The following is a 72,089-nucleotide window of genomic DNA, read 5'->3' on the forward strand; positions in this document are numbered from 1 at the left end:
AAGGCATTAAAAGGTTGACTGCTACAAGAATTGATGCTAAACTGATGATGAGTCTCTTTCAAAAGAAAAAGTAACAAAAGTGATCATATGAAATTAGGTGGAAGTGGTCATCTGAACTTGGGTGGAAGTGGTTCTTAGTCATTTGCAGGTATGCATAATGATATTTCGATAAATTTTTGTAGCAATTAAATGCAGTTGCACCATGTTAAAGTGAAATAGTGATTATGAAATTGCATATAAGGTGTTTGAGTATGAAGTTGCACCATGTATTGAGTAACAATAACACATTATCCTTTGCTCTTAAAGTTGTTTATAGGTATTGTCTTCTATGCACAATGGATGTTTCAAGTAAGTACTGATTTACATAGCTTTGCGTTTATAGGGTGTCGGCATAGATGCTACTTTCGAGTGGGTCGATTTTATTAATGTTGATCTATATTGCAGTAATTTGTCTGTAGGGTTTGAAGTTATATTTTGTGGTTATTTCAAGTAGTTTATTTTTTTATTAGGTTGATAGGGTGATGGAATGGATTTGAGGAAGGTAACTGTTACTGAAAGTTGTTGATATTCAAGTGTTCATGAAATTTTTCTTTATGGATTGAAGTTTTAAGTTTCATAGTAGCAACTAGCAAGCATTTGCTGCTGCTGCCATAAGCCCATAAATGTATATGTGGCAAGTAAAGGAGACAATTACGATTCCAGTATATCATAAGAAAATGACTTTGAAAAGGTATGTTGTATTTTCTTACCCATTTTCGCATATATTTGTTATTATAATATGTATGGATGGTGTTCGATGTAGTTGAGTTATTATATATTTACTGTTCACATAGAGTATTGTGTTAGGGTTTTAGTGAGTTATTTTGAATAATTTTAATGTTAATGTTACGTGTGCTATGCCATTCTTAAGTAGTTACATATGCCTCTTCTATAAGACTATACCATATTTAAGAATTTGTCTATGTGGAAAAATGGGTGGGTCGTTGTCATAGTTTTTAATGGTAATCACGAATTGCATTCTGGGTTCTACTTCCAATGTCTTTAAATTCGTTAACCGATTTAGTATTTTTACAGGCTAACTTAGTTATGTTCATGTTTTAGTAACAAAAATTCTGTCACGTATATCAAATAATAAAGGTTTTTTTATTATTTTTTTCTTAATAATATACGAGTAATAGAGTATTTAAAGCAGGCAAGTAATGTCATTTCACTTTGAAGTTTTTATTAGATGGTAGGGTGATAAAGTTTGAAATGAGTTTTCATTTTAGTCTTTCTACTACTTATCGAATATCGATTATGCTTCCTAAAAAATGTCATATGAAACAGTTTCCGATGATGCAGGTGCATAATGGGTGAAGATATGACATATGATAGTTGACGGATGAAGCTTTTAAGATGTGGTGCCTATTTTTTACACTGAAGCAAAAGGTTTGTTTTATGTTATCATTAAATTGACATGACAATTTGTTAAGACATGTAGATTTCTTCATTTTCAAATTTGAGCTATGTTTTGAGATGAATTTGTATCGAATTGATGAGATTTTGCTATATAAGTAGTACTAATAAATACTGTAATAAATAAAAAAATTGCATAAACATGAAGTCTTACTCATTTTTGTAAATGAGTAAACTTAAAAAGTCAACACACAATCCTTTAATTTTTTTTATTATTGTATAATGCAGTTTTGTGATGATATAGATTTTGGCTCAGGCGATTTAAACTTCATGAAAATTGTGTACGTGTTTTCTATAATCTGTATATTTTTATGTGTTAATAACTGAATGTTAACTTTGTTATTATCGCCTCATGGTTTATTGGTAATTTGTTAAAAATATGTTGGTTTACATCATACGCTTGTTTAAAGTTTTTGGTTTATTGATAGTACTTCTTTATTGATAGTATTTCTTTAAATATTTATCATTCAATAATTTTTCCTTAAAAATCCCGTGATTCCACGGGTCTCTGCACTAGTAACAATACTATTAATTTATGAGTTGATGATTCGTAATATTTTAATTGATTTTTCATCAACCGCGTATCGCACGAGTTAAAAACCTAGTAAATAATAAATAATGAATAAATTAATGCCGCTCAAAATATAAATATAAATATATAAATATAATAATATAATAATAATGAAATAAAATAAAAGAAATACTAGTCTAAAAAGAAATACTAGTCCGTAGAAGCTTATCAAACGAGCCTCGCCATAAGGGCGCTAGCTACGTATACATACGGTCCTCACTCCTCAGTGTAAATTGTAAATTCCCAATTTAACGCACAGTGATCTTCTACAGTACAGTCTTCTGAAATGTGAACCTGCTACGTTAAAATAGGTAACCTTTTGTAATTAAACCCTAACCATGGCGCATTCAATCATTTCATTTCGCTTTGTTGTATTACCGATTTCTTTTCTACTAGTTAAATCGATTAGATTTCATTTGTAGTTGTTCCTACCGATTTCCCCTTTTCACTTTAATTTTACTGATTGATTAGCAATATATAAGTGAGAATACAAAGTTTTGGAAGATTTTGATGCTAACATTTATGTATTGGTAAAAAAATTAGGGTTTGGGGTTTTGAATGTATGACTTTATCATCAATAAATAAAAACCTAGTATTTTGAATATGAAATTGGGGAGTTCGCACTAATTTTGATGATGTGGCTGATCATTTATCAACTTAATTTTTTTTTTATTTTTTTTTTTTATCAACTTATTTTATTGCCACATCTGTAATTATTGCAGCACATGATATAGTGGAAGATTATACATTATACATAATCATATTTACTTGTACCATTTGTAGTTAGTACTCCTATGTTTTGGACCCAAAAGATAATGTGGTTTAGTTTCAAGGACTTTGGAAGTAACCAAAAGCGAAATAACCTGACAAATTCTTAAATTCTAATCAGAAACGCAGGAATGGATTCAAGGTGTGGGCACGGTAAAGTTGTTAGAATGCGCGTAGAAGATGATAGAATAAGCAGTTTGCCTGATGATCTCATCCACAAAATCCTATCTTTTGTTGGCCTTAAACTTGCTGTACAAACAAGTGCTCTGTCATCTAGATGGAGATGTATATGGACTTCATTGCCATATCTTAATTTCTTAAGTAAAGATTTCCGTACGTTGCTCAAGTTTTCCAAATTTGTTAAACATTTTATCTCTGGGTGCAATAATCAACTAGAAGTGTCTTCTGTTAAACTCACTTTCCATGAAAAGGCTTTTCAATTGGTTGTTAAAAGAATTATGGACTACGCTTTGTCTCACAATGTCCAACAGCTAAGTGTTACAAGCTGTGGTGACAGGACAATGTATTTGCCTGATTCCCTATATAGTCTTCAGTCCCTCAAATGTCTCTCTATGATTGGTATTAGTTGTGAGTCAACTTGGTGTCTCTCCTCTCTAATAACATTGTATCTTGATGATGTCACTTTTTATTTATGATGAGGAAGGCATTTGTAATATCTCCAAATGTGCAAACTTGAAGAATCTCACCTTACGTAAATGCAAGATGGAACGATCACTTGGTGTTACTGTTGGTGTCAATATACATCTTCCTGAACTTTCTAATCTTACGCTTGAATATGGAGAGTATTCATATGGATCATCTTTAACAAAAGGGTTGAATGTGTTTGCACCCAAGCTTGTCTCCTTGGTCTTTAAAGGTCCCTATTCTGTTTTGTTGCAGTTTTCTTCATTCAGTCTGTGTGTATTGGAAAAGGTGGATCTTTGTATTTACAAACGATTTTACAAAGCAGACAAGACAAACAACAACAACATTACAACAACAACATTACCCAATTCCACTAAAGTGGAGTATGGGGGAGGTTAGATGTAGACAGTCCTTTCCTCTACCCTAAAGTAAAAGGGAAGTCATTCTTCTACCCAGGATACCTATCGGTCCCCAGGTAGAGGAAGTCGTCCCTCCCTATTCTGTAGAGCAGAGAGACTGCTTCCTAGGGACCTCCGATCAGAAAGAACCATGAAATCCGATATGTGAAGTAAAAATATACAAGTAAAGTTGATAAAATAGAAACTTTACCATGAATAATATATACTCCAATACGATATATATATATATATATAGGTAAATAAAGCATATAACAATATAATGTAATATAACATATACGAAAATATGTGAGTGTCAAATATGCAAGTATAACAAGTCATGTAAGTACAATAAGTATACGTAAACATGTTGGTAAGAAGCATGTAGGTATAATATGTAGTATAAAATAGATGGTATACTATGTAGGCATAGACAAATAAGTATACTATGTTAGCATAAAAACATGTGATATGTAAGTACGTATAAATTAATTGCTATATAATGTAATACAAACATGTAACCATATAGTGCAATAAAGCATGTGAATATGCTACAATAAGTATAGATATATTATATATCCATAAAACATGTCCAGCCAATACGTAAAGTCTCACGAAAAAAAAATAAATAAATAAATAAATAAATTTTAAATAATAATAATAATAATAATAATAATAATAATAATAAAATAATAAAGACATATATGAAGTGCACACAAGCAAGTAGGTAAGAAATATAATATAATAAATATATAAAATAGGTAAACACCATGTAGAACCTATTCATCTATTCTAATTCTACTCCTCCACAAATTCCTATCAGAAGTCATGTCCTCGGTCAATAAGAGCTCCTTCATGTCAAGCTTCAATCTATCCTCCAACCTACGTTTGGGTCTACCCCTTCTCCTTACGCCCCCAACAACAAGGGTCTCGACTCTCCTAACCGGGGCTAAAAGTGGGCGCCTCATAACATGCCCGAACCATCTAAGTCGTCCTTCCCTCAACTTGTTGTTTATGTTCCCAACTTCCAAGTTCTCCCTAAAACTCCATTTGGTATCATATCTAGCATGGTCTTGCCACACGTCCACCTAAGCATCCTCATTTCTGCCACCTCCATCCTCCTCTCTTGGGCTTTCGTCATTGGCCAACACTCTGAGCCGTACAACATGGCCGGTCTGATTGCGACCTTGAAAAATTTCCCTTTCAATTTAAGGGGTACCTTCTTGTCGCACAACACCCCTTTCGCTGCCCTCCACTTCAACCATCATACTCGTATACGATGCGTCACGTCCTCATCTATCCTTCCCGATTTGTGAAGCATCGAGCCTAAATATCTAAAGGACTCTTGTGGGGGTAAAATCTGATCCCCAATTCTGACATCCACTAAATCCTCTTGTTCTTCTTCGCTCGTCTTGAAATCGCATCTAAGGTACTCCGATTTAAGTCTGCTAATCCGTAGGCCATTTGATTCTAGTGCAGTCCTCCATTGCTCTAGCCTTCTGTTAAGCTCCTCCTGGGAATCCGAAACTAAAACAATATCATCGGCGAATATTAGGCACCATGGGATGTTATCTTGTATCCTCTTAGTTAGTTCGTCTAGGATCAAAGCGAAAAGATATGGGCTAAGGGCCGATCCCTGATGTAAACCTACCTCAACAGGGAAAAACTCAGTGTTTCCTACTGCCGTGCGTACGCGAGTCTTCGCCCCATCGTACATATCTCTAATAGTTCTTATATATCTACTTGGGACACCCCTAGCGTTAAGAGTCTTCCAAATCAGCTCGCGCGGGACACAGTCATAAGCCTTTTCCAGGTCTAAGAACGCCATGTGTAGGTTCTTTTGTTTTTCCCTATACTTCTCCATAAGGCTTCTAACGATGTGAATCGCCTCAGTCGACGAGCGTCCTGGCATGAAACCGAATTGGTTCTCTGAAACCTTTGTCTCGCGTCGGAGCCTCGTCTCAATCACTCCCTCCCAAAGCTTCATAGTATGACTAAGTAACTTTATGCCTCTGTAATTACTACATATTTGTGCATCTCCCTTGTTCTTGTAAATGAGGATGACCTCACTGAGTCTCCATTCCATAGGCATCTTTGCGCTTCTAAACGTCGTGTTGAAAAGGTTTGTCAACCATCTAACCCCATCGCCTCCTAGGCACCTCCACGCCTCAATCGGGATTTGGCCTGGTCCCACTGCTTTGTTTCTCCCCATCTTTCGTAGGGCTGATCTAACTTCCTCCTGGTTAATCCTCGTGCAGAAACAGTTGTTTTGATATTCACGAACCTCGTGGAGTTCCTCGTTCCGCTCTGTTCTTTCCCTACCAAAAAGGGATACAAAATACTCTTCCCATCTTTTCTTAATAAGGTCTTCTCTCACTATACTTTGACCCGCTTCATCCTTGATATATTTGACGTTAACTAAGTCCATGCCTCTTCGCTCCCTAGCTTTAGCTATTCTATATATGTCATTGGCTCCCTCTTTAGAGTCTAGTTTCCTATATAAATCTTCATAAGCTTTGTCTTTTGCAATTGCTACGGCCTTCTTTGCTTCTCTTTTAGCTTCTTTATATCTTTCTTCTACCCTAGTTCTCTCTGCAGGTGTCCCTTCTCCAAAAGTAATGAGCTCCCTAAACCTCGCCTGCTTTAACGCGACTTTCGTTTGGACATCGTCACTAAGCCACCACGATTCTCTACTACTCTTATGGGCTCTCGATGTCCCTAATGCCATCCCTAAAGCTTCTTTTGCCACCTCTCTGATAGTGGACGCCATGCGGTTCCATAACTGGTCAACGTCAGCAGGGGCTACGTTATCCCCTTCTACACTCAATCTATTGGCCACAGTCGTTCTAAAAGTCTCTGCCTTCGCTCCATGTAGGTTCTTCCAAAGGATTCTATGTTGCACAACCTTAGCCCTCCTACGAACTCTTCCCCGGGTAACTAGGTCCATGATCAACAATCTGTGCTGGGAGAAGCACGTATATGCTGGAAGGACCTTACAGTCCCTACATGTCCTAAGTTCTCCTTTATGAAGGAGCAAAAAGTGAATCTGGGTGCAACGGCCCCCGCTATAAAAAGTGGCTAACTGAGCATCCCTCTTCTTGAAAAAAGAGTTAGCTACAACCAACTCGTGGGCAATGGCAAACTCAAGGGTTGAGCGCCCTTCTTCATTTCTAGGACCAAACCCAAAACCCCCATGGGCTCCCTCGTAACCTTCTGCCTCCACTCCTATGTGTCCATTCAGATCACCCCCTATATGAAATGTCCCGTTCTTATTGATTAAAAACGTTCCATATTAATTGATTTCGTTGCGAGGTTTTGACCTCTATATGAGACGTTTTTCAAATACTGCATTCATTTTTAAAACAAACCATAACCTTTATTTCATAAATAAAGGTTTAAAAAGCTTTACGTAGATTAAATGATAATCTAAAATATCCTGTTTACACACGACCATTACATAATGGTTTACAATACAAATATGTTACATCGAAATCAGTTTCTTGAATGCAGTTTTTACACAATATCATACAAACATGGACTCCAAATCTTGTCCTTATTTTAGTATGCAACAGCGGAAGCTCTTAGTATTCACCTGAGAATAAACATGCTTTAAACGTCAACAAAAATGTTGGTGAGTTATAGGTTTAACCTATATATATCAAATCGTAACAATAGACCACAAGATTTCATATTTCAATACACATCCCATACATAGAGATAAAAATCATTCATATGGTGAACACCTGGAAACCGACATTAACAAGATGCATATATAAGAATATCCCCATCATTCCGGGACACCCTTCGGATATGATATAAATTTCGAAGTACTAAAGCATCCGGTACTTTGGATGGGGTTTGTTAGGCCCAATAGATCTATCTTTAGGATTCGCGTCAATTAGGGTGTCTGTTCCCTAATTCTTCTGTTCCAGACTTAATAAAAAGGGGCATATTCGATTTCGATAATTCAACCATAGAATGTAGTTTCACGTACTTGTGTCTATTTTGTAAATCATTTATAAAACCTGCATGTATTCTCATCCCAAAAATATTAGATTTTAAAAGTGGGACTATAACTCACTTTCACAGATTTTTACTTCGTCGGAAAGTAAGACTTAGCCACTGGTTGATTCACGAACCTATAACAATATATACATATATATCAAAGTATGTTCAAAATATATTTACAACACTTTTAATATATTTTGATGTTTTAAGTTTATTAAGTCAGCTGTCCTCGTTAGTAACCTACAACTAGTTGTCCACAGTTAGATGTACAGAAATAAATCGATAAATATTATCTTGAATCAATCCACGACCCAGTGTATACGTATCTCAGTATTGATCACAACTCAAACTATATATATTTTGGAATCAACCTCAACCCTGTATAGCTAACTCCAACATTCACATATAGAGTGTCTATGGTTGTTCCGAAATATATATAGATGTGTCGACATGATAGGTCGAAACATTGTATACGTGTCTATGGTATCTCAAGATTACATAATATACAATACAAGTTGATTAAGTTATGGTTGGAATAGATTTGTTACCAATTTTCACGTAGCTAAAATGAGAAAAATTATCCAATCTTGTTTTACCCATAACTTCTTCATTTTAAATCCGTTTTGAGTGAATCAAATTGCTATGGTTTCATATTGAACTCTATTTTATGAATCTAAACAGAAAAAGTATAGGTTTATAGTCGGAAAAATAAGTTACAAGTCATTTTTGTAAAGGTAGTCATTTCAGTCGAAAGAACGACGTCTAGATGACCATTTTAGAAAACATACTTTCACTTTGAGTTTAACCATAATTTCTGGATATAGTTTCATGTTCATAATAAAAATCATTTTCTCAGAATAACAACTTTTAAATCAAAGTTTATCATAGTTTTTAATTAACTAACCCAAAACAGCCCGCGGTGTTACTACGACGGCGTAAATCCGGTTTTACGGTGTTTTTCGTGTTTCCAGGTTTTAAATCATTAAGTTAGCATATCATATAGATATATAACATGTGTTTAGTTGATTTTAAAAGTCAAGTTAGAAGGATTAACTTTTATTTGCGAACAAGTTTAGAATTAACTAAACTATATTCTAGTGATTACAAGTTTAAACCTTCGAATAAGATAGCTTTATATGTATGAATCGAATGATGTTATGAACATCATTACTACCTCAAGTTCCTTGGATAAACCTACTGGAAATGATAAAAATAGATCTAGCTTCAAAGGATCCTTGGATGGCTTGAAAGTTCTTGAAGCAGAATCATGACACGAAAACAATTTCAAGTAAGATTTCCACTCGAAATAAGATTGTTATAGTTATAGAAATTGAATTAAAGTTTGAATATGATTATTACCTTGCATTAGAAAGATAACCTACTGTAAGTAACAAAGGTTTCTTGATCTTGGATGATTACTTGGAATGGATTTAGAAAACTTGGAAGTAAACTTGCAATCTTGGAAGTATTCTTGATTTTATGAAACTAGAACTTTTGGAATTTATGAAGAACACTTAGAACTTGAAGATAGAACTTGAGAGAGATCAATTAGATGAAGAAAATTGAAGAATGAAAGTGTTTGTAGGTGTTTTTGGTCGTTGGTGTATGGATTAGATATAAAGGATATGTAATTTTATTTTCATGTAAATAAGTCATGAATGATTACTCATATTTTTGTAATTTTATGAGATATTTCATGCTAGTTGCCAAATGATGGTTCCCACATGTGTTAGGTGACTCACATGGGCTGCTAAGAGCTGATCATTGGAGTGTATATACCAATAGTACATACATCTAAAAGCTGTGTATTGTACGAGTACGAATACGGGTGCATACGAGTAGAATTGTTGATGAAACTGAACGAGGATGTAATTGTAAGCATTTTTGTTAAGTAGAAGTATTTTGATAAGTGTCTTGAAGTCTTTCAAAAGTGTATGAATACATATTAAAACACTACATGTATATACATTTTAACTGAGTCGTTCAGTCATCGTTAGTCGTTACATGTAAATGTTGTTTTGAAACCTTTAGGTTAACGATCTTGTTGAATGTTGTTAACCCATTGTTTATTATAACAAATGAGATGTTAAATTGTTATATTATCATGATATTATGATATATAATATATCTTAGTATGATATATATACAGTTAAATGTCGTTACAATGATAATCATTACATATATGTCTCGTTTCGAAATCATTAAGTTAGTAGTCTTATTTTTACATATGTATTTCATTGTTAATACACTTAATAATATATTTAATTATCATTTAACATAATTAACCAAGTGTATCAATATCTTAATATGATTCATATGTACCTAGTAAGACGTTGTTATAACGATAATCGTTATATATATCGTTTTCGAGTTTCTTAAATTAATAGTCTCATTTTTATGTATATAACTCATTGTTAAAATACCCAATGAGATACATACTTATAATAAAATCATGTTAACTATATATATAACCATATATATGTCATCGTATAGTTTTTACAAGTTTTAACGTTCGTGAATCACCGGTCAACTTGGGTGGTCAATTGTCTATATGAAACCTATTTCAATTAATCAAGTCTTAACAAGTTTGATTGCTTAACATGTTGGAAACACTTAAACATGTAAATAACAATTTCATTTAATATATATATAAACATGGAAAAGTTCGGGTCACTACAGTACCTACCCGTTAAATAAATTTCGTCCCGAAATTTTAAGCAGTTGGAGGTGTTGACGTATCTTCTGGAAATAAATGCGGGTATTTCTTCTTCATCTGATCTTCACTCTTCCAGGTGAACTCGGGTCCTCTACGAGCATTCCATCGAACCTTAACAATCGGTATCTTGTTTTGTTTAAGTCTCTTAACCTCACGATCCATTATTTCGACGGGTTCTTCAATGAATTGAAGTTTTTCGTTGATTTGGATTTCGTCCAACGGAATAGTGAGATCTTCTTTAGCAAAACATTTCTTCAAATTTTAGACGTGGAAAGTGTTATGTACAGCCGCGAGTTGTTGAGGTAGCTCCAGTTGGTAAGCTACTGGTCTGACACGATCTATAATCTTGAATGGTCCAATGTACCTTGGATTTAGTTTCCCCCGTTTACCAAATCGAACAACGCCTTTCCAAGGTGAAACCTTAAGCATGACCATTTCTCCAATTTCAAACTCTATATCTTTTCTTTTACTGTCCGCGTAGCTCTTTTGTCGACTCTGGGCGATTTTCAATCTTTGTTGAATTTGAATGATTTTCTCGGTAGTTTCTTGTATTATCTCCGGACCCGTAATCTGTCTATCCCCCACTTTACTCCAACAAATCGGAGACCTGCACTTTCTACCATAAAGTGCTTCAAACGGCGCCATCTCAATGCTTGAATGGTAGCTGTTGTTGTAGGAAAATTCTGCTAACGGTAGATGTCGATCCCAACTGTTTCCGAAATCAATAACACAAGCTCGTAGCATGTCTTCAAGCGTTTGTATCATCCTTTCGCTCTGCTCATCAGTTTGTGGATGATAGGCAGTACTCATGTCTAGACGAGTTCCCAATGCTTGCTGTAATGTCTGCCAGAATCTTGAAATATGAAAGGATCCGAAACTAATCATCCGGACGTTGTCCATATTGATTACAAACGAATTACAATAGTTGATAACATTGCGAGGTACTTGCCCTCTATATGATACATCTTACAAACGTTGCATTTATTCTTAAAAGACAATCTATAGTTACATCCATAATTGACATATTCGCCTGACATTTCATAATATTCAAATGACCTAAACCGCCATTTACTTAATAATAGTCTCTATGAACTTCAATGACTCGAATGCAACGCCTTATGATATAAGTCCTTAATGGCCTCAAGTAGTATCCTTAGTACGAGATAATGCACAGCGGAAGACTTAATTCATACCTGAGAATAACATGCTTTAAAATGTCAACATAAAGTTGGTGAGATATAGGTTTAATGTCGACAGCGATATAAATATAGACCACAAGATTTCATATATAAACATTTTAATAAAAATATTCTAAGTGGTTGAGCACTTGGTAACCATACTTAACAATTAATCACGTCGCATATTCCCTTTAATATGAAATCTTACTACACTGTACCAAGTGTAGTCACGAAACGAAGTACTGTGCAACCGTTGAATACTGGTCGTCCAGTCCGGTTGGGGTTGTCAGGCCCGATAGATCTATCAACAGGATTCGCGTTTACAATACCGCTGTAAATATTAGTTACCAAGCTACAGGGAAGTATGCCAGTGGTACAACTCAACGTAGAATATATTTTTCAGTTACTTGTGTCCATAACGTAAAACATAAAATACATGTATTCTCATCCCGAAATATTTAGAGTTTAAAAGTGGGACTATATACTCACTTTCGTCTTGAAGATATATATAATTTGACTTGGTCTCCGGTTGATATCACGAACCTATCCATATATAATATATCAATACCTTTTATTTTTAAACAAACGTCACATATATATACTTGTTATACTTTTAATACTTTGAATAATTCCTTAGTCCGTAGTTAGCAGCTCGTTGTTAGTAATTCAATTTTAATGGTTCATTTTTAGATGTTTAATATACCCGCAATGAAATAAATAAAACCCCCAACGAAATAAATAAAACCCCATCGTATATGTATTGGTTGAGATTAATCTTGACCCACGGTACCGGTGTTGTCAAATGACGTGTTGCGTACATAAAGTACCGGTGTTGTCAAATGACGTGTTGCGTACAAACATGGGATCTTATGATTAATCTTCTCGTGTTGTTTACGGGTGATCCTGAACCATATAAAATTGAATTATAAGTACATATATATAAAATATCATGTTATCTTAGAAATATGTGATTTATTTAATTTTTCCCAATTAATCCCGAAGTTAAACAAGTCTAGGATAACCAATTTTGTTTCGGTCATAGTTTCTTCGTTACAAATCCGTTTTCGTTGATTCAACTTGCCATCTCATTGGATCGAGTCCCTCTTTAAGACTATGAACTGAAAATACCTTGGTTTGTATTCAAAATCACACGGCATAGGTGAAACTTTAGTGAAACTTATGAAGTTAAACATTTTTGTTACAAAAAAATAACACTTAATGACCATTTTTCTAAAAATACTTATACTTTGAATTAAATCATGAAATTTCTATGTGTTAACATATTTATAGTAAAAATCATTTTTCCAGAACATAAACCTCCAATTCAAAGTTTAAGATAGTTTTTAATTATCCAACCCAAAACAGTCCCCGGTTACACTCCGACGTCGTAAAAACAGTTTTTAAGATATTCTTTGAAAAACCAAGTTATACCTTGTTAAGTTAGCATATATTTAAGTTATATTACAGGTATTGAAGTATTTTAAAAGTTAAGTTAGAAGGATCTATTTAGTTTGCAAACAAGTTTGAAAACTTTCAAACTATGTTCTTGTTGTTAAAATTGTATACCACAAAATATGATAGCTATATATATATGAATCGAATAAGGTTATGAACATAGATACTACCTCAAGTTCCTTGGACAAGGTTTCTGTAAAAGAGGAGTAAAAAGCTAGAACCAAAAGGGTGATGGAATTGGATGAAAGATTGGAAGTAAGTTTGTGTTCTTGGAAGGATTTCTTGAAGTGTTTTTGTATGGTTTTCTTATGGTGTTTAAGTAAGGTTTTTGAAGCTAAATGATGGGGAAAATGCTTGGAGATGATCAAGTATGAAGTTAAGAGTATTTTGAGAGAGAAATGGAAGTGTAAGTATAAGAAAATGGGGTGAAGAAATGGTGTGCATGCATAAAAACGTTTTTAGGTTATAAAGGAAAAAAAAATACCTAACTTTGTTTTCTTGCTAAATAATTCATGCTACTTGACAAATGGTTGGTTCCACATGTTTCTTAATCATTTAAGGCTGCTAAGGAGCAGATTTTTATTGGTATATACCAATAGTAAATACATCTAGAAGCTGCGTATGATACGGGTACATATACCCTAGGTATACGTATAGAAATCTTTGAGAAAACGGAACGAGGATTCAAATATAGCTATCTTTTGTAAATATACTTATATTGTTTTATGTATTTAAGTCTTTAAAAGTGATTAAATACATTACTTATACGATATATGTATAAACATTATAGGTCATAAGTATTTAAGTCAAATAACGTTACGTATGGTTATCGTTTTGAAAACTTAAGTTAGTAGTTTCAAAATATACTTATAACTTATTGTTATTAATACAAAATGAGATATTAAAACATTCTTAGATCATGTTAAATATGTATATATACATATATATACACAAACGTATAATTATCATATATTGTATAGTTCGTGATATCATCGGTCAAACTAGACGGTCAAACGTTGTGTAAAACTCTTTTCGAAAACATAAGTCTCAACAATTTGGATTGCTTATCATGTTGGTAATGTTTAATTTATGTAAATATTAATCTTATAAGTATAGAACGATCGAAAAAGTGCGGGTCAACTTTAGGGTTTTTGCTTATCGTGTCGGAACCATATAGAGATTAGAGTTTAAATTTGGTCGGAAATTTCCGGGTCGTTACAGTACCCACCCGTTAAAGAAATTTCGTCCTCGAAATTTGGTAGAGGTTGTCATAAATAACAATAGGAATGTTTTCATGACGAATATGAGGTAATAATGAAATTTTATCATTATTGAAAGATTTAGATAAAACGATTCGGTTATGTGAGACGCACGAGCGAAGCTATCACAAAAGAGTGAAATGAGTAAATATAGAATTGTTGTAACCGATGACGTGATTATGATTGATTTCCGGGATTTAAGGGTTTTAAAGAAAATCTTATGTAATAAGATTTAGTTTTGCGGCGATCAGGATCTTCTTTGATTTAACGCGGTAATCTGTTTTGATTTCTTTGTCGAATATTTCACTATAAATTTACCTCCTTCCCTTTCTTTCTTCTCACATCTTCTATTCTTTCTCTTTAGTTCCTACTTTAAGACATTCGCTAATATGCTCCATCCCATTCTAATCCTTGTTATATTTCTAACTTTCATATCTTTCATTCTTCTTTTTCATCTATCACCAGAAGAATCTATTCTCTTTTATCCTTTCCTTGGAATTATAATGTTTTTAATTCTCCCGTGCCTTTACGTTGCAATACGTATTGATATGCACGGTTTGTAGTTTTGGGGTTGTTGTTAGGTTTTATACCTTCCCTTATATTTCGATGTTCCTACTCCCGTCCCTTAAAATCATTGTCATCCACAGTTAATGCTCTCTCTTATTTGCTGTGGTTTATGTTCCTATTTCTATTCTGAGGTTTTGTCCCTTCGTTTCTTCTTCCTGTCCTCGAGCCAAGCGAACAATGGTCCGAAATTCGTAGGTAGGAAATTTGGAATGAACCTAGCTATTGGTTTTAGAATGAAATTGTAATGGCACGATCTTGATTCGTTAAATTACTCGAATATTCCGGAAAAATAGAACTATCAAGGTGATACGTTCTAATATGTTTGGAGACTTGATAGAATGTAAGAGCCGTGTAACATGGCACATGATGACGGTACTGTGAATCATCACATTCCATTAGAAACTTAACATGACTTACTGTAATATAATGAAGTTGATCAAGTTTCATTATATTATACTAATTCATGCATCAGTTCCCAACACCGCTTCAGAACATTCCTATTTTAAACTCGAAGGATTTAGAAACTAACACAGTTTCCTTTATATTGTAACACAGATATTACGGGGAGATAAATGATTTCAGATAAAGATAGTGGTGAAAATATCTTCAGAAATATTGAGGATATTTATAATGAAAGATATGATAATATCTTAGAATTTCTAATGTCGAAGGATGATGATGAAGATTGACCCGTAAGGGTTTAGATTCAGAAGCAAGGTGTTTGCTTCAGATTCGTCATAATTCTTTATGTACAAGTTTAGTCCTTGTAACTTGTTCAGAGTCTCCTTCATGGTTTGCTCAATCCGGGTTTTAGTACCAAATTTTCTATCGAGCATTCCTAACACTTCGTTCTTCTATCATCAACTTTTGGTCATTAAGACCATCTACAACATGCTGCTTCGTCAGCATTTTCAAAGTTATCAGATCTGGGTCATCGGTTATCAAACCAAGATGGTTTCAGAAGAGTTGTATTCTTAGATGATTAAACGATGATGGTAATATGATGGGATATAAAAGGTTCTCCGGTAACGATGGCGAAAGAACAACGTATATATATATATATCGAGGTTATACTAAGAGTAATCTTATTGAGAAGTCGAAGTGGAGCTGTGACAAAATTGACTACTTTGGAGAAGAATTGCAAGGTTATTTGTGACAATAACATCGCCAAAAGAACTAACACGAATACGGGTTAAACATTTACTCAGTTTTCGAGAGGTTCCAGGTGCAAAAATTTTATGCACAATCTTTTCTTTCAGAGATAAGGTGTGGTTGGTTCATCTTTCCGATCGAGGTGTTTTCTAGAATCATGAAAAGTTGTGAATGAGAATTGTAATTGTCAAGATTCGAATGAGGTTTAAGATAGAATCAAGTGGCAAACTTGAAGAATTGTTTAGTTTCATATGTTATAATCAACATTTTAACTCATTTTTAATTGTCCAAAGTTAGCAACCCAATAGTCCGATTGTCCAATGGTCCAATAATTCAACAGTTCAATATATTCATATATAATTTAATATACATAATTAATTAATACGTATCGTGACCCGTGTACCGGTCTCAGTGTCGATCACAACTCAAACCATATATATATTTTGGAATCCACCTCAACCCTGTATAGCCAACTATAGAGTGTCTATGATCGTTCCGAAATATATATATAGATGGGTCGATATGATAAATCGAAACCTTGTATACGTGTCCCGTTAATTAAATTGCGTAAAATAAATAAATATATATCATGACCCATTATACAACGTGTTGTCTCAGAATTAATCCGACGTATTGTTGTACATATGTCCTGACAGTATGTACAGTGCAGAAATTAAAATTGCGAGAATGTAAATTGCGATAAATTAAATGTTAATCAGTTAGCTGGGAACAGTTAGCCGGAACAGTTAGCGTGGAATCCTTAACAGATTTTCAATTAGTTAATTCGTGTGTTTCTAACAAATTTTATTTTTGTCCAATGTTTTCTTCTTTATGCCACTTGTTGGATTCTGATAGATCAAAATCTGAATATGAAATTTGAATGAAAATGGTTATTCTGGGGTGAGCGGATACGAATATCGGTGGTTGTAAGTAGGATAGCAATTGACCGTTGAATCAGATTCGAAGAATGTACAGTGTAACTTATTAATGTGAATCCTAAATATTCCTCGGGTACTACCCACCCGTTAAAATATTTTCATCATTAACAGTTTGTACGAAAGAATTTTTAGTTACAATCTTTATGAAAATATACTTGCATATATATTTTCATCGAATGTAATTATGGATTTAATGAGTCATTAAGATATTATACTCATTTGATTTATCATTAACACTTGATTACGTGATCTCTAAATCATTAGAGATTACATAATTGTCATGTTGAACGGAGATAAATGAGGTAGAATGATACGTAAAGCGAAGATAATCGATGTAGAACGATACGTAGAACGAAAATAGAGTAAATAGAACGATATGCAGAACGAGGATTATTTTGGAAGTTTATGATGCGATTGTGGTTGTTGGTGGTGGAAATGCTACGATTGGTGTTGATAATGATGATGCCGTTGATGCTGCTGGTGTTTGTAACCTTCGCACCATGTTCTCTAAAGCCGTCACACGAGCGCGTAGTTCGTTAACTTCTGCTGGTACACCAGGATGATTGGCGGTTGAAGCGAGCGGATGAATAAGATTTCAAAATATGGGATAGTATGTAATCGTGATGAGATACTCAAGAAATGAGAGAGAAAATGGTGTTCCGAACAGGTTCGCCGGTAAGTGCTTCAAGTTCATTGCCAAAGAGCAATTTGGTGAATGAAAAGGATCCTCGATGTGAAATGATCTTCGGATATCGGATGATATTCTAACTATATAGAATATTTATAATCCTAAAGATTTCGTAGACTACAGAGAAATTTACGGTATATGTGTCAGACAAGTCTACGGATGCGCTAAGATATAGATTATCACATACGCTAAGATATGAATTTTGTCTATACACTATCGATGCACTAAATGCAGTAAGACGTATATAGACTAAAGAATGATAAGCAGGCAATTCCCTATGGATGATAAGCAGATGGTTTCCGACTAGAAATGATAAGCAAAAATTTTTGACAGATAGACACGGTCAAAGTCCAGACTCACTAATGTATCCTAACATCTACCAGTTAGACACACTAATGCAAGGCCTGGTTCGCTAAGACCAACGCTCTGATACCAACTGAAAGGATCCGAAACTAATCATCCGGACGTTGTCCATATTGATTACAAACGAATTACAATAGTTGATAACATTGCGAGGTACTTGCCCTCTATATGATACATCTTACAAACGTTGCATTTATTCTTAAAAGACAATCTATAGTTACATCCATAATTGACATATTCGCCTGACATTTCATAATATTCAAATGACCTAAACCGCCATTTACTTAATAATAGTCTCTATGAACTTCAATGACTCGAATGCAACGCCTTATGATATAAGTCCTTAATGGCCTCAAGTAGTATCCTTAGTACGAGATAATGCACAGCGGAAGACTTAATTCATACCTGAGAATAACATGCTTTAAAATGTCAACATAAAGTTGGTGAGATATAGGTTTAATGTCGACAGCGATATAAATATAGACCACAAGATTTCATATATAAACATTTTAATAAAAATATTCTAAGTGGTTGAGCACTTGGTAACCATACTTAACAATTAATCACGTCGCATATTCCCTTTAATATGAAATCTTACTACACTGTACCAAGTGTAGTCACGAAACGAAGTACTGTGCAACCGTTGAATACTGGTCGTCCAGTCCGGTTGGGGTTGTCAGGCCCGATAGATCTATCAACAGGATTCGCGTTTACAATACCGCTGTAAATATTAGTTACCAAGCTACAGGGAAGTATGTCAGTGGTACAACTCAACGTAGAATATATTTTTCAGTTACTTGTGTCCATAACGTAAAACATAAAATACATGTATTCTCATCCCGAAATATTTAGAGTTTAAAAGTGGGACTATATACTCACTTTCGTCTTGAAGATATATATAATTTGACTTGGTCTCCGGTTGATATCACGAACCTATCCATATATAATATATCAATACCTTTTATTTTTAAACAAACGTCACATATATATACTTGTTATACTTTTAATACTTTGAATAATTCCTTAGTCCGTAGTTAGCAGCTCGTTGTTAGTAATTCAATTTTAATGGTTCATTTTTAGATGTTTAATATACCCGCAATGAAATAAATAAAACCCCCAACGAAATAAATAAAACCCCATCGTATATGTATTGGTTGAGATTAATCTTGACCCACGGTACCGGTGTTGTCAAATGACGTGTTGCGTACATAAAGTACCGGTGTTGTCAAATGACGTGTTGCGTACAAACATGGGATCTTATGATTAATCTTCTCGTGTTGTTTACGGGTGATCCTGAACCATATAAAATTGAATTATAAGTACATATATATAAAATATCATGTTATCTTAGAAATATGTGATTTATTTAATTTTTCCCAATTAATCCCGAAGTTAAACAAGTCTAGGATAACCAATTTTGTTTCGGTCATAGTTTCTTCGTTACAAATCCGTTTTCGTTGATTCAACTTGCCATCTCATTGGATCGAGTCCCTCTTTAAGACTATGAACTGAAAATACCTTGGTTTGTATTCAAAATCACACGGCATAGGTGAAACTTTAGTGAAACTTATGAAGTTAAACATTTTTGTTACAAAAAAATAACACTTAATGACCATTTTTCTAAAAATACTTATACTTTGAATTAAATCATGAAATTTCTATGTGTTAACATATTTATAGTAAAAATCATTTTTCCAGAACATAAACCTCCAATTCAAAGTTTAAGATAGTTTTTAATTATCCAACCCAAAACAGTCCCCGGTTACACTCCGACGTCGTAAAAACAGTTTTTAAGATATTCTTTGAAAAACCAAGTTATACCTTGTTAAGTTAGCATATATTTAAGTTATATTACAGGTCTTGAAGTATTTTAAAAGTTAAGTTAGAAGGATCTATTTAGTTTGCAAACAAGTTTGAAAACTTTCAAACTATGTTCTTGTTGTTAAAATTGTATACCACAAAATATGATAGCTATATATATATGAATCGAATAAGGTTATGAACATAGATACTACCTCAAGTTCCTTGGACAAGGTTTCTGTAAAAGAGGAGTAAAAAGCTAGAACCAAAAGGGTGATGGAATTGGATGAAAGATTGGAAGTAAGTTTGTGTTCTTGGAAGGATTTCTTGAAGTGTTTTTGTATGGTTTTCTTATGGTGTTTAAGTAAGGTTTTTGAAGCTAAATGATGGGGAAAATGCTTGGAGATGATCAAGTATGAAGTTAAGAGTATTTTGAGAGAGAAATGGAAGTGTAAGTATAAGAAAATGGGGTGAAGAAATGGTGTGCATGCATAAAAACGTTTTTAGGTTATAAAGGAAAAAAAAATACCTAACTTTGTTTTCTTGCTAAATAATTCATGCTACTTGACAAATGGTTGGTTCCACATGTTTCTTAATCATTTAAGGCTGCTAAGGAGCAGATTTTTATTGGTATATACCAATAGTAAATACATCTAGAAGCTGCGTATGATACGGGTACATATACCCTAGGTATACGTATAGAAATCTTTGAGAAAACGGAACGAGGATTCAAATATAGCTATCTTTTGTAAATATACTTATATTGTTTTATGTATTTAAGTCTTTAAAAGTGATTAAATACATTACTTATACGATATATGTATAAACATTATAGGTCATAAGTATTTAAGTCAAATAACGTTACGTATGGTTATCGTTTTGAAAACTTAAGTTAGTAGTTTCAAAATATACTTATAACTTATTGTTATTAATACAAAATGAGATATTAAAACATTCTTAGATCATGTTAAATATGTATATATACATATATATACACAAACGTATAATTATCATATATTGTATAGTTCGTGATATCATCGGTCAAACTAGACGGTCAAACGTTGTGTAAAACTCTTTTCGAAAACATAAGTCTCAACAATTTGGATTGCTTATCATGTTGGTAATGTTTAATTTATGTAAATATTAATCTTATAAGTATAGAACGATCGAAAAAGTGCGGGTCAACTTTAGGGTTTTTGCTTATCGTGTCGGAACCATATAGAGATTAGAGTTTAAATTTGGTCGGAAATTTCCGGGTCGTTACAAAATAAATCTGCCATCCCTATCAGAGATAATAGAGATTGGTATTCCATGTCTGGAGATGACTTCCTTCAAATACAGTCGTGCTAACTTCTCCATCTTGTCATCTTCTCTTATTGGCAGGAAGTGTGCTGACTTGGTGAGACGATCAACTATTACCCAAATAGTATCATAACCACTTGCAGTCCTTGGCAATTTAGTAATGAAATCCATGGTAATGTTTTCCCATTTCCATTTCGGGATTTCAGGTTGTTGTAGTAGACCTGATGGTTTCTGATGTTTAGCTTTGACCTTAGAACACGTCAAACATTCTCCTACTTATTTAGCAATATCGGCTTTCATACCTGGCCACCAAAAATGTTTCTTAAGATCCTTGTACATCTTCCCCGTTCCAGGATGTATTGAGTATCTGGTTTTATGAGCTTCTCTAAGTACCATTTCTCTCATATCTCCAAATTTTGGTACCCAAATTCTTTCAGCCCTATACCGGGTTCCGTCTTCCTGAATATTAAGATGCTTCTCCGATCCTTTGGGTATTTCATCCTTTAAATTTCCCTCTTTTAAAACTCCTTGTTGCGCCTCCTTTATTTGAGTAGTAAGGTTAGTGTGAGTCATTATATTCATAGATTTTACTCGAATGGGTTCTCTGTCCTTTCTGCTCAAGGCGTCGACTACCACATTTGCCTTCCCCGGGTGGTAACGAATCTCAAAGTCGTAATCATTCAACAATTCAATCCACCTACGCTGCCTCATATTCAGTTGTTTCTGATTAAATATGTGTTGAAGACTTTTGTGGTCGGTATATATAATACTTTTGACCCCATATAAGTAGTGCCTCCAAGTCTTTAATGCAAAAACAACCGCGCCTAATTCCAAATCATGCGTCGTATAATTTTGCTCGTGAATCTTCAATTGTCTAGACGCATAAGCAATCACCTTCGTCTGTTGCATTAATACACAACCGAGACCTTGCTTTGATGCGTCACAATAAATCACAAAATCATCATTCCCTTCAGGAAATGACAATATAGGTGCCGTAGTTAGCTTTTTCTTCAATAATTGAAACGCCTTCTCTTGTTCATCCTTCCATTCAAATTTCTTCCCTTTATGCGTTAATGCAGTCAAGGGTTTTGCTATTTTGAAGAAATCTTGGATGAATCTTCTGTAGTAACCAGCCAATCCTAAAAATTGACGTATATGCTTCGGAGTTTTTGGGGTTTCCCACTTTTCAACGGTTTCGATCTTTGCCGGGTCCACCTGGATACCTTCTTTGTTCACTATGTGACCGAGGAATTGAACTTCTTCCAACCAAAATGCACACTTTGAAAACTTAGCGTACAGTTTTTCTTTCCTCAATACTTCTAGCACTTTTCTCAAATGTTCTTCGTGCTCTTGATCATTCTTTGAGTAAATAAGTATGTCATCGATGAAAACAATGACAAACTTGTCAAGATATGGCCCACACACTCGGTTCATAAGGTCCATGAACACAGCTGGTGCGTTAGTCAATCCAAACGGCATAACCATAAACTCGTAATGACCATAACGCGTCCTAAAAGCAGTTTTTGGAATATCATCCTCCTTTACTCGCATTTGATGATATCCAGAACGTAAATCGATCTTCGAATAAACCGACGAGCCTTGTAGTTGATCAAATAAGTCGTCAATTCTCGGCAGTGGATAATGGTTTTTGATGGTAAGTTTGTTCAACTCTCTGTAGTCAATACACAACCTAAATGTACCATCCTTCTTCTTGACAAACAAAACAGGAGCTCCCCATGGTGATGTGCTTGGTCGAATGAAACCACGTTCTAATAGTTCTTGCAGTTGGCTTTGTAGTTCTTTCATCTCGCTGGGTGCGAGCCTATAAGGAGCACGAGCTATTGGTGCAGCTCCTGGTACAAGATCTATTTGAAATTCAACAGATCGATGTGGAGGTAGTCCCGGTAATTCTTTCGGAAATACATCGGGAAATTCTTTTGCGACGGGAACATCATTGTTGCTCTTTTCTTCAGTTTGTACTTTCTCGACGTGTGCTAGAACAGCATAGCAACCTTTTCTTATTAGTTTTTGTGCCTTCAAATTACTAATAAGATGTAGCTTCATGTTGCCCTTTTCTCCGTACACCATTAAGGGTTCTCCTTCTTCTCGTACAATGCGAATTCCATTTTTATAACATACGATCTTTGCTTTCACCTTCTTCAGCCAGTCCATGCCAACTATTACATCAAAACTCCCTAACTCTACTGGTATCAAATCAATCTTAAATATTTCGCTACCCAGTTTAATTTCTCGATTCCGGCATATATTATCTGCTGAAATTAATTTACCATTTGCTAATTCGAGTAAAAATTTTCTATCCAACAGCGTCAATGGACAACTTAATTTAGCACAAAAATCTCTACTCATATAGCTTCTATCCGCACCCGAATCAAATCAAACGTAAGCAGATTTATTGTCAATAAGAAACGTACCCGTAACAAGCTTCGGGTCTTCCTGTGCCTCTGCCGCATTAATATTGAAAACTCTTCCGCGGCCTTGTCCATTCGTGTTCTCCTGGTTCGGGCAATTTCTAATAATGTGGCCCGGTTTTCCACATTTATAACAAACTACATTGGCATAACTTGCTCCGACACTACTTGCTCCGCCATTACTCGTTCCGACACCATTTGTTCCTTTCGTTCTGTTAACCCCTGGTCCGTAGACCTCACACTTCGCCGTGCTATGACCATTTCTTTTACACTTGTTGCAAAATTTGGTGCAGAACCCCGAGTGATACTTTTCACACCTTTGGCATAGTTGCTTCTGATTGTTGTTGTTGTTGCGGTTGTTATTGTTGTTGGGATGATTGTTGTAGTTGCTATTGTTGTTGTTGTTGTTGTTGGGCCGTTTGTTGTAGTTGCGATTGATGTTGCGATTGTTGGGATAATTGTTGCGATTATTATTGTAATTGCTGTTGTTTTTGTATTGGTGATTCTTATCACCGTTTTCCTCCCACTTTCTTTTGACTTGTTTCACATTAGCCTCTTTAGCCGTCTGTTCTTTAATTCTTTCCTCAATCTGGTTCACTAGTTTGTGAGCCATTCTACATGTCTGTTTTATGGAGGCGGGCTCGTGTGAACTTATATCTTCTTGGATTCTTTCCGGTAATCCTTTCACAAACGCGTCGATCTTCTCTTCCTCATCTTCGAACGCTCCCGGACACAATAGGCACAATTCTGTGAATCGTCTTTCGTACGTGGTAATATCAAATCCTTGGGTTCGTAACCCTCTAAGTTCTGTCTTGAGCTTATTGACCTCGGTTCTGGGACGGTACTTCTCGTTCATCAAGTGCTTGAATGCTGACCACGGTAGTGCGTACGCATCATCTTGTCCCACTTGCTCTAGATAGGTATTCCACCATGTTAACGCAGAACCTGTGAAGGTATGCGTAGCGTACTTCACTTTGTCCTCTTCAGTACACTTACTTATGGCAAACACCGATTCGACCTTCTCGGTCCACCGTTTCAATCCGATCGGTCCTTCGGTTCCATCAAATTCCAAAGGTTTGCAGGCAGTGAATTCTTTGTAGGTGCATCCTACACGATTTCCTGTACTGCTAGATCCAAGGTTATTGTTGGTATGTAGCGCAGCCTGTACTGCGGCTATGTTTGAAGCTAGAAAAGTACGGAATTCCTCTTCATTCATATTCACGGTGTGTCGAGTAGTCGGTGCCATTTCCTTCAAAATAGTCAAATGGAACAAGTTAATCATACAGAATATTAAGAGTAGTTAATAGTATTTCGTAGCATAATATGAACTCATTTATAAAAGCTTTTTCTTCATATTAGCGTTTTATAAGTTTAAATTCGGGTAGTACCTACCCGTTAAGTTCATACTTAGTAGCTAATATACAATTCAACTACTACAATTCTATATGAAAAACTGATTATAATAATATTTCGCGTTCAAAATTTTATACAATATTTTACAAACTTACAATACCGCTTATTTTACATAAAGCATGAAATATAGCACACAATAACTTTGATGCAAGATAGTTGTGAAGATAATTCTAGCTAGTACACAAGTCGTTCAGCAAAGGCAATAAAGACACGTAATTCATACGTCCAGAAACAAGTCATGCATTCTGGTTTTACTAGGACTACTTCCCATCCTTGGTCTTGTGGAACATAACCGTTATGGCCGTTGATAAGACAGCGTGTTGTAACGTCGTCAAAGGGACGAGGGTTACGTAATGACCAACAGTCTCGTAATAACCTAAAAACCTCATTTCTTACCCCAATTACCGACTCCGTCACTTGTGGGAACGTTTTGTTTAATAGTTGTAGCCCGATGTTCTTTTTCTCACTTTGGTGAGAAGCGAACATTACTAACCCGTAAGCATAGCATGCTTCTTTATGTTGCATGTTAGCCGCTTTTTCTAAATCATGAAGTCCTATATTCAGATACATTGAGTCAAAATAATTTCTTAACCCGTTGCGTAAAATAGCATTTGGGTTCCCCGCAATATATGCGTCAAAGTAAACACATCGTAACTTATGGGTTTCCCAATGTGATATCCCCCATCTTTCAAACGAAAGTCTCTTATAAACCAAGACATTCTTGGAACGTTCTTCGAATGTCTTAACAAACTGATTTCGCTGTAAATATTTGTGCCGAAGAATTCTGACCGACTCTAGACAAGATTTCATCAATCATGTCTCCGGGTAGGTCTCTTTAAATATGGGGTTGTCTATCCATTTTGTGTTTTTATACTGTAAAATAGACAAGAGTTAGATTCATAAAAAAAAAATACTTATTAATACAAGCAATTTTTACATATATCATAAAGCATAAGCACACTATATTACATATATTACAACACACGAATACAACTATCTTATTCCGACTCGCTCGTTTCTTCTTCTTCTTCGGTTTTGGTTCGTTTTGCCAAGTTTCTAGGGATATACGATGTTCCCCTAATACGAGCTGTCGTTTTCCACAACGGTTTAGAAAAACCTGATGGTTTAGAGGTTCCCGGGTCATTGTTACAACTTAAGGGCTTCGGGGGTTGACGATACATATAAAGTTCATCGGGGTTGGAATTAGATTTCGCTATTTTTATGCCCTTTCCCTTATTATTTTCTTTTGCCTTTTTAAATTCAGTTGGGGTAATTTCTATAACATCATCGGAATTCTCGTCGGAATCCGATTCATCGGAGAATTGGTAATCCTCCCAATATTTTGCTTCCTTGGCGGAAACACCATTGACCATAATTAACCTTGGTCGGTTGGTTGAGGATTTTCTTTTACTTAACCGTTTTATTATTTCCCCCACCGGTTCTATTTCCTCCTCCGGTTCCCCCTCTTCCGGTTCTGATTCTTCTTCCGGTTCTGATTCTTCTTCCGGTTCTTCTTCGGGAACTTGTGAATCAGTCCAATATATATTCGACTCTTCGTTATTATTAGGTGAGTCAATGGGATTTGTGCTAGAAGTAGACATCTATCACACAATATCAAACATGTTAAGAGATTAATATATCACATAATATATACATGTTAATAATATATAGTTTTCAACAAAAATGTTAAGCAATCATTTTTAAAGAAAACACGGTCGAAGTCCAGACTCACTAATGCATCCTAACAAACTCGATAAGACACACTAATGCAAATTTTCTGGTTCTCTAAGACCAACGCTCTGATACCAACTGAAATGTCCCGTTCTTATTGATTAAAAATGTTCCATATTAATTGCTTTCGCTGCGAGGTTTTGACCTCTATATGAGACGTTTTTCAAAGACTGCATTCATTTTTAAAACAAACCATAACCTTTATTTCATAAATAAAGGTTTAAAAAGCTTTACGTAGATTAAATGATAATCTAAAATATCCTGTTTACACACGACCATTACATAATGGTTTACAATACAAATATGTTACATCGAAATCAGTTTCTTGAATGCAGTTTTTACACAATATCATACAAACATGGACTCCAAATCTTGTCCTTATTTTAGTATGCAACAGCGGAAGCTCTTAGTATTCACCTGAGAATAAACATGCTTTAAACGTCAACAAAATTGTTGGTGAGTTATAGGTTTAACCTATATATATCAAATCGTAACAATAGACCACAAGATTTCATATTTCAATACACATCCCATACATAGAGATAAAAATCATTCATATGGTGAACACCTGGCAACCGACATTAACAAGATGCGTATATAAGAATATCCCCATCATTCCGGGACACCCTTCGGATATGATATAAATTTCGAAGTACTAAAGCATCCGGTACTTTGGATGTGGTTTGTTAGGCCCAATAGATCTATCTTTAGGATTCGCGTCAATTAGGGTGTCTGTTCCCTAATTCTTAGATTACCAGACTTAATAAAAAGGGGCATATTCGATTTCGATAATTCAACCATAGAATGTAGTTTCACGTACTTGTGTCTATTTTGTAAATCATTTATAAATCCTGCATGTATTCTCATCCCAAAAATATTAGATTTTAAAAGTGGGACTATAACTCACTTTCACAGATTTTTACTTCGTCGGGAAGTAAGACTTAGCCACTGGTTGATTCACGAACCTATAACAATATATACATATATATCAAAGTATGTTCAAAATATATTTACAATACTTTTAATATATTTTGATGTTTTAAGTTTATTAAGTCAGCTGTCCTCGTTAGTAACCTACAACTAGTTGTCCACAGTTAGATGTACAGAAATAAATCGATAAATATTATCTTGAATCAATCCATTACCCAGTGTATACGTATCTCAGTATTGATCACAACTCAAACTATATATATTTTGGAATCAACCTCAACCCTGTATACCTAACTCCAACATTCACATATAGAGTGTCTATGGTTGTTCCGAAATATATATATAGATGTGTCAACATGATAGGTCGAAACATTGTATACGTGTCTATGGTATCTCAAGATTACATAATATACAATACAAGTTGATTAAGTTATGGTTGGAATAGATTTGTTACCAATTTTCACGTAGCTAAAATGAGAAAAATTATCCAATCTTGTTTTACCCATAACTTCTTCATTTTAAATCCGTTTTGAGTGAATCAAATTGCTATGGTTTCATATTGAACTCTATTTTATAAATCTAAACAGAAAAAGTATAGGTTTATAGTCAGAAAAATAAGTTACAAGTCATTTTTGTAAAGGTAGTCATTTCAGTCGAAAGAACGACGTCTAGATGACCATTTTAGAAAACATACTTCCACTTTGAGTTTAACCATAATTTTTGGATATAGTTTCATGTTCATAATAAAAATCATTTTCTCAGAATAACAACTTTTAAATCAAAGTTTATCATAGTTTTTAATTAACTAACCCAAAACAGCCCGCGGTGTTACTACGACGGCGTAAATCCGGTTTTACGGTATTTTTCGTGTTTCCAGGTTTTAAATCATTAAGTTAGCATATCATATAGATATAGAACATGTGTTTAGTTAATTTTAAAAGTCAAGTTAGAAGGATTAACTTTTATTTGCGAACAAGTTTAGAATTAACTAAACTATATTCTAGTGATTACAAGTTTAAACCTTCGAATAAGATAGCTTTATATGTATGAATCGAATGATGTTATGAACATCATTACTACCTCAAGTTCCTTGGATAAACCTACTGGAAATGAGAAAAATAGATCTAGCTTCAAAGGATCCTTGGATGGCTTGAAAGTTCTTGAAGCAGAATCATGACACGAAAACAATTTCAAGTAAGATTTCCACTCGAAATAAGATTGTTATAGTTATAGAAATTGAATTAAAGTTTGAATATGATTATTACCTTGTATTAGAAAGATAACCTACTGTAAGTAACAAAGGTTTCTTGATCTTGGATGATTACTTGGAATGGATTTAGAAAACTTGGAAGTAAACTTGCAATCTTGGAAGTATTCTTGATTTTATGAAACTAGAACTTTTGGAATTTATGAAGAACACTTAGAACTTGAAGATAGAACTTGAGAGAGATCAATTAGATGAAGAAAATTGAAGAATGAAAGTGTTTTTAGGTGTTTTTGGTCGTTGGTGTATGGATTAGATATAAAGGATATGTAATTTTGTTTTCATGTAAATAAGTCATGAATGATTACTCATATTTTTGTAATTTTATGAGATATTTCATGCTAGTTGCCAAATGATGGTTCCCACATGTGTTAGGTGACTCACATGGGCTGCTAAGAGCTGATCATTGGAGTGTATATACCAATAGTACATACATCTAAAAGCTGTGTATTGTACGAGTACGAATACGGGTGCATACGAGTAGAATTGTTGATGAAACTGAACGAGGATGTAATTGTAAGCATTTTTGTTAAGTAGAAGTATTTTGATAAGTGTCTTGAAGTCTTTCAAAAGTGTATGAATACATATTAAAACACTACATGTATATACATTTTAACTGAGTCGTTAAGTCATCGTTAGTCGTTACATGTAAATGTTGTTTTGAAACCTTTAGGTTAACGATCTTGTTGAATGTTGTTAACCCATTGTTTATTATAACAAATGAGATGTTAAATTGTTATATTATCATGATATTATGATATATAATATATCTTAGTATGATATATTTACAGTTAAATGTTGTTACAACGATAATCATTACATATATGTCTCGTTTCGAAATTATTAAGTTAGTAGTCTTATTTTTACATATGTATTTCATTGTTAATACACTTAATAATATATTTACTTATCATTTAACATAATTAACCAAGTGTATCAATATCTTAATATGATTCATATGTACCTAGTAAGACGTTGTTATAACGATAATCGTTATATATATCGTTTTCGAGTTTCTTAAATTAATAGTCTCATTTTTATGTATATAACTCATTGTTAAAATACCTAATGAGATACATACTTATAATAAAATCATGTTAACTATATATATAACCATATATATGTCATCGTATAGTTTTTACAAGTTTTAACGTTCGTGAATCACCGGTCAACTTGGGTGGTCAATTGTCTATATGAAACCTATTTCAATTAATCAAGTCTTAACAAGTTTGATTGCTTAACATGTTGGAAACACTTAATCATGTAAATAACAATTTCATTTAATATATATATAAACATGGAAAAGTTCGGGTCACTACACTATAATTAGTCGATGATCCACTGGGCACCCTCGCACTACCTCATCTAACAATTCCCAAAAACTCTTCTTTTCCGCATCACTTAAACCCGCATGAGGTGCGTACGCGCTAATGACCGTGAAAGTTTCCTCCTTAATAATTAGACTAACCGACATAATCGTATCGCTAAACCTACCCACGTCAACAACGTTATCCTTATGTAGATTTCCCAAAAAGATACCTACCCCATTCCGTGCTATCCTAGAACCCGAGTACCACAACCTATAGTCCTTAATATCTACCGCCCCTTCACCCTTCCATCTAGTCTCTTGAACACACCCTATGTCCACATTACTCTTGATAAAGGTATCAACGAGCTCAATCCTCTTGCCCGTCAAGGTTCCTATATTCCAACTACCCACTCTAATCTTACCAAGGGTGGCTACCCTACTACCGCCTCTATCCCCTCTAGGCCTACCCACCCCTAAACTAGGAGGACATGACCTCAAGTGACCATAGGTATGCGTAAGATCTATATTAACCTATACACCAAAAGATGACCTAAGTAAAAGCTAAGATATGACTATGTTAAATAAGTATTTATAGTTACCTACACTATTAAAAACAGAAGATAAATAGAAATAGATGTAAGTTATAGCTAATATAGATTTCAAAATGGAAAGCAAAAATAACAGTAATATCTATATCTATATAAATATGATATAAATATATGAATATATATAACAATGATATATATATATATATATATATATATATATATATATATATATATATATATATATATATATATATATATATATATATATATATATATATATATATATATATATATCTATACATTATTATAAATCGCGTGATTATAATCTTATGTGTCAATTTTTTAATTAATCTGAATTAAATAATATTACGTGTCATTTTCTTAATTAACCTGAATTAAATAATCATACATGTTATTTTTCTTAATTAAACTGAATTAAATAATTAAAACTCCCTAAAATAACTCAGGATTACTCTTCCTTAACTAAATATATGCTTTATATACGTAAATAATAATCATCTTACAAATATTATAAATATAAATATTATATACGTAAATATTAAGTCCATAATCATCTTATCTTAATTTTATAAATATTATATACGTAAATAAAATACTCCAATAATTATCTAAATTAAATACTTATACCTAACATAATAATAATAATAACAATAATAATAACTATTATTTTTATTATCTTAATTATATGACTTAATTATCTAAATTTATATGATTATAATATTTTCCGTAACATTCATAAGTAAGATTCATATTCAAATAATCATAAAATTGTTTCAATGGACGGGCTCATTATCTATGCGTTAGTATTTAATACTAATGTTTTCGATACAAATGTTATTGATAATAAATGGATTTTTTCCATTGTATATATATTTTCCATTTGATAAGTATGAATACTAACGTTACCGAATACTAATTTTTACAGCTTTCGTGCAACGCACGGGCTCATAAAACTAGTATATATATATATATATAGATAAGGGTTTACTCCTAATATATATAAGTATAGGCAGGAATCAGCAAGCAATTAACACAAAGATAGATCGAGAGAGAGAAACGTAACCGGCCGGAAAGATAAATTTCCGGTTACAAGCGGCGGCGGCGTCCGGCGGTAGAATTGTGGTGAAGCACAGGGTGGTAATTTCCTATGCGAAGAAACGATCTTGGGCCAGGTATGAGGTCTGTGATTGTTCGATCGCCGGAAATTGGCCGGAAAAGCTTGTAAATTGACCGGAAAAGCTTGCTTAACAAAATATGATAAATTTGTTGCTCTACTTCATCAGCTACATAATGCCAAATATATTAAGCTTAACTTGGATGTAACTCAGGTATATTAGTTTTGATCTTTAATCTATCTATATCTATATAATAATAATAATACGCATCTTAATGAACATTATCTTACTTAGCCATGGTTAGTTGAGGTTCTTAGAGAATATATTGCTTAACAAAACAACATTATTTGTTTCTTAAGATAAGTATTTTTACTGTCATGGTCATTGTAATTATGCCTACCATTTTGATTATTGAAAGTGTCTAGGTCACATTTCCTTGTGGAATTTGAGATTTTATTATTACACTAACTAAAGCTGTATTTTATTCACATTTATTTGTGAAGTTTGACAATGTCTTTGATGTCTTTTATAACATCAACTAAAGCTTTAATACTACATGACACGTTTCATTTGGGATTCATAGGTCACAATGCAAATATTAAGAAGCACTTTTTATGAAGCATTTTTTAAGAAGGCTCTCTATATGAAGTTTCTCTTTCTTATGATCCAAACACTTAGCTGAAGACGAAATGTTACTAGATAGATTAGATATTTAATATTACATTAAAAGTTTATTTTTCTTATAATCTAAACTTGTTGCAGTTGATTTTCAATCTCGGGGAAATAATTTTACATCAGCCTTCTCCATTTGCTAAGTTAAAGCATTTAAAGGTTTATCCACATGATCCATTCTCGACAGAGCAACAAACTATGCCTACTAAAGTAAAAAACTACTTTTTAGATAGTTCTCCTGATGCAACCTTCACAATGGTCTCGTATGAGGTATTTACACCATGGCCTTATAATCTTATTACTATGCATTGTATGTGGTGTTTGAAGTTGTAAAGAAAATCATGGTGAGAAATTGCAGAATACGTGAGACCTTCAGGATACATATTATCATGAAATAACTGAATACGATACTTTATCTCTTGATGGGTTGCGATCTTGATGGAACCCGTTGTTGAATATTTGTCATTTTGTGGGGCACTGCAGTAAACAGAGACTATTATAATGTTCATTGTAAACTGTATGATATTATGCAGGAGATGAAAGCAGTAGAGTATGCCACATCAGCACAAAAAGATATGGCTGAGCTGCAGATGCTGCTAGAGGAGGGAAAAATCCATCATGAGAGGGAAACAAAGATTCATGAAAAGCAACTTGACACTAAGGAAATACAGATCACGAATTGTTTGAAAGATATGAGTGTGCAGATTGAACAAGGGAAAGTCAAGATTTGTGGCATTATTTCGAAGTTGGGTCAGATTGAAAACTGGCTAAAAAAGCTTCCAAAGACCGATAGGATTCATTCATGTTTTTCTAGCTTACGTGCAGAGGTTTACACTGTTATAAAATTAATTATGGATTGTACGAAGATTAAATGTGATGAGAAGCAAGGTTGCATAAATGTCTGTCTTCATGAACTTGCTACAGCATCACAACCTTCGTCATAGGAAATTGTAAGTTTCTGATTTCCATATGGTCCAACTTGATAACTGTTACGGAGTATAATATACTACTAACTTGCAAGTAAACAACTGGTGTCGTCTTATCCTTTTGCTGCTTTCAGGCCCCAATGTTTTTTGCACTTACGGATTCAACTGATCAATCGTGTGGTTTTTTGCTGCTATGCTACACAACTTAGATGGTTACGTATTTTGGGTTATAATACGGAGTATGTGATATGTCAAACTATAATCCTTAGATTAATGGAAGTATGTAATTATATATATATGTATGCTACTATGTTAGTTCATGTTGTTGGAAAGTTTGTTTAAGAATAGACATCTACTATCAATTAATTTGTCTACTATTGTGTCTAAGGCATATTGAAATAGGTTATAGGAAAAAAAAATTGTTTTTATTAAAAATTCATAACAAGATTCTTTTGAAGCACCACTGAATTTTTTTTTTTTTTTTAAATTTTAATTTTTAGTTGCTCTTATACAATTGTGAATTAATTGAAATAACAAGAGCCTAATCCTTTCCACTAAAAATTAAATATCCTTTTTTTTTTTTTTTTTGCTCTTATACAATTGGAAATTCCTGTAATCATCTCCGGCCATTTCATAGTAAATATTGACAAAGATTCCTGAAATGAAACAGATTTACGTGTTATCTATAAATTTTGAAACCATCAAACCATATCAATTCAATTTCGATAAATCTATACATCGTCAGCCCCACAGATGGCACAAATTGATCTAGCCAAAATTCAATGTTAAGGGATTCTGCCTTAGTGTAATGAAGTCGTAGTCAGGGTGTTTGAGGGACCTTACGGTAATTCCTCTGGTCCTTAGACCGAGGGAGATGACCAACAACCATTTCCAATCATATGACGTGTTCATAGAATCCATATATCAATACCTGACTCTCATTCACAATCCATATAAGCTCACCTCCTTAGGGAAGCAAGGATTCTATGACTTGTCCAAATCCATCCCCTTCAAATGATTGACTTTGGTTTCTATTTATAGGATACTGACTCATGTGCAGATGTGACCTTGTTCATCTCTACACCAACGCAAATATATTGCGCAACATGAGTCTTGAATGATGCATTGTATCTTTTATGCTCACAACTCTAATTCTCTTATGCGCAACCTACCCATATGACTTAAAGAGAATGTGTAAAAGCGTTAAGGACTTGGGAACAAATCAAAAGTAAAATAGCGGAAGAATTCTTGAATACTAATAAAAACACACATGAATGGATTCAAGGTGTGGGCACGTTAATCCTTCCGTCATACGTTCAAATCCAAAACCCTCTTCATTTCAATTTTAAAAGATCAAATCAATATTATGAAAAATTGGTGAAATTGACACTAAATCTAATCATACGAAGAAAAAAAACTTCAACTTTATTCCGCCGAAAGTCAAATCTGAGCTTCAATTTGAGATCAACAGCACAGTTTCAGGATTTACGCTACTATATTCGAAAACTTCGAGAAGGAAGTCGGTCAAGATCGCGGTGCTCTTGTTGAATTCTACGCACCTTGGTAATTGATCTGATTTCAATCATTGATTCAATCGATTTTGATAAATTGTATTCCAGTTGATTGATATTAATGAAACTGTGAAATCGTCGGCGAACACCGTTGTGTTACTGATTTATTTTCCTAAATTATGTTGCGGATCTAGATCTGATTTAGGTTTTGGGTGATTTTAGCTGTTGTTAGTGGCTAGGATGGATGATCTTTGTTGAATATTTGAGATCGAGCTATAAATTGCAAGGACTTATAAGCTATTACATAATTTGAGGTTTTGAAAGATAAAGTGAATCTGGTATTATTGTGTCAAAATATGTTTTGTATTTGCCAACTTAGGATGTATCTGATGAACTGATTTCGTCTTGGTTACTTGGTATACGACATCTTCTCCGGCCAGGCTTCTGGCTGAGGATGGTATGACCCACATGTCGAAGTCAAATGGCTTTTCGTCTTCAAAGTCGTGTGATAATAGTGTAACTTCGTTTCTGATTTTCAACTTCCCGGAGTCATGGACTCGTGTTGATTGTCAAAGAGTTTTCGAAAAATATGGTGCTCTTAAAGATGTGTATTTTGCACGAAAGAGATTGTCAAGTGGTCAACGCTTTGGCTATGTCCGATTTGAAGGAATTACCGAAATCGAGTCTTTTTCCAATGTCTTGAATTCCATACAAGTTAACGGGAGATGGATTCGAGCTTACAAGGCATTGGAAAAGAAAGGTGCTCATCATTGTAGTGATCGTAAGAAGACTGTTGTATTTCATCCCTCTTGCAGCAACCATGAAAACATCCCGGATATTGATGGATTCGAGGATTTTCCTCCGGCACCTTGGAATCAAGGCCAGAATAAATCATTTAAATGGGGAGACAAAAGCTTTGCAGACTCTCTTGATAATAAGGAATCCAATAAGCTTCAATTCCCTGTCAATAATCATATTGAAATTAAGGTTGGTGGGAAAACATACGATTTCAATTTACCTGACTCGGTGAGCAACCACTACCTCGTTTTTAGTTTTAATAGAGTTCGAGTTTCCTGGTCCTTGATAGAAGTTAATAAGATTTCGGTTGATGTCGATGGCGGAGAAGCATCAAAGAATTCCTACGGCATCTCCAGCGTGGGAGATATGAAATCGTCGAGTGTGGGGGATGAGTTTTTGTCCCGATCGGTGTCAGGTGTGATGGAAAAGAATATGTCGAGTGTGGAAGTTAATCTTGAAACCTGTGATGCTGATGAACAAGATGATGATGATGGGGACGGGTCAATTAACAGTGTGGGTAGGAAGTACGGTACCTGTGATGAAGACAAAAACAAAAAAGCTGCTGATGAACAATTTAATTGGGAGTCTGCAGATGTTACTGAGGGTGTTGAAGAAGGTGAAATAACTTCAGATCTTTTCGATGATACTCCGGCTACTTTCATACCGGAATCTATCTCAGATGACGATCTGATGTCGGGTGAAACTCAAGAGTCGAAAGGTTCTGTTTCCGATGAGAATTCCTCGGGCAGTCGCGAAGGTATCGAAGGATGTATTCCCAATGAAAGTTGTGTAGATGTCAAGGCACCCGTTCCCACGCGTGATAATAAGGGGTTGTTGTTGGACCCTATAAAAATTCAAATTACTGATAGGCCAGATTCTAACTCTTCTATTGGGCCTGATTACTGTAATGAATCCAACAAACCCGAGACGGGCTTTGACCCCTCAGTTGCTCTAGTCTCCGGTTCAGATGGTGAAGATCGTGATATGGGTGACCCTAACTTAAACAATAAGGATTGCGTTGTTTTGCCTGATGTGATCTCTAATTCTATTTCTACCACGGTAGCTCGCTTTCGAATTAAAGAGAGGAAAAGCCATCCTTTCATTAAAAGTCATTTCATTAAACATGTTTGGGGTCGGAGAAATATGAAACGTAGCCGACGTCGTGAAAACTTTCGCTGGCATGAAAGATATTTTATCGAGAATGTGATGAATAATTCGGAAGAGGAAGACGATGAATTTGTTTGTTGCTCATGTTGCTCTTCCTGCGCGTCCTCGGATTCGGAAACATAATTCTGCTTCTAGTCGCGATGTTTCGATATAAGTGGTTCCTTTTGTTTCGAGTTTTTGTTTGTTGTGCGTCTTAATATCGTGAGTTGGATGTGATCTCGAGTTAATTTTGTTGGTTATGTGTTCTTAATTGTGCGTTTGGTAGTGGTCTCGTGTCTTGTCTAGCTCCTTGCTAGTTTTTTGTTTCGTGTACTTTTATATAATTATAAAACTTATTTGCCTTTCAAAAAAAAAGGTGTGGGCACGTTAAAGTTATTAGAATGCGCGTAAAAGATGATAGAATAAGCAACTTGCCTGATGATCTCATTCACAAAATCCCATCTTTTATTGGCCTTAAACATGTTGTACAAACAAATGATGTATCATCTAGCCCTATCATAATTTCTCAAGTAAGGATTTTCTAACGTTGCCCATATTTTTTAAATTTGTTAATCATTTTATTATTGGCCCAATATCTTGATGATGTCACTTTTTTATACTACGTACTAGATTTATGAGCCCGTGCGTTGCACGGGGACTCATCCGCAAAAATTATTAGTTTTTAAACTTATATATGAAATAACAATATTATACGAAAAGTGTCAAAGTATTGTTGTGGTTGAATTAGTAAAATATGTTTTTGTACACAACAGACATCAATAATATTTTGATAAATTTTGTTCATACATATTTTGTTCATACATATATTGATTACACAACATAATCGTAAAATGTTATATCAATTAACGATATGATAAAGACAGTATCGCAAGTATTGTTGTTGGTGAACCGTCTTATAAGTTTTGTTTTACACAAAACTTATAGATTAAGGCTACTAAATCCGACAATAGCAAAACACAAAACACATAACAACATTAATATTATCGTATATATTATTAGGTGCCTAGGTTTTTGTAGTTTTGACTAAACTCACTCACAAAGTTTGTCATAGAATACTTAGAAAACATTATTGTGATGAACTTTGCTGCTGATGATATAGAAAAGATTATTCAATAAAGTAATTGATCGAAAGTAATCATATAATCATGCCCGGTTTTTTACTTATTAGTGTTACGCAATTTGTTGATAATGAGTTAAAACAGGCATCCAAACACCCCTTAACTTACTTTACCCCCTTCTAGAATTTTAGTCAGCAATATCAATTTATAACCTTACTATTTCCAATTAGTTTGAGTCATAATATAAACTTACCAAACTGTCCACACGTTTAATAAAGCATATAAAAAAACAATACATATCTTTCAAATTGATGGTAAAAAGGTTGAGGTCAACCGCGAGATGCCACGGTGGACAACGGTATTCTTTTACGATGCATTCTAGGACATTACACATTCAATGTGAGTACTACATTGTCAAAGTTTAAACTGGTAGCAGGTAGTAAAACAAATAATGTCTACATAAAATTACATGCTCACTTTCCCATTGGGTCTTCTGAGTCCTTTATTACCTGTAACACAACAATATAAAAGAAGTTAACACATTACTAACATTCATATAAAGAAACCAACACGCCTATATTCACAAAATGAAGCAGCTCATTGGAAAAAATTAAGTAGCAGCTCAAAGAGTATACAATAAGGAGTCAACCAAGTAGCAATTCTAAGTATATTGATAATGCTAAAAAGGAACATATATTTCATAGCAATATCCCTCCTAAATAATAGGTTTTCATATGTAATTGTATTATATTTTCATTGTAATTGTTTAAATAAATAAGTGCGAAGACAAAAGGCGAAAACGAAGATTTGAAGACACAAACGTCCAAAAAGCTCAAATGTTCAAGATACAATTCAAAAGGTTCAATTTATTGATGAAAAACGTCTAAAAATGACAAGAGTACAAGTTACAAAACGCAAAGTACAAGATATTAAATTGTACGCAAGGACGTTCGAAAATCCGGAACCGGGACATGAGTCAACTATCAACGCCCGACGCAACGGACCAAAAATTACAAGTCAACTATGCACAAGAATATAATATAATATTTAAATAATTATATAAATTATTTATATATTATATATATTTAAAAATTATGTCGACAAGCTATGAGACAAATGATCCTGAGCTGGATTTTCAAACTCCGCGACTCGCGGAGTTTGAAGGCTAAAAACTCCACGACTCGCGGAGCTGTCAGAAATCAAAACTCCTATAAAAGGTCACGAATTATGCGAGTAAAAAAATATAATAATAATAATAATAATACTCCGTAAGATAATAAAAAAATAAATATATAATATATATAATATAATATATATATATATATATATAGTATAGATTAGTGTTATATTAGATTAGTTTGGGTTATGTAAAAGTTATTTTACGCGTTTTTGAAGTCGAAATTCTGTCCATGTACTACTACGCGATAAATAATCAATGTAAGCTATGTTCTCCTTTTTAAATTAATGTCTCGTACTTAAGTTATTATTATGCTTATTTGAGCCGAAGTAATCATGATGTTGAGCTAAATATTAAAGATGGGGTAATTGGGTTTTGTACCATAATTGGGGTTTGGACAAAAGAACGACACTTGTGGAAATTAGACTATGGGCTATTAATGGGCTTTATATTAAATTAGCGATACCTCATTAATTTAATATAAAGGTTATGATTTGACGTATCTATATATAACCACATACGCTTAATCGGACACGATGGGCGGGATATTTATAAGTACGAATTATTGTTCATTTGACCGGACACGGGGATGGATTAATAGTCAATGGACTCATTAAAACAGGGGTGGATTACATTCAAGGGTAATTGGTGTAATTGTTAACAAAGTATTAAAACCTTGGTTTACACACAGTCGATAACCTGGTGTATTCATTAAGCAAAGTATTAAGACCTTGTTACAATTCGAATCCCCAGTTAGTTGGAATATTTGACTTCGGGTATAAGGTTAAATTTGCCGAGCAGTTTATAATTATGACCGATGAATTATTATGGACAAAAACCAGATAGGTTTCAAATACATCCAGGACAAAGGACAATTAGCCCAGGACAATAAATTAAAATCAAAACGTCAAACATCATGGTTACGGAAGTTTAAATAAGCATAATATATTTTATTTCATTTTTCCTCGTACTTTTATTTATTGTCATTTCAATTATTGTCATTTATTTTATATTGTTATTTAAATATCGTCATTTACTATACGTTTCGCTTAAAATATAAATCGACAAACCGGTCATTAAACGGTAAACCCCCTTTTATATATTATTATATATAATTATATATATTTTGTACAAATATAGTTGTTTAAAAATATAGTGTGCAATAAGCCCGCTCCCTGTGGAACGAACCGGACTTACTAAAAACTATACTACTCTACGATTAGGTACACTGCCTATAGTGTTGTAGCAAGGTTTAAGTATATCCATTCTATAAATAAATAAATATCTTGTGTAAAATTGTATCGTATATAATAGTTTTTCCTAGTAAAATATAAACTATTTTGTATACCTTAGCTTTGACATCAAGTTTTTGGCGCCGCTGCCGGGGACTTGGCGAAACGCTATATTTTTAATATATATTTGTATAAATATATTTTTAGAAAAACAATATCAAAAATATATGTATATATATATATATATATATATATATATATATATATATATATATATATATATATATATATATATAAATCTAGTTTTACGATTTTTATTTATAAAATTATAAAGTACTTCTATTTTTATTTTAGTTTTTAAATATAAGTTTTTATTATATAAATATTTAGATTTTAAAACAGAAAAATATAAAAATAAAATAAATAAAAACACGTCGAATTAAAAACTGTACCAGAGTTGAATTTTGGAACCCCGCGACTCGCGGGGTTTGCTGCTTGAAATACCGCGACTCGCGGAGACACTCTGACACACGTGACAGAACCCTAATTCCACATTAATTACGAATTTTATTATTATTATTATTAATAAACCCTAATTAGTTTAATTATTATAATTAGTTTAAGTTTTTTTAATTAAATTTTATTTTAAATTTTAATTAGTTTTATTATATGTAAAATTAATAGTTTTAATAAATAAATAATATAAAAATAATATTTTTATAAAAATTGTACTTTTTACAACTTTTTGTATATTTTTATATTTTGTCCCTTTTTAATCGTTTTAGCGTAATATTTGTATTTTTAGCTCATATTTAGTTTTAAACTTAGTTTTTGCCATAGTTATTTTTACTTCTAGATTTTTAGGCTTTGCCGTAAAATCCCTTAAGTGCTTTTTCTTTAGACTAAGATTTAGGTGCTTTAGAATTTTGCGACGCCGTTTTTATATTTTAATATCTTTTTAAGTTATTACCATTTGGGATATAGTTTTTCTTTTAAGCTTTAATATTTTTAGACGCAACTTTTAATTCTTAGTTTTTAATTCCTTTTTAAGTTACGACGCGCTATTTTCTTATTTTTATTTTTCGACGTTTTTCGACGCGCATTCTTTTTCTTTCTTATTTCTCGACGCTTTAGTTTTTAGGACTTAGAAATTTTCTCTATTTCTTATCTAATATCTCAAACAGAAAGAAAAATTATTTAAGTGGTTAAATTAATGGACGTTGACAATTTTCTGCTTCGTAGTAATAGTTGGATTTGTTAGTGGCTGAGTTGTGAGCTTCCGATTTAAAGGGTTCTGGCTCCCTGCTGCATCTTTTGGCTATTCGAAACGTGGGCAAAAGCAGAAAAGTCTATTAATTGGACAACTTATATAAGTTTTTCTATTTTTATAACTAATAGGATAATTAGTAAATGCACCACATTGTAGCTAAAATTTGGCCATCGCAATAAAATGGAAAATTTTGAAAACAAGGCTATGGAAACTCTTTTTGATATCCAAAATCAATTAAATCAATACTCTCAAACGAGTGTTGATGACAATTCGTTCGGTCAATCTTGGATCACGAATGACGAAACAATAACTGGTTGTGAAATCTGTGGAGATTATCACTCAACATGGGAATGTTATTATTACGTTCCTATGGAAAATTACGCACCCACGGAACCTGAATGGAATGATTATGAATAATACAATTCAAATTGGGATTATTCCCAAGAATATATCCAAACTCAACAATCAGTAGACGAGGAAAATTACTTGTCTGAAAATTTATTAGACAATATGAAAATCAAACTCGAAAAACTCAATGCTCAAAATGAACAAATGAGAGAGTTTGTAAATCGGCAAACTGAAACTCTATCAGATTACATACCTGTTGATCTGAGGAGTATTGTGCAAAAAAATCTCATATCATCGAATTTTGATGAATTCGAGAGCTCCGAAATCACCAATTATCCCGATGATACTTTTTATTCAGTTTTACCAATTTCACAACATATCGACACATTAGCCTCTATGGATGAAGAAGAAGTAAGGGTGACAAATTGGTACTCTTGGGAAAACGATAACGTTGAAAATTTTACCCCCGAGACCAAAGTGGTGGGACCGATAAGTACCGTTAATGAAGAAGAATCTACTCCAATCCCGAAATTCACCATTCCACAACCTTCCAACCCAATATTCTCAATAGACAAGTCATCTACCGAAGATGAACTACGAGCTGTAATAGATAATGACACCTCGGATTTCACCCAATCGGGTAATAGAGGTGAAAACTTTGATCACGAGAATAAAAGGAAGGAAATATTAGGAATTGTCCACCCTATAGAAATATGTATGTCGGTGTATATCGATCCATTTGACCAAGAACCAGAAAAGAGATATATCCATTTACTAAAAGCTACACTTAAAAAAGAATTAAGTAGTGACAATCGGGCGAGTCTAAACTTTAAACCCATTGATATAATATATACCACCCGAGATGTAAATAACTGGCTTACTATTCTAATTCGTGGAACTTATTCTACCGACTTCACATGTCGTCAGCTAAGTGTGGGGAAGTTTAACCCCACTTAACGTTAAATTAGGGGTTCGGGTTAGTGCATAACTCGTTAAATAAACATGCATAATAAGTAAGGGTAAAAGACGCATTTTCAAATATTAGCAAACAGTTCAGAAAAGCAACCGTTTTTAAAAAAAAAAAAAGTATGTGTGATAAAACAAGAAGGAATGAACGATGAGGCGCGCCATCTATCATTCAACGAGCTTTGTAATTACAAACTGGGTATTTTCAATCATTTTTCTACACTAATCACCCTCATGAATTTATAATTAGAGTCTGATTTCATGCAAATGAGGGCATTGCATGATCTCAAGTGTGGGGAAGGGTTATAAATTCTCTCGGGTTTATACTTGGTTTATTTGCCAAATTTTATGAAAATTTGAAAAATTTTCAACTAAATGAATTTAAAATCATGTTTATATATATTTATGAACTGTGAAAATTAGGTGTTAATACCGAAATTATCGTTACCTCGGAAAGGACATAAATTGAGAAACACCCTAAAACGATTGAATTAATTTAAAATTGAATAAAGGAGAATAAAAAGGCAAAGAAAGAAACTAAGTGTGGGGAGAATGTACCAAGTTATTCAATTAAAAACTATCTATCACATGTTTCTGTAAAGTTATTGAAGGTACTTTTGTTTTGGACGATTTTAATCAGTTTTACCCGATTTACTGTAATATATTTGAAAGAAAAGATGGATCTACACGATGAATCAATTCCATCATTAAAAAGAAGTAAAGTCTTCCGAAAAAGACACGCGCTTCTTGATTTAGGTCAAGAAGTTGTCGTTCAGACCAGCTGTAGGTTGACGAAAAATCTAGAAAAGTCAACACTAAAATCAGCAGGAAATCCACGGACCTCAGCATAAAACAGGGTCGCCAAGTGGTCAGACTTATCCTAACCATGAGAGGATCTGTCTCGTAAAATGGGGAGGGCGCCGTGCAAATTAGCTTGATAAGACTAATGAATCAGATCCCCAGAAAGGATAATCTCCTTAAAGATCAAAAATCAGCTTTTAAGCCTGATATTACTCAATCCTTGAGATTGACCTTAAAGATTGAGAATTACAAACTCATGGAATTCAATGATATCTAAACTCGAGCTTGAACGAGAAAATATTTTGATCAAAAATAAAACCGATTTGTTTTCTGAAAACCCATTTTCAATGCGTTCATTGCCTTTGAACGTAAAATCCTAGGAATTCACCTGGAATTCATTAGGTCACCTGAACCAAATCGGGTGTCAACCGTAAGAACGGTGGTTGCATAGCATGGTCGGAGACAGGACCTTGTGCCAGATCGAAAATTATAGGATGATCTTTACTATTGCTCCTACAAAGGATAGTAATAGCATCCGACACGTTTATAGACCATAATCAAAAGCAAGTCACGGGACATTGCCTTAACAGTTTCTTGTTCATCGCTTTCCTTTACAACCGGACGGTAGTTTACCGAAAGGTAATATACGGAGCAAGTATACTGGACGTGTTGCTTTCCCAATACAAGGTTAGCAAGTGGGTAACACAAAACCACAAGTGTTGAGCTAAAATTTTCAAATCTGAAACCCACACAACCCACAAAAATAATTTGCAAACACAGGTGAAGGGTTATTCCGGAAAACTTATCTAGGGTAAAAACTAGATTGAATTTTCAAAAGATCAAATGTTTTCATAAAGATCCAATTTCCTTACGGATCTAAATTTTCATAGTCATGTGGGACTGTAAACCGCCTTTCAAATGTGCACTTTGCTTTGGAAACCGAAAGTAAATCGGCTATTTGATTGCAAGTGTCGTTGACCTAAACCCGAGGCAACTGTGGATGACACACCCATCTTTAACCATGGTTCTATCGTTACTATCATTGTTTATACCACCATATCAAAATCACTGATGTACAAAGTGTGATGAATAAAAAAGTGATTCATGTATGTTTTTATTTCAAGTTCTGTATTGCTTGAGGACAAGCAACGCTCAAGTGTGGGGATGTTTGATAAGGCTAAAAAGGAACATATATTTCATAGCAATATCCCTCCTAAATAATAGGTTTTCATATGTAATTGTATTATATTTTCATTGTAATTGTTTAAATAAATAAGTGCGAAGACAAAAGGCGAAAACGAAGATTTGAAGACACAAACGTCCAAAAAGCTCAAATGTTCAAGATACAATTCAAAAGGTTCAATTTATTGATGAAAAACGTCTAAAAATGACAAGAGTACAAGTTACAAAACGCAAAGTACAAGATATTAAATTGTACGCAAGGACATTCGAAAATCCGGAACCGGGACATGAGTCAACTATCAACGCCCGACGCAACGGACCAAAAATTACAAGTCAACTATGCACAAGAATATAATATAATATTTAAATAATTATATAAATTATTTATATATTATATATATTTAAAAATTATGTCGACAAGCTATGAGACAAATGATCCTGAGCTGGATTTTAAAACTCCGCGACTCGCGGAGTTTGAAGGCTAAAAACTCCACGACTCGCGGAGCTGTCAGAAATCAAAACTCCTATAAAAGGTCACGAATTCTGCGAGTAAAAAAATATAATAATAATAATAATACTCCGTAAGATAATAAATAAATAAATATATAATATATATAATATATAATATATATATATATATATATATAGTATAGATTAGTGTTATATTAGATTAGTTTGGGTTATGTAAAAGTTATTTTACGGGTTTTTGAAGTCGAAATTCTGTCCATGTACTACTACGCGATAAATAATCAATGTAAGCTATGTTCTCCTTTTTAAATTAATGTATCGTACTTAAGTTATTATTATGCTTATTTGAGCCGAAGTAATCATGATGTTGAGCTAAATATTAAAGATGGGGTAATTGGGTTTTGTACCATAATTGGGGTTTGGACAAAAGAACGACACTTGTGGAAATTAGACTATGGGCTATTAATGGGCTTTATATTAAATTAGCGATACCTCATTAATTTAATATAAAGGTTATGATTTGACGTATCTATATATAACCACATACGCTTAATCGGACACGATGGGCGGGATATTTATAAGTACGAATTATTGTTCATTTGACCGGACACGGGGATGGATTAATAGTCAATGGACTCATTAAAACAGGGGTGGATTACATTCAAGGGTAATTGGTGTAATTGTTAACAAAGTATTAAAACCTTGGTTTACACACAGTCGATAACCTGGTGTATTCATTAAGCAAAGTATTAAGACCTTGTTACAATTCGAATCCCCAGTTAGTTGGAATATTTGACTTCGGGTATAAGGTTAAATTTGCCGAGCAGTTTATAATTATGACCGATGAACTATTATGGACAAAAACCAGATAGGTTTCAAATACATCCAGGACAAAGGACAATTAGCCCAGGACAATAAATTAAAATCAAAACGTCAAACATCATGGTTACGGAAGTTTAAATAAGCATAATATATTTTATTTCATTTTTCCTCGTACTTTTATTTATTGTCATTTCAATTATTGTCATTTATTTTATATTGTTATTTAAATATCGTCATTTACTATACGCTTCGCTTAAAATATAAATCGACAAACCGGTCATTAAACGGTAAACCCCCTTTTATATATTATTATATATAATTATATATATTTTGTACAAATATAGTTGTTTAAAAATATAGTGTGCAATAAGCCCGCTCCCTGTGGAACGAACCGGACTTACTAAAAACTATACTACTCTACGATTAGGTACACTGCCTATAGTGTTGTAGCAAGGTTTAAGTATATCCATTCTATAAATAAATAAATATCTTGTGTAAAATTGTATCGTATTTAATAGTTTTTCCTAGTAAAATATAAACTATTTTGTATACCTTAGCTTTGACATCATATATTCAAATGCTTTTGCATTATTATAGTTAAAGAAAAATGTGCAAAAGAGTTACTATTTTTGGCCAAACCCATTTTAACATGTAGTTAATTTACTTATTTGACTGGACCGTAAATACTAATATTGTTCAAACGATTAGCACGCTGCAAGAAATACCTACTGGAAAACTGTCTTGAAGAAACAGACGGAGCAATAGTACCCACTCACACATCAAAAGGATCACCAGGAACGCTACCACTATGATACGTATATGTTACAAATATGTATATATGACCAAATATGAGCCCGTCTATTAGACAGAAGCGTAAAAAATAAATAAATACGCAAAAAAACATATATGATGATAAACAAAGCACAATAGGTAGCTACAAACCAATAAGGAATTTGTATACAAATAAATAGAAACCAGTTAAATTTATATATAATGTAATTACCTGCAGTAACTCCAACTCCTAACAAACTGGATTTAGATCAATAAAGGGGACAAAAGTATGCTCATGAGGACCATTCCATTCAGATTTATCAAACGCCATTGCAATTGACTTTCCAATGATCATTAATTTGCAGTCACGTGTTCAATGGATTGATCAATACCTCTCGGGGTTATCGACTACAGCTGCATTACGAATTACATAATGACCGTTCTCATTCATAACAGACTCAAACTTCGGCTTTTAAAGAAAAAATACTATAGACTTTTATAAAGAAACACTTATAATACAAATAAGGTATATTGTCATACTAAATGTATCTTTAAACACTTATAAAGATACATAACAAAACTACAATTTTAACCTAATGTATCCTTATTAAGATAAGTATTATGTGTATAGAAATTGAAATCTACTTTCGGAAGACAACATACCTGATCAAAATTCGAAGATACCCGATCAAACGAAAATCAGAAGATACCTGCTGCTCCTGAAAAGCCAACACCATGTAATATTATTGCATCTCAGATACATCTCAGCCTGTTGACATACTTTTACAATAACCATCATAACAATTCCAACTCAATGTCAATTTCCTGAAGTTGTTGATAAAAGCTAAGTACTATTCAATCCTATTCAAATACAGATTTATTAACACATAATGTATATAAGAAACTTACAATAAAATCTCAAATATAACAAAAATCAACCTTCACTGTTACTGAAATCACCTAATTTGGAGCTCGTATCCGCACTTTCTGACCTCAATTCATTGCATCACCTTTTCTTTCAATATCTTGCATATTCAGTCATATGAGATACAATATCGAATAAACATAATACAAATCAATAACACTACTCAAAACTTATATAGACAACACAAAAAGTTGAAAAATTCAAAATATACCAAGTCAATCACCTAAACATACCTTATGTGACTATACCTCTTTTGACTTAGATATGATTCATATCTATGAAGTGTATGCGTACATTCGCAAGTAATTATATTACACTTAGATATGATTCACTTACACTTAGGTATTTGATTCGGTATGACAAAGACAGTATCACAAGTAATTTTGTGCATGGAATCCCGAATCAAATACCTAAGTGTAAGTGAATTATATTAAACTGTCAATTTAAAAAAATCATAAAAATTAACAAACCAATAGTGAAATTCGTATATGGAAAATGAAAATTACAAACCTGTAAGGAAATCGTATGACTTCAAAATTGATTTTAGCAAATATACTCCTTTTAATTGTTTCAGGCGGTTAATAAGAAACCTTAATGAAAATAATTCGTTAAACATGAAAGCCAAAAAAATCCATGCCGCATAATCGAATACCATTCTTTAAAAAATAATGCAGTGCACAAAACACTCACATTTTAACATCAGATAAAAATCATTACTATATAAATATAGATAAAATATAAAATAGAAACAATAAATGACTCACCCGGTTGTGAAAGGCTTATTTTTTTGTGTTTTTATCTCTAACCCAACAAACATATTTCACTTAGCCAGAAAGAGTATGAGGGTGACCCAACCATCTTGCCACTTCTATTAAAGATGTATAGATACCTTATCTTCACAACCGGGTACACAGATGCAGAAAAGGCATGATTCTTGATGACATAACCTATAACTACCCTTGATTGTGATTCCCCTCAAAAGTTTATATTGGAGCCAGTAACCTGATTTGAACTACACTTTGCCATATAAAACATAATTCTTAATCAATGTAACAATGAAACCGAATTCATAAAAACTGCATAATCAAAGAATCACTAATTAATGAATTTTACCTAAATGAGGCTGTAAAATTCATTAGGTAAAATTCATTAGGTATATATGCAAAAAAGAAAACTGTCGACACTTAATTTAGGAGAGTAACCCATGATTGCTAATTAATAGGGATTCAGTTGATAAAATCCATTTTTTTTGGATTTTTGAAGATATGAAAAACATGGGAACACAACTGTATTTGGGATTTGAAATTCAAAATAAGTTTATCGTAATTGATTTTATTTCCATTTATAATAAATTATTTGTTGTAAAAATATAATTAAAACAAAAAAGTTTAAAATACTAAACACAGAACAAATCAAATTTTCAACTATGCAATATGAATAACAATTTTTTCTAACCTTTCACATAATAAAAAACATGAATAATCAGATGGACTAAAATACGTGAATATTTATTGTATTTAACCACCATAGCAAGAAAATGGTTAACATAAAACAATTAGAAAAATAGAAAATTGTAACTGGTAAACATAAAACAAATACGAAAAAGATTAAAAGCGTACCAGCCATGAAGTGATTCGATCGCAGAACAGAAGAAATAGTGATTAAATCTTGAATACCAATTATACTATTTTTGATTGTGTTGTAATTAAATTGAAAAATATTCCACTAACGAAATCGTCCTCTTCAAGAATAAACAATTTTGAACTTCAATTTTATGATTTTGGGTTTCACATATTGCAGTAATCAATCATCATCTTGAACAAAACGAACTTTTGAACTTCAATTTAACGATTTTGGGTATCGGATTTTGGAACTACATTGAACAAAAAATCGCAAACGACATTTATCAATTTGAGTATCGGATTCAAAAAGTAAATTGAAAAAAAATTGGCAGACGATTTTCGATTAATCAATTATTCCGATTCCAATTTAGGATTTAGTTTTTTTTTTGGTTTTAGAGATAACGAAAAGATTAAACTGACGGATTTTTTTTTATTTTTTATTTTGAGGCTAATAATTAGGGACACGTGGAAGTCTGAGAAAATTAGTCGAAATATATTATTAATTGTAGGATGAAGGGAAAAAAAGATAAATGTGTAGTAGTGCTGTTTGATTGACACGTCGGATAGACCCTACCGGATTAGTAATATAGAGGATATATTTATGGCCCATGTGGTCAGTTTTTTGTTTGCTGATGGAAAACATACTATCTAGTGCTTGTGATAATCGGGCTGACCTAGGGTTGCAAGTGGGTGTACTGTAGCGCAATAATTTCGATATTATTAAACAAAATCAACTTTTCTTCGAAATACTTATCAATACGTATAAGTTTTTAGTTCAAAACCTCACTGACACTTGGAATAGTCCGATTACATTCATGGGTGTGTGTTTTTTGTTCAGAGATGCGAAAAAGGTAAGAAAAAAGAGTTTGGTAGGGTTTAGGTTAAATAGAGTTTATACCCTTGTGCGCCTTGCATATGTAAAATTTTAACGGTAAAAGGTAATGAGCGTTAAGGACGGGAACCACCAGTGACTCAAGTAAAAAGAATAAGAACCATACTTGACGTGAAAAATCATAGAGACCATGAATGTAATCCTATAAAACTAAAAGGACCATAAGTGAAGTGTTGTATAAATTTATACGAGCATTATTTTATATCGTGGAAGCTTACCAAAGAAGCCTCACCATACGGGCGAATGTAAATTGTAAATTGTAAATTGTAAATTGTAATTAAACGCACCTTCCAGCTTCTACAGTCTTCTGAAATGTGAATCTGCTACGTTAATAAAATAGGTAACCTTTTGTAATTAAACCCTAACCATGGCGAATTCAATCATCTCATTTCGCTTTCTACTTGCAGTTGTTGTATTACCGATTTCGTTTTTACTAGTTAAATCGCTTGGATTTTTCATTTTATAGTTGTTCCTACCGATTTCCCCTTTTCAATTTAAATTTACTGATTGATTAGCAATATATAAGTGAGAATACAAAGTATTGGTAGTTGGTAGATCCTGTTAATAACATTTATGTATTACTCAAAAATTTCCCCTTTTCAATTTAAATTTACTGATTGATTAGCAATATATAAGTGAGAATACAAAGTATTGGTAGTTGGTAGATCCTGTTAATAACATTTATGTATTACTCAAAAACTAGTTGTGGATCACTCGCTTCGCGCCGGGGGCTCCGTTTTGAATGCGAGTTAAAAAAAAAGTCTTGATCTATTTTGTAAAAAAGAATTTTTTTCGACATCTAACACTGAAGGGTTGTTCCTTTTGTGAAAGTTGCTTCTTTTAGCGTTCGGGTTTTATTTTTTTTTTAAAAAGTTAGTAAATTGGGGGTTCGATTTGTATTTTAATAAAAGTTAGGGGGTTAAGTTTGTGGGAATTGGAAAAAATATATGTATAAAGTGGGGGGTTGATTAGTATTTTAATAAAAGTTAGGGGTTAAGTTTGTGAAAGCTGGGAGAAGGAATAGTACTATTCATAAGGATTCGTCTGTTAATTATGTATAGTAATTCGGCATCTAACACTGAAGGATTGTTCCTTTTGTGAAAGCTGCTTCTTTTAGCGTTCGGGTTTTATTTTTTTATTTTTTTTTTAAAAGTTAGCAAATTGGGGGTTTGGTTTGTATTTTAATAAAAGTTAGGGGGTTAAGTTTGTGGGAATTGGAAAAATATATGTATAAAGTGGGGGTTGAGTTGTATTTTAATAAAAGTTAGGGGGTGAAGTTTGTGAAAGTTGGGAGAAGGAGTAGTACTATTCATAAGGTGTTGGCTGTGAGTTATGTATAGTAATTAGGGTTTAGAGTTTTGAATGTATGACTTTATCAGTTAATTCATAACCAAGTATTTTGAGTATGAAATTGGTAAGTTCGCACTTATTTTGATGATGTGGCTGATCATTTATCAACTTATTTGATTGCCATATCAGTAATTATAACAGTAACCTGATATAGAGGAATTTATTTACTTGTACCATTTGTAGTCAGTGTGTCCTATGTACTGAATATTGAATATTGATTGTAATGGTTTTGTTTTTGTAGCTTTTGGACCTAAAATAGAATGTTGTGTAGCGTTAAGGACTCAGGAACTAACCAAAGGCCAAATAGCCATACAAATTCTTAAATTTTAATCAAAACACAGGAATGGATTTAAGTTGTGGGCACGATAAAGTTGTTAGAATGCGCGTAGAAGATGATAGAATAAGCAACTTGCCCGATGATCTCACTCACAAAATCCTATCTTTTAATGGCCTTAAACATGCTGTACAAACAAGTGCTTTGTCATCTAGATGGAGATATGTATGGACTTCATTACCTCATCTTAATTTCTCAAGTAAGGATTTTTCTACGTTGCCCAAGTTTGCCAACTTTATTAAACATTTAATCTCTGGCCGCAATAATCTACTAGAAGTTTCTTCAGTCGAACTCACTTTCCGTAAAAAGGTTTCACTTTGTTAGAAGAATTATGGACTATGCATTTACCCACAATGCCCAACAACTGACTGTCAGAAGCTTACATCGTTGTGCAAATGATTTGCCAGTTTCCCTCTTTAGTTCTGAGTCTGTAAAAAGTCTGTCTCTGTATCGATTGAAGCCTGCACCAACCTGGGATCTCCCTTCTCTAACAACATTGTATCTTGATGATGTCACTTTTAATGGTGATGAGGGAATTGGTCACATCTCTAAATGTGCAAACTTGAAGAATCTCACCTTACATCGTTGTTACATGTCAGGCGCACATATTGCCACTGTATTTGATATATGTCTTCCTGAACTTATTAATCTTACACTTGAAGAAGGAATGTTTTTTGAAAATGGGTTGAATGTGTTTGCACCTAAATTAGAGAATCTCACTGTTATAGATTGGGAAACAGTGCATTTACAATCTATATCCAAGCTAGTCTCCTTGGTCTATAAGGGTTTTTGTTCTGGTTTGTTGCAAATTTTTTCATTCGGTCTATGTTATTTGGAAAAGGTAGATATTTGTATTTGCAACCCATGTTACAAAGAAGAAAAGATAGATGATCATAACCTTGTTGATCTACTTCGTCTAATACAAAATGCCAAATATATTACGCTTAACTTGGATCTAATTCAGGTATGTCAAATGATCTTTAACCTATATAATATGCATCTTATGAACATTTTTTTACTTAGCCATGTAGTTCTCATTTAGATTGTTAGAGGATTTTTTTTTTTTTTTTTTTTTTTTTTTTTTTTTTTTTTTTTTTTGCTTAACAACAAGCTTGCATAAATCGCTACTCGAGAATACTCGGATGTTGACTATGTTTGACTTTGACCAAATTTCACTGAGTTTTGACCAATTTTGACCGACTTTCCGAGTAATCGCGAGTTTTTTCCGAGTTTTGACCGACTTTCCAAGTAATCCCGAGTCTTGTCCGAGTTTGACCTAGTTTGACCAAGTATTTGTTTCTTGAGATAAGTGTATTTTAACTGTCATGATACTTGCAATTCTACCAACCATTTTGATTATTGAAAGTTTATCAATTTTCTTTTTTGGAATTTAAGATTTTAATTATAATTTCAACTAAAGGTGTAATACTATGACATGACACATTTCATTTGGGATTCATAGTTTGCACTAAAAATAACATGAGATCTTTTGCCATTAGATCTATTTAAAAGAACTTAAGTTGAAAGTTTTTGTTTCAGTACCCAGAAGCACTTTTAGGGTCTCTATTTGAAGTTTCTCTTTCTTATTGAAACCTATCCAAAAACTTTATTGCAGATGAAATAATACCTGATAGATATAAATATTATAATAAATATATATTATGCATATTGACACATAATTAACAAGATTACATTAACAATTATGGGCTAATAGCCACAAAATGGAATAGTGTGAAAGCGAGGTAAATATTGAGATTTTAAATAAATATCTATATAGTTTTTTATTATTTTTAATATATAAGATAAACAAAGTTTTTTTTTTTTTTTTGAAAAGCCAAAAGATTTTATTGATGATAACAACAGAATAACAACAAAACTCAATATCACATAAGTGGTATATGAGGAAGTGAGATGTAGAAAATCTTTCCGGGAACTAATTAACAAGATTACATTAACAATTACTTTTTGCAGCTTATTTTTTCTTTCCGGGAACTAATCTTACATCAGCCTTCTCCATTTGCCAATTTAAAGCATTTAAAGGTTTATCCACATTATCCATTCTCCTCGGTGCAACAAACTATGCCTATTGAAGTAAAAAACTATTTTCTAGATAGTTCTCCTTGTGCAACCTTCACAATGGTCTCGTATGAGGTAAATTACATCATGAACATATAGTCTTATTTACTATTAGTATACATTGTATGTATGTGGTGTTTGAAGTTATAAATAAAATTATGGCAAGCAATTGCAGAATACTTGAGACCCTTAGGTTAAATATCAACATGAAAGAATTTAGAACTTGATGGTTAACAATTGCGTCAGCGTAGAAGATTCTCATGGTATAGTGTATTAATGATAAATGGAGACTACAATAATGATCATTATAAACTGTATGATATCATGCAGGAGATGAAAGCAGTAGAGCATGCCACATCAGCACAAAAGTATATGGTTGACCTGCAGATGCTACTAGAGCAGGAGAAAATTAAGTGTGAGACCAATAAAGCTCATATAAATTGGAGTAATGCATCAATGGAGGAAAATATGAATGAACAAGGGGAAACACAAATTGATGAAGAGAAACTTGTCAAACACGAAATGTCACGGATCAGGAAATATTGGAAGGCTATAAGTGCGCGGATTGATCAAGGGGAAGTTAGTATTGGTCGCATTTTTTTTGCGTTGGCTGTTATTGAATCCCCACTAAAAAAACTTCCAGCACCAACTTATGATAGGATTCAAGAACGTTTTTCTAGTTTACGTGCAGAGGCCTACAATGTTATAAAATTAATTATGGATGGTATGAAGATTAAATGTGATGGGAAGCAAGGTTGTAGTAGTGTATGTCTTCATGAACTTACTACACCATAACAACCATCCACACAGCAAAATTGTAAGCTTCTGATTTACATATGCCCCAAGTTGTTAACTGTCATAATAATGCTAACAACTCGTGTCATTTATATCTGTTTTGCTTTCAGGTTTTGACAAAGGTGTGTTGTAGTTTTTAAACAGGCTCTGTAATCAACATCATGTTAAGAAGTGAAATGATTGGGTGGTTACATCACATCATTATCCATGCTCTGTTTATGGAAGTATGTTCACTTTTAGTTAAACATGGTCAATCATTTCATTTTATAAACAACTTCGATTGATGTACTTAATATCATGGCTCGGGTTCTGATTTTGTGGATGTATATCAAAACGAAATTATACTTAAAAACCTGAACATTTGGGTATTGAAACGAACTAGATCGACTACCCTTCACTTCATATTGGCCTTGTGTATGATTAGGGGTTAGGTTTGTGATTCTCGACCAACCAACCTATTTGATATTTTGGCAGCATTCTGGTCAACAGGTTAACCTGTAGATATTCAAGTCAACCCGCCAATCGTCATTATTTTGACCCGTTTGCATAAATAGGTTTATGTGGGTCAAAACTTCAAGACTGATGTGCGTATATATCGACCGTGATGCAAGCTGATACAGGAACCATTTAGTGCAGTAGCCAGTAAGGGCTCTCCAAAACTCGAACAAATCATCAACATTATTCATGTAAAGTCCCATATCCAAGTTGTAAATCATCACAAATCTACAAAATAATCCCGAGGCATATTTCATTCAAATTAAATATCGAGAGTTCTTGAATACGCTCAAATAAAAAGTAATTGAAACCAATATTGCACCAAATGTTATGTATATAAAAAGCAATATCAACAAGCAAACAAAATAATCAAAAACAAATAAGAAATTATTGTCACAATTAACTAAATGTACTTAATTTATTTTTATGTATGTTTAAAATCTAAATTTTTATCACAAGTACAAAGTCATCAAAATTCCAATGGAAATTTTAGAAAATAAGGTACGAATAATATAAAATGTGTATTTTTGGGATCCCTAAACTAAATGGCCGAACCTCCCTTAATTTTGCATATGGGGCACTCTCTAGCTGGCGGCTCTAGATCCTAGCCGACTGTTGATTGTCGGAACAATCCCTCGAACTCCTACACGAGACAATGTAAAAAATGGAAGGTGTCACTACCAGTTAAACAAAAATCCCCGACCACAACAATAGTAGGTGTCCTGACCAGAAACATCATCAGTTGCCTGGGAAACGTCAGTTGATAAAGGAGTCGTTGGAAAAACCCTCAAAACTCCACAAGTGACGTTGGAAATGAACATCAAGGACAAGACAAGGTGAGCGAGCATCAGCAACGAGAAAGACAAAATCACGGTGATTGATAAAAAATGAAGGTGGAAAACAATGACAATGAAGATGGAGTGAAGAGAGGAGAGGAGAGAAAGAGGGCGATGAATGAAAGGGTCAAACTATGTGAGACCTCCTGCCCACCGGTTTGAGCAGTGGCGGATGCACGTTTTTTTTCACCTGGGGGAAAAAATTAAAAAACCGTAGAAATTTTTTGGGGGGAAAATGGAAGTTTTGGGGCAAATTTGAAAGTTTTGGGTCCAAATTTGGAGAACTTTGGGCAAAATTTGAACACCATACATCGAGAATGATCCACGGGAAGAATGGGGGCGAAAAGAGAGTTGAAAGGAAGATGTTTTTGAAAAAGGCCCTCAATGACTCAAGTAAAAACCAAAAATTTAATAACTTAAATTATAAATAACGCTTACACTGACAGGTTGGTGTTGTTTGGTTTGATTTAGTGTCTAGATTGGGTGATTTCGTGTCTGAGATTTGGTTGCGTTGTTGCTGGGATGTCGCTATTTGGTCGTGGTAGAAGGTTGAGGGCTTAGACTATTTAAAGTTTCATGTTTAGAAACACTTCCACAACTATGGATATATCTTTGTTTTTTATAACAAACGATTTCACAGGTTATTAAACTAGTATAGAAGTAAAAGTGGAACCAAATATTTGGTACAATTGTGGGACCGACCCCTTCACAAATTTGGAAATGCCGATGCGGGACTGACTCCTTTACAAATTTTTAAAACTTCTTTAAAGAATCTCTTTTCATATGATGAGAAAAAAAATGAGATGTTTTACAGCGTAAAGAAGATTCAAGATCTAGACGATGTACTTTTTCATTTCACAACATCCAAAATACATAGCTTGAAGTACATTTGTAACCACATTTTGTATACTAACTACCAATAGTTTCCAACTAGTAAAACAACATGTTGAAAACACCATAATTCACCATAACTTTAATCAGTTGTAAACACCAACCAAAATCAACCACAAACCACCAACGACCTACAATCACACCGAACCCATATTTTAATCACCCATTTCAAATAAACACAGCCAAATCAGCATTAGCGGTCTAGCCCGCCCCATCATGTTACTACCGCACCAAAGATTCAGAATGCTCATGAGCGTTAAAAAGATCAGGAAGATCAGCACTAGTCGAGAATTTAAGCCATCTTTTCTTTTCAACATACTTAAGAACCGGTTGCAACACTAGCCCTATAAATATAGCAACAACACTAACAATCATAACCTTAAGTGACGAAAGAGCCAACACGACACAAATCAAAATTGTTGGAGGAACACACAAAAGAATCGACCCAACCGTCCCCACGGGGATCTTGTACGGCCTAGATGCAGCCGGATACTTCATTCTTAACCTTACAAAAGCTATAAACTCCAAAATCATCCCAAAACAATATAAAAAGTTTTCGGCCGCTACAATTTCTTGAAAACTTAACCATGAAAGGAGAATTACACCAGAAGCGGAGAATAAAATACCGATTGACGGGGTCCCGTGTCGAGACCTTTTCGCGAAAAACTCGGGAATCATACCCCGTTCCGCCATACCAAGAAGTTGAAACGAGTCGCTACTCATTTCGGTTACAAACATTCCCATATTTGACATGGCGGCCCCCGCCTGAATCCACCATCTTAACCATACACCACCGACGATCTTAGCCACATCCGAGAAGTACCCATCGGTCCATTGGTCACGGTGCAACGGTACGGCACCCGTGCCCACTAAAAGCGGGAAAAAGTAACCCGAAACAACTAGGATTAATGCATAGAACAATGCTTTTGGAAGCGTTTTTTTCGGGTTATCGACTTCTCCAGCTAGTGTACTAATCGAGTCCCAATAATTAAGGTTCCAAAAGAGTGTGTTTAAGTATAAATTCCAATCAACCACGTGTAAATCGACTACTAACCATCTAGCGGGCTCGATTTTAGGAATCGAAATAACACCCATAATAACAAAAGGAACTAACGAAAATATACCTAATAAAACCGCAACCCAACCTACTATGGTCAAACCTCTAAAGTTCATATAAGTAAGGGCAATAGTCAACCCTAAAACCGCTAAAACTCGTGGATACCCGTCCGCCAAAACCGGAATTCCCGATTTCAAATAATCAAGAAACAAAACCGGGTACAACGCGTTGTCTATAACACCGCTAAGCCATTTCATCCAACCTTGTTGAAACCCCCAATAAGGTCCTAAAGCAGATGAAACCCAAACCACATAACCACCATCTTCGGGGAACATTGTACCCATTTCGGCGGTTATTAAAGCTTCGGGTACACTCCATATAAACGGGAATACTATAAACCCGATTAGGGCTAAAAGAGGTCCAGCAGCTCGAACACTATCCTCAACACCAAACGGCCCCCCAGAAACCTCATAAAATATGAGAAAAATAAGGGGCAAAATTGAAACTCTTTTAATGTTATTGTTGTTATTAGTAGCACCTGTAGGAGATGATGATGGGGGTGATTCAGTAATTCCAACATATTGTACCTCATTATGTTGTCCCATTGCAGTAGATGGTTGTTTATTATCTGTGTTCTTCAATTTCTGCATTTGAATAAACATAATTTAACAAGTTAATCAACAGTAATTTACTATTGTAATAGGTAATTAGGAAATAAATAAACAATCACATTATAAAAAAATGTATATCCAGGATTCAATTTAAATGAACTAACTCAATTTATAGTACACTAGTTACATAGAAAACCACTAATATCAGTAAATTAATCAATAAATCTGGTTCATCTGAGCTAACTTTAACTTCATGCTTTATATATAGCTTTTAGCTAGTAGTCTAAAAAAATAAACACATAAAATTATAACAACAGCCAATAGTTACGTTAATTCCTAACATCCTTTGCCCCTTTTATGCAAAACCTAAGTCTTTTTTTTTTTTAATTTTTTTTGAAAGTTAAAAAGGAAGCAAGTTACACTTGAAAAATACCCATTAGATAAAAATTGAGCGATCAATTACTAAGATAATTCTAATGAATTGAAGAATGGCGGTTAGAAAGTTGAGTAATCAAGTTAAACAAATCATGATTAAGAATTTAGAATTAACTGAAATCAGAAGATTCAATAAATAAACATCTTATATACGTTTTTTAAATAGTAAACTGTAGAGTAGCAATTAAAAGAGGGAAATAAATCTGAGAAAAAGGTTTTAAATTACAAACCACAAGATACAGGGGTTTCGCTGTTCATGATTTAGGGGTTAGGTGGTGGTCGATCTGGTGGTGATAAATTCAATTATTTTCTCAAGTGCGAGGCGTGGCAAATAAAGACTAAAGTGACCACGTGCTGATGAAGTAAGATTTTATTTATTTATTTATTTTTTTTTATTTTTTTTTTGACAAAAACGAAAACAATACAATAAATCTTTTTTTCAAAAAGAAAAAAAGAAAAACAAAATACAAAAAGCAATTGCGGGCAAGGCTCAAAAGCTAACTACACCTAATGACAAAACTCGAACTAAAGTTAACTAAATCAGATCCACGCCGAGCTGATGAAGTAAGATCAATGTGGCAAAAAAAAAAAAAAAAAGATCAATGTGGCCAAAACAACGAAATTAAATATTACCAGTATTAAATTATGTACTCCATATCAAATATTCAAATATTAATATTAAATACAATTAATTGTGTTTAAAATTATTGTACAATTCATAAGTGCCATATAAAAATCAAATGTGGCTATTATGTATAAACAATTTAACGTGCCCAAATTACTGTATTGTACAATCCAGTAAATGACATATATAAATCAAATGTAACTATTATAATAAAGGTTTGTTAACATATGCTCTCATGACAAACGATAAAACAAATTTAATGAAGTCTGTTACGTAATAAACTTTAAAAATTAGGCGCCTAAATAAATAAATAAATATTTTTTTTTTTCAAATGGCGATAACATTATCACCCAGAGAGGAGTTAACTACCTTTACGATCATATGTTACCCACACACGTCAGGAAAAAACTTAATTCGCAACGATGTTGACAGTACCATCGAAGGTTGTGATATGCAAAATCCGTCGCGGGTAAAATCTACTCCACGAATCTATTAGAGTTTTTTTTAATTTACCCGCATATTTATGCATACAAAATTACTTATATTTGTTATTACTTACAATAATACAATAGGATAATATATATATATATATATATATATATATATATATATATATATATATATATATATATATATATATATATATATATATATATATATATATATATATATTAAATAAAAAATTATACGGAGTATAGCAATATTATAGAATGATATAATCTAATAGACTAATCATTTAATTATTTGTTCAAAAGTTTCAAATTTGATTATTCAAATCAATGTCTAGGATTATATTTATAGTGTTTGAAAAGATTGTAAAATATCTTGTTTAGTAATAAACTAAGGAAATGTATTGGAATTTTATGATAAAAACTTATGTCATTATATAAAATATTGAATTATATAACATTTGCGGGTTAAATTGTAACCCGCGAATATCTGCGAGCACGGGTATGAATTCATAAATAAATTCGTCAATGAAAATCCGCGAGTTCATCGGTTAACATAAGATTCACGGGTATAAGCGATGGATCTAGTGAATTCAAATTAATAACCCACGGTGTCATCCCTAAACAATATAGGTAGGTGTATCATTTGAACTCTCCTTTTTAACTTGCGTTATTTCATTGTAACTATAAATCGAAATGGCAGTTCAAACTAGCATTCTACTATGCCTATAGTTTTGTCGTTTAGAGGACAAGCATTATTGATGGATAGTTGACTGAAGTTTCACATTAAAGTCAACACAATGTGGAGTAAGAACACAAAACAAAATAGAGGTCGTAAAAGATCGCTTTAAAATTATGGATGAGTATGCGCCAACAAAATAAGTGCATGATAAAATATATACGTGACATCTCACACCTCAAAGTTTAAACTCGTGGTTTTACATATCATAACTTCAAAATCGTGACTAAAGTTATTTGTGTTGGTTTATTTTGGCTAGTAGAAGATATGTTTATCCCACATTGGTGGGAGGAAAAAGTTGGAGGGGACTTGCTTGGTTATAAAAGAGGGGTTAAGTCTTCATTCCAAATTGCACCAATCAATACACTTTAAGTATTTGATTATTTCTTTCTTTCTTACCCTTGTTTGAGAGTTGTATTAGTTAAATATTTTGGAGAGTGTAGTTGGCTTAAGAGAGTCGTCTATATCATTGTAACAATTTGTGATATAGTGTATTTTCTCTCTTTGGGGGCCGGTGGTTTTTCTCCTATTTTGGAGTTTCCACGTTAAATCTTGTGTTGTGTATTGTTCTTATTTCTTTACTATTATTGTTGGGCTGGGTGGTGGGAATTAGTGAGACCGTAATTTCCCAACAACTGGTATCAGAGCGTCAGGTTTGACGGGGGTCTCGGTTATAGGAGTCGGAGTATGCTCTGTGGTTGCCACGGGAGTGGATCGTCCACATCAGAAACGAGTTCTATTGATCGTATAGGGTATCTGGTTAGACAATATTTTTTCTGATTCGTAGTAATAGTTGGATTTGTTAGTGGCCTAGTTGTGGATTTCCGATTTAAAGGGTCCTGGCTACCTGCTACATCTTTTGGCTATTCGAAACGTGAGCAAAATCAGAGAAAGTGTTGTTTATAGGATACGGATACGATGTCGAAGTTCAGTCCAATGAGGTTTGATGTTGAGAAATTTGATGGGAGGATCAATTTTGGCTTATGGCAGGTTCAAGTCAAGGATGTGTTGATTCAGTCTGGTTTACACAAGGCTTTGAAGGGTAAACCCACCCTTGTTCCCGGCAGTGATTCTAGCAAGAAGTTCGATGAAGAAGAATGGGATGATATGGATTTGAGGGCGGCAAGTGCGATTCGTTTGTGTCTTGCAAAGAACGTGCTTGCAAATGTGCACGGGTTTTCAACGGCAAATGAGCTTTGGGTTAAACTAGAGCAGTTGTACCAGGGCAAGGGCATCTCAAATCGGTTGTGTCTTAAAGAACAATTTCATACTCTGCGTATGGATGGGGGTTCAAAGATTTCAGATCATCTAAGTATTCTTAATGGTATTGTTTCAGAACTTGAAGCTATTGGAGTTAAAGTGGATGATGAAGATAAAGCTTTGAGGTTGATATTATCTTTGTCATCGTCTTATGAACACGTGAAACCTATTTTGATGTATGGGAAAGAAACTCTGAAGTTTGAAGACGTTACTAGCAAGCTCCTATCCGAGGAGAAAAGACTGGAAGGTAACGGGGTCTCGTCATCAGGAGATACGATAGTGTTGTGTTCGGATAGGCGAAAGAGAAACTCTGAGAAGAATCTGGTATGCTGGAGGTGCGGGAAGACTGGGCATGTAAGGGTTAATTGTCCAGGTGGAGCTAATCCGGCAAATGGCTCCAAAGACGCTAACATTGTCTCCGTTGTTACGGAGAGTGACGAATTCCTCTGAAGTCACGTCATCCTCATGGTGTGTCCGCGCCACCATGGAAAGGGATGTTTGTTATGTAACATCCCGCATTTTTCCGTTAAATTATTTTAACACCGTTTTTTTTTTTAAATAAATAATATCTTTCGTCATTTAATTTGGCATCTTTCGTTAACTAACGTTCATAATATCCTCGTTATTTAATTATAAAGTCATCCGTTACTCGAACGTTTTTAAAATATTCGTTGGGTTAATTCCCGCACCCGCTTTGAAACTCGAGGGACCGAGATTGCCAAATGGGCAAACTAGTTGACTAGGTCAACTAGTCAACCCACTTACCACATCCATTCATTTCATCTCCACCTCCCACCTTCATCCTCCTCTTTCTCTCTACTTCCCATTTTTGAACTCAAAACCCTCAAACATAAAATCATCATCTAAATCCGATTGGAGAAGCAAACATCAAAACAAATTACATTTTCGTGATCCTCTCTTCATCCTCTACATTTTGATACCAATATCATCAAGTTTGGGTAACATTTCTAAAACTCTAGATTTCTCTAAATTCGTGTTTTTGACTTGAAATGGTGTTAGTTAGTGTCTATGGCTCATTGTGATGTCGTGTATGTAATTTGTATGCTCGATTTGTTGTTTTTGGTGTAACTAGTTCATTATGAAAATTGCTTGCTAAATCTTTGATTTTGGATGATTAAAAGTTGTTTAATTGTTAAAGTTCATGTATTAAATGTGTTACTAGCGTCATTAGCTTCAATTTGATGTGTAGGTTGATTAAGAAAAACTTCAAAAACATGATTATTGATTTTGAGATGTTTGACTAGGGTTTGATAGTTCTTGACATGAATTTTTGGATGCTTGAATGCCATGAAATGTTAATTGTTAGTGTTTAGTAGTAATGTATGCTTCATTACCTTCAAAACGGCATATCACATGTGTGAATTGGATTCCCGAAACTTAAAATGCATTTGATGAACTTGAAACTTTGAAAATGGATTCTTAATGATCACTTGACGGAAAATCGGTTATTGAAATTGATGTTTTTGTTTGATGAAACGTGTTTAGTTGTTTTCCTTGTCAAATTACCTTTCCAACGATATATAGTATGCATTTTGGATGTTTTCGGTTCATAAAATATGTTAATTTGAGTTTTGGTTCGTGACTTGGACCATTTTTCTGCAAACTGCATGTTTCTCAGGTATTGCGCGCCGCGCATATACCCGCGCGCCGCGCAGAATTAGAAATCCCAGATGTTTGCCTTCGTGGTTAAGTTCTGACCAGGATTTACACTTGGGTGCGCGCCGCGCAACCCATAGCGCGCCGCGCATATGCCCAGCTCATTGTTTGTTTTTATTTTTCCTTTCACAAAATGTTTCCCGCTTAACCGTAACTCCGATTAACATGAAACTTGGCCATTCTGCTCATAAATGATTTCTCATCATGGGAAAATTGTCGGATACCCGACCCGACCCCGTTGACCTTGACTTTGACCAAGTTTGACTTTTAGTCAAACTTAACCAAACAATTATACGATCGTTCTAACATGCTTAATTACTTGTATCGTGCATGAAACTTGACTAATTGATTCACATGCTACATAATCGAGTCGTAACGAGCCATAGGACTAATTGAACATCTTTGACCGTTTGTGTTTACCGTTATTGATACAACCTATATGTTTAGGTCAAGACTAGCTTTGTTCTTTGCACACGTTACTTGTCGAAGTACTTTATGTTCGTGCATACAAGGTGAGATCATAGTCCCACCATTTCAACAACTTTTATACTTTTAAATCGTGGGCTGAGAAAACATATACTTTGTTACATCTTGTACTACTTACTTTTATGTTTTGAACACAAGTGTGAAAACAAACATTCCACGTGCGAGTTAGAACAAAAATGCCTCAATTCAATTATCATTAGTTACACTTGCAGGGTGTAAGCGAGAACTTATATTGTGTGGCCATACGGGTTTAACAAACCCTCATTCGGACGGTTCGCTACCGTTATGCGGATGAAATATATTTTTGTGTTTTAGTGTGGGTTCTAGCACTGTGTGATGGGGTAACGTTGGTTAAGTTTTGATAATTGAGTGCTCGCGTATAACAACACTTTTGGAATGCAAATGATTTGGATAATCTACGTTATGGAAATACAAAATCTTGTGGTTCAAAAACAACGTTTAATACTTACTAAACCTATGATTTCACCAACGTTTTCGTTGACAGATTCTTCTATGTTTTCTCAGGTTTTTGAATGCTTAGTGATACATGCTTCCGCACTCTTTTGATACTTGCTTGGATGTCGAGTATACATGCATTTTGGAGCGTCTTTTGACTTTACTTTAAACCATGTCGCCTAGATTTCAAATGTACTTATAACCTTGTAACTTAACTTTTGGTTGAACAATTCTTGTAAACTTGGGAAACAATCTTTATTTTGAAATGAAGGCGACATATTTTGGTCAAACTTTGTCATAAAGACTTATGACCAGGTAATGGGACCCACGTAGTCGACGCCGTCACTTGACGATTTGTCGGGGTCGCTACAAGTGGTATCAGAGCCTTGGTTGTAGGGATTTAGAGTTCATTTGTGTCCACCCCGAGTCATAGGGTACATAGGTGAATCTAGACTACAACCGGCATATAGACTGAAGTAGGAATTACTTGACTATTTGTGCATCTATACTCGAACTCTTCTATCATATCTAACTCGTATTCGATCTTGATCTTACGTTGATAAATTTGGTTGACGCGCCACCTTGACTTTATGAGGTAATGTTAAATGCACATGAGAATCAGGGTAATATAATTTTCGGGATTATATTACGGTGATTCATATGGACATTCCGACATTATGACATAAAGAATTTAAGGCGAGTCAAGGAAAATTTTCTCTACATCATCATTCCCTATCATGATTAGTATTATTGAGAATACTAATCAACGATATTCTTGTGTCTTGAAGGAACAATGCCTCCCCGTCGCGGGCCACGTAATGAAACTTCCGAACAAGCTTTTCAACGCATGATAGCCACCGCCATAGGTGCGGCTATGGCTAGTATCTCCTCCGACATCAATAACAACCACAACCACAACAACCATGGAGCCGGTAATTCAAACGAGGGTTGCTCCTACAAAACTTTCATGGGGTGCAAACCTCACACCTTCGATGGGACCGGAGGACCGGTTGTGCTCACCCGATGGTTTGAGCAAACAGAAGCCGTTTTTAGCATAAGCGGTTGTCGGGACCAAGACAAAGTCAAATATTCCACCCACACTTTCGCCGGTATCGCCCTCACATGGTGGAATACGTATGTGCTGTCGGTGGGTATCGATGAAGCTCACACTCTCTCATGGGCCGACTTAAAGAAAAAGATGATCACCGAATACTTCCCGCGCGAAGAGACCCGTAAGCTCGAACACGAACTAAGAACTTTAAAAGCGGTCGGGAATGACCTAAAGGCATATAATCAACGATTTTCTGAGCTATCCTTGATGTGCCCAAACCTCGTGACCCCCGAACCTCTAAGGGTTGAACTTTACATGGATGGTCTTCCCAAGAGCATCAAACAAGGAGTAATGTCATCCAAACCCAGTAATCACCAAGAGGCCCTGAATATGGCCCGTCAATTGATCGAAACGGTAGACGAGATTGAAGTGCCGGCACCTAAAGCCGAGGATGAGTCGGGTGACAACAAAAGAAAATGGGAAGCCCCCCAATCGAGCAACTACAACAACAACTTTGCCAAGGAACCTCTCACCCCCGTCGGCAAGAAAAGTTATGCCGGGACACGACCTTTTTGCAACAAATGCCACAAGCATCATTTTGGTGAATGTGGCAAGCTAATTTGCCATCGGTGCCAAGGTAGTGGTCATATTGCCAAGTATTGTGGAAGTACCGCCCCCGTCACTCAAAAGGGGCCCGACGCACCAAAGCCGAGTATTTGCTACAAATGTGGCCAATCGGGTCATTTTAGGAATGAATGCCCAAAGAATAAAGCAAAAACCAACGCGCGCCGTTGAACTTACAACATCTACACCTAGGATGCCCGAGGCGATGATGGACTAGTCACGGGTACGTTTCTTCACAACAAACCGTATACTTCATACTTGTTCGATTCGATTACCGCTAGACGTTTTACAACCAAGACTTTGACTTGTACTCATTACCTTCCATCTTTTCCCCTAGATACTATTTAGGCGATTTAAGCGACCAACGGAAAAATATTGTGTGCCTATAAATATTATCGGAGGATATACGTTAAGAAATTGAACTCGACACCAATAGAACTAAGGAACTCAAAACCTATTCATTAAGGAGAAATTGTTGCCCTACATTTATGTATAGATTATTGTGAACTAAGAAATTTCCGGTTGGAAACCGATACCCTCTCCCTCGCATCCATGACCTCATGATTATTTGCATGAATCTCGTATGTTCCAAATCAACCTCCGTTCCGGTTATCATCAATTGAGGGTCAAGGGAGACGACGTCTCCTAAGTCTTTCCGAACTCGCAACGTTAGTTGTAAATCTCTCTTAGTACCATTCGATTTATCCAAGGCTCGTCCGTATCCATAAACCTCCCGAACCACGTATGCAAACTTATCTAGACAAATCTGTTATCGTATTTATAGATGACATCTTAACTTATTTAAGTAAAGAAGGAAAACGAACAACATCACCATCTTACGCTCGAACTTTTGAGAAAAGAGCAACGTTATACCAAATTCTCCGAGTGAGAATTTCTGTTGAACGAAGTCCAATTTTCTAGACCATGATGTTAATGGTCAAGGCATTACAATCAATCTCGAAATCAAGCCACATGTAATCAGGAAACTCTCCCAACTCAGACTTGTATTCGTAAAATCTTAGATCTCGCCTGTTATCACCGAAGATTCATTTCTGACTTTTCTCGTGTTACACGACTTTAACCTCGTTAACTCACTAAGGAAAACTTTAAACCTCTCCGTGTTCGAACCTTAAACGTAATTTTGCACGCAAACCTTTCTAGCTAAATTCGTATAGCACATAACGGAACTCAATATAGAAATAATTCTATTTAAACGCCCGAAAGGCATACTCTCTCGACTCGAAATCAACGGAACTGAAATTCGTTATTTTTGCACGAAGGATTCGAATACATAATTGTTGATCCGATCAACTTTTCTCGTCATCACGTACCACACTACGTACCTCTGTTATTCCACCGTTACCGTCTGATATTACTGGAACTTAAGATAACACGCAATCCAAGGATACATCACTCTTATTTGACATAACGTCCTTGTGTTTCTGATAATCAGCCAACTACTATCCAACCCCGAACTATACAACTACGTGTACTACCTCGTTTCTCTTTCAGACTTCAACTTTTGACAACTAGAGGCACGTTATGGCAACCTCGAGATGTAAACTCATCCTATTCTAAGTCCTCATTTCACTACTATCTTTACCGTTCGCATTTCCGTTTAAAGAAACTCCTTGTAACATTTCTCCATGGATAGAGAAACTCCTCATATTACATAAGTATTCGCCACGAGGGTGAATAGTCCTAACGAACATTTTTCGAACCCTAACTAACTTGTTCAAACGTATCTTAAGAGATTCTATTCCAACACGGTGTATCTTTGTCAATTATTCCGTATCGAAATACTCGTTTCACTTCTAGTTTTACAAGAAACCTTGGGAACCCGCTTAGACATGAGTACCGCGTACCACCCACAAACAGACGAACCGAGCAAACGAACGATTTACGTCTTGGAAAGACATGTCACAAACTCGTATTGTCACCTTTAGTAGATCACTCTTACAACAGTAGTTACCACTCGTGTGTTCACGCGCACTTTCCGAAACCCTATATGCCCGCTAATGTCATACCCCTGTTCATTTAACCAAAGCATCAACCACCGAAATCTGAACTCCATCAAGAAACAACAATTGAAATCATTCAAATCCGAGGAGGGCTCGAGACGATCCGTAGTCGCCAAAAGAGTCATACCAAACTTAGATGAAAACCTCACAAATCCCAGTGTGTAACCGCGTAATATTGAGAAACCGCACCTTGGAAAGGTGTAATCCATTTTGGGAAATCGAGAAAGGCTATATCCGCAATATCGAACCTTTTGAAACCTTGGGGCGTATTGGAACCGCTTCCTACCGTTTAGAACTTCCGACTCAATTAAGTTTCCGTTTACCTTACATTTCGTGTAACAGACATAGAAACGTGTCCTGCGGAACAGGAACGTGCAATTCTTCTAAATGCACCAACTATTGAAGACAGACTTCTCTTCATAGGAAAACCAGTTGAAACCGGAGATCGTAAAAATCCAAATTCATGAGAACACTCAAGGACGTACCTTCACTTATTCATAGCATTGACATCTCCGGTCTCGAGTGAGAGGCATCGATTATTATTTCCAACTAAATTTCGGGACGAAATTTCTTTTGAGGTGTGGATAATGTAACATCCCGCATTTTTCCGTTAAATTATTTTAACACCGTCTTTTTTTTTTAAATAAATAATATCTTTCGTCATTTAATTTGGCATCTTTCGTTAACTAACGTTCATAATATCCTCGTTATTTAATTATAAAGTCATCCGTTACTCGAACGTTTTTAAAATATTCGTTGGGTTAATTCCCGCACCCGCTTTGAAACTCGAGGGACCGAGATTGCCAAATGGGCAAACTAGTTGACTAGGTCAACTAGTCAACCCACTTACCACATCCATTCATTTCATCTCCACCTCCCACCTTCATCCTCCTCTTTCTCTCTACTTCCCATTTTTGAACTCAAAACCCTCAAACATAAAATCATCATCTAAATCCGATTGGAGAAGCAAACATCAAAACAAATTACATTTTCGTGATCCTCTCTTCATCCTCTACATTTTGATACCAATATCATCAAGTTTGGGTAACATTTCTAAAACTCTAGATTTCTCTAAATTCGTGTTTTTGACTTGAAATGGTGTTAGTTAGTGTCTATGGCTCATTGTGATGTCGTGTATGTAATTTGTATGCTCGATTTGTTGTTTTTGGTGTAACTAGTTCATTATGAAAATTGCTTGCTAAATCTTTGATTTTGGATGATTAAAAGTTGTTTAATTGTTAAAGTTCATGTATTAAATGTGTTACTAGCGTCATTAGCTTCAATTTGATGTGTAGGTTGATTAAGAAAAACTTCAAAAACATGATTATCGATTTTGAGATGTTTGACTAGGGTTTGATAGTTCTTGACATGAATTTTTGGATGCTTGAATGCCATGAAATGTTAATTGTTAGTGTTTAGTAGTAATGTATGCTTCATTACCTTCAAATCGGCATATCACATGTGTGAATTGGATTCCCGAAACTTAAAATGCATTTGATGAACTTGAAACTTTGAAAATGGATTCTTAATGATCACTTGACGGAAAATCGGTTATTGAAATTGATGTTTTTGTTTGATGAAACGTGTTTAGTTGTTTTCCTTGTCAAATTACCTTTCCAACGATATATAGTATGCATTTTGGATGTTTTCGGTTCATAAAATATGTTAATTTGAGTTTTGGTTCGTGACTTGGACCATTTTTCTGCAAACTGCATGTTTCCCAGGTATTGCGCGCCGCGCATATACCCGCGCGCCGCGCAGAATTAGAAATCCCAGATGTTTGCCTTCGTGGTTAAGTTCTGACCAGGATTTACACTTGGGTGCGCGCCGCGCAACCCATAGCGCGCCGCGCATATGCCCAGCTCATTGTTTGTTTTTATTTTTCCTTTCACAAAATGTTTCCCGCTTAACCGTAACTCCGATTAACATGAAACTTGGCCATTCTGCTCATAAATGATTTCTCATCATGGGAAAATTGTCGGATACCCGACCCGACCCCGTTGACCTTGACTTTGACAAAGTTTGACTTTTAGTCAAACTTAACCAAACAATTATACGATCGTTCTAACATGCTTAATTACTTGTATCGTGCATGAAACTTGACTAATTGATTCACATGCTACATAATCGAGTCGTAACGAGCCATAGGACTAATTGAACATCTTTGACCGTTTGTGTTTACCGTTATTGATACAACCTATATGTTTAGGTCAAGACTAGCTTTGTTCTTTGCACACGTTACTTGTCGAAGTACTTTATGTTCGTGCATACAAGGTGAGATCATAGTCCCACCATTTCAACAACTTTTATACTTTTAAATCGTGGGCTGAGAAAACATATACTTTGTTACATCTTGTACTACTTACTTTTATGTTTTGAACACAAGTGTGAAAACAAACATTCCACGTGCGAGTTAGAACAAAAATGCCTCAATTCGATTATCATTAGTTACACTTGCAGGGTGTAAGCGAGAACTTATATTGTGTGGCCATACGGGTTTAACAAACCCTCATTCGGACGGTTCGCTACCGTTATGCGGATGAAATATATTTTTGTGTTTTAGTGTGGGTTCTAGCACTGTGTGATGGGGTAACGTTGGTTAAGTTTTGATAATTGAGTGCTCGCGTATAACAACACTTTTGGAATGCAAATGATTTGGATAATCTACGTTATGGAAATACAAAATCTTGTGGTTCAAAAACAACGTTTAATACTTACTAAACCTATGATTTCACCAACGTTTTCGTTGACAGATTCTTCTATGTTTTCTCAGGTTTTTGAATGCTTAGTGATACATGCTTCCGCACTCTTTTGATACTTGCTTGGATGTCGAGTATACATGCATTTTGGAGCGTCTTTTGACTTTACTTTAAACCATGTCGCCTAGATTTCAAATGTACTTATAACCTTGTAACTTAACTTTTGGTTGAACAATTCTTGTAAACTTGGGAAACAATCTTTATTTTGAAATGAAGGCGACATATTTTGGTCAAACTTTGTCATAAAGACTTATGACCAGGTAATGGGACCCACGTAGTCGACGCCGTCACTTGACGATTTGTCGGGGTCGCTACATGTTAGCGGTTCCACAATTACACATGGGCATTGGTTTGGCATTTATGCAGGTTGTGTGGTGGAAACTGATGTTGTAGCTGATGGGACTTTCGAGAAAGCCAAACAGGGAAGTTGCACC

General features: G+C 34.2%; 3 protein-coding genes across 5 annotated transcripts; 2 read left to right on the plus strand and 1 right to left on the minus strand.

Moving 5' to 3' along the window:
- Positions 1-2,206: 2,206 nt before the first annotated feature.
- LOC139858352 (uncharacterized) lies at positions 2,207-34,021 on the plus strand. Its single transcript, XM_071847204.1, has 6 exons — positions 2,207-2,337; positions 2,916-3,769; positions 32,153-32,233; positions 32,783-32,962; positions 33,226-33,642; positions 33,753-34,021. The coding sequence occupies exons 2-5, from the start codon at positions 3,428-3,430 to the stop codon at positions 33,634-33,636; spliced, it is 1,014 nt and encodes a 337-aa protein (XP_071703305.1). The 5' UTR covers positions 2,207-2,337; positions 2,916-3,427; the 3' UTR covers positions 33,637-33,642; positions 33,753-34,021.
- Positions 34,022-50,872: 16,851 nt separating this feature from the next.
- Positions 50,873-55,564, plus strand: LOC139858008 (uncharacterized). Of its 2 annotated transcripts, none has more exons than XM_071846865.1 (5): positions 50,873-50,968; positions 52,220-53,276; positions 54,284-54,463; positions 54,719-55,205; positions 55,294-55,564. In XM_071846865.1, the coding sequence occupies exons 2-4, from the start codon at positions 52,644-52,646 to the stop codon at positions 55,181-55,183; spliced, it is 1,278 nt and encodes a 425-aa protein (XP_071702966.1). In that variant the 5' UTR covers positions 50,873-50,968; positions 52,220-52,643; the 3' UTR covers positions 55,184-55,205; positions 55,294-55,564. The 2 variants fall into 2 exon arrangements, with proteins under 2 accessions (XP_071702966.1, XP_071702967.1); XM_071846866.1 differs by lacking the exon at positions 50,873-50,968 and adding an exon at positions 51,067-51,153.
- Positions 55,565-57,332: 1,768 nt separating this feature from the next.
- On the minus strand, positions 57,333-59,852 carry LOC139857378 (probable polyamine transporter At1g31830). Of its 2 annotated transcripts, XM_071846126.1 has the most exons (2): positions 59,739-59,852; positions 57,333-59,106 (listed from the first exon to the last, which is right to left on the minus strand). In XM_071846126.1, exon 2 carries the CDS (start codon positions 59,065-59,067, stop codon positions 57,628-57,630), a length of 1,440 nt encoding a protein of 479 aa, XP_071702227.1. In that variant the 5' UTR covers positions 59,068-59,106; positions 59,739-59,852; the 3' UTR covers positions 57,333-57,627. The 2 variants fall into 2 exon arrangements, with proteins under 2 accessions (XP_071702227.1, XP_071702226.1); XM_071846125.1 differs by lacking the exon at positions 59,739-59,852 and having other exon boundaries at positions 57,333-59,112.
- Between the last annotated feature and the right edge of the window lie 12,237 nt (positions 59,853-72,089).

Source organism: Rutidosis leptorrhynchoides, chromosome 7, assembly GCF_046630445.1.
Source record: "Rutidosis leptorrhynchoides isolate AG116_Rl617_1_P2 chromosome 7, CSIRO_AGI_Rlap_v1, whole genome shotgun sequence".
Lineage (NCBI taxonomy): Eukaryota > Viridiplantae > Streptophyta > Magnoliopsida > Asterales > Asteraceae > Rutidosis > Rutidosis leptorrhynchoides.

What these genes read in the sequence shown, in the direction of transcription:
- LOC139858352 (XM_071847204.1), top strand. Translation starts at nt 3,428, where the DNA reads ATGATGTCACTTTTTATTTATGATGAGGAAGGCATTTGTAATATCTCC. An exon ending in TTAACTTGGATGTAACTCAG is followed by an intron (nt 32,234 to 32,782) that starts GTATATTAGTTT and finishes AACTTGTTGCAG; the next exon opens with TTGATTTTCAATCTCGGGGA. An exon ending in TCACAATGGTCTCGTATGAG is followed by an intron (nt 32,963 to 33,225) that starts GTATTTACACCA and finishes GATATTATGCAG; the next exon opens with GAGATGAAAGCAGTAGAGTA.
- LOC139858008 (XM_071846865.1), top strand. Translation starts at nt 52,644, where the DNA reads ATGGACTATGCATTTACCCACAATGCCCAACAACTGACTGTCAGAAGC. An exon ending in TTAACTTGGATCTAATTCAG is followed by an intron (nt 53,277 to 54,283) that starts GTATGTCAAATG and finishes TACTTTTTGCAG; the next exon opens with CTTATTTTTTCTTTCCGGGA. An exon ending in TCACAATGGTCTCGTATGAG is followed by an intron (nt 54,464 to 54,718) that starts GTAAATTACATC and finishes GATATCATGCAG; the next exon opens with GAGATGAAAGCAGTAGAGCA.
- LOC139857378 (XM_071846125.1), bottom strand. Translation starts at nt 59,112, where the DNA reads ATGCAGAAATTGAAGAACACAGATAATAAACAACCATCTACTGCAATG.